A 54755-nucleotide genomic window follows, 5' to 3' on the forward strand; every position below is an offset into this window, starting at 1 on the left:
TTGGTCTATATTGATGCGGGACATAGACAGCCAGCTGATGACCAATCCATTAGTGCAATGGATGGCTGGAAGCATTTGTCTTTGCCTTTGCAATACCACAGAAGCAATGCATGGTCAATGTACAGCAATGACACACCTGTGTGAACAGCCAGGAGACCCCCCCCCCCCATGTTATGTTACAATAGTTACATAGTTAGTACGGTCGAAAAAAGACATATGTCCATCAAGTTCAACCAGGGAATTAAGGGGTAGGGGTGTGGCGCGATATTGGGGAAGGGATGAGATTTTATATTTCTTCATAAGCATTAATCTTATTTTTGTCAATTAGGAACATTCAGCACCCACCCGCTATCAAGGCAGCTGCCTATCATGTCATGCCCTACCTGCACAGGTGTGCTGGCTACTCAAATTGATCCAATTAAGGAGGCCATTTAGTCAGCAGCAGCAGAAGTCCTGTGCCTGGACGCTCCAACAGCGGCCAGACACAAGCAGAAGCAGCAGAAGCAGCAGCAGCAGCAGCACCACCTTTTGTTTTTTGGCTGCAGCAGCAAGGCCCACAGGCTGGCTAGCTGGCTAGCCAGCAAGCAGGTAGCAATGAAAGTAGGAATCTTTCTTTTAAACCCTGTAAGGGGGTGGTGCACTGTACCCGAAGATACTGCCATATCGGGTCAATGCATAGGGCGACGGAAGCAAGCTTCGAAATCGGCCCCCGTTCTCAAAAATCCAATTTAATATATGGTCCCCCAGATAGGGGACGTATCAGATATTAAACTGATAAGAACAGATACTACACCTTGATCTTAGCCAAAAGGCCCGAGAAGCGATAACCGTGAAAGGGGCGGGCCCAACAAGGTCCCCCTTCATGGGCACTATCACTGCTTTGCCTGTCAGGGAGGCTGCCAGACAATTTTCCATGCACACTCTGGGCTGGGGGGCAGTCAACCACCAGTACACACAGCAGAACCTAAACCCATACCATTATTGCTAAGCAGCAAGACAGGGGCCCATTGCACTCCCACGGGGCCTTTTTAAATGCAATCCATAACCCGGATTTGCCAGGAACCCTTCTTACTCCTCCTACTTGCATGTGACACTGGGCTTAGGATCTGCATAGGAAACACACACACAAGCACACACCTACCTTTGTTTGCCTGCAGATGCCTCCTTGGCTGTCCCCAAACGGTATCAAACCAACACCCACGGGAAGCTGTAAGCATAGAGGACATGCCTGCACCCCATTGGACTTACCTGTGTGGGTTAAATCGGGTTATTTGACAACCTATGGGCGGTGATGGTTCTGCTCAGGCAGAGCAGTGCTGATGCTCCCCTCATAAAGCTGTCGCTGCTGTGAAGGTTCTAGGTGACATCACAAATCCCTATGGTTACATACACAACAAAGCTGGGTGTTGTTGTTTACACTCTGCAAGGCCTGTGGAAGTGAGTGACATCATAGCACTGTAGTTCTTGAGGGTTCTAGATGGATGCAACAATCCTCCTGTTGCTTCTATGAAGGCCATAATAGACGACATCACCAAACAGCTCCATAGTCACATACACAGCAAAGGAGAGATGGTGTTTACACCTAGTGCTGTCAGTGGTATTGAGTGACATCAACAGCACAGTGCTAAGGCTCCTGGGCCTGGACACAGCAGCGGCTGCAATATCTCAACGGAGAAATACGTTTAATATATATGTGTGTGTGTGCGCGTATATATATATATATATATATATATATATATATATATATATTATATATATTTACTCCGCCGAAATCACTTTTAAACCCATTTCCACCTTTTTTTCCCTTCTCTTCCTCTTACTTTTTTTTTCACGTTTTTTTACGTTATTTCTCCTTTTCGCCCTCTTTTCTGGGCGTATATTATTCTTCTTTTTCTTCTTTTTATTTCGTATAATGCATACCCCATCAGTGCAGCAATGCTTATTCAATACCGCCAGCAGATGGAGACACTGGGGGATAATTTTCTAAGGATTTATACTGATTTTTCCTGTCTGAATTTGTCGCACAGAAAGTTGCAGGCCAAATATGTGTGACATTTCTGCGACTTTAGCTTCTAGAGCATTTTTACAACATTATACATAGGTGCTGAATACATAAAAAGCGACTGTTCAGCGACAGACAAGTCGCATCGGCTGAAAGTAGGCCAGAATGTCAGTCCATGTTGGAGCAGGTTTAGATACAGTCTAAAGTATATGATCTCAAAGTCTGTGCACAGAATTTAGCAAGGGCCTCGCACCTTCTGATGCATCAGGTAGGTGCACAATAGCATAGCCTAACCCTCTGTACTTTGGTCTATATTGATGCGGGACATAGACAGCCAGCTGATGACCAATCCATTAGTGCAATGGATGGCTGGAAGCATTTGTCTTTGCCTTTGCAATACACAGAAGCAATGCATGGTCAATGTACAGCAATGACACACCTGTGTGAACAGCCAGGAGACCCCCCCCCCCCCATGTTATGTTACATAGTTACATAGTTAGTACGGTCGAAAAAAGACATATGTCCATCAAGTTCAACCAGGGAATTAAGGGGTAGGGTGTGTGCGCGATATTGGGGAAGGGATGAGATTTTATATTTCTTCATAAGCATTAATCTTATTTTGTCAATTAGGAACATTCAGCACCCACCCGCTATCAAGGCAGCTGCCTATCATGTCATGCCCTACCTGCACAGGTGTGCTGTCTACTCAAATGATCCCAATTAAGGGAGGCCATTTAGTCAGCAGCAGCAGAAGTCCTGTGCCTGGACGCTCCAACAGCGGCCAGACACAAGCAGAAGCAGCAGAAGCAGCAGCAGCAGCACCACCTTTTGTTTTTTGGCTGCAGCAGCAAGGCCCACAGGGCTGGCTAGCTGGCTAGCCAGCAAGCAGGTAGCAATGAAAGTAGGAATCTTTCTTTTTAACCCTGTAAGGGGGTGGTGCACTGTACCCGAAGATACTGCCATATCGGGTCAATGCATAGGGCAGACGGAAGCAAGCTTCGAAATCGGCCCCCGTTCTCAAAAATCCATTTAATATATGGTCCCCAGATAGGGGGACGTATCAGATATTAAACTGATAAGAACAGATACTACACTTGATCTTAGCCAAAAGGCCGAGAAGCGATAACCGTGAAAGGGGCGGGGCCCCAACAAGGTCCCCTTCATGGGCACTATCACTGCCTTGCTGTCAGGGAGGCTGCCAGACAATTTTCCATGCACACTCTGGGCTGGGGGGCAGTCAACCACCAGTACACACAGCAGAACCTAAACCCATACCATATTGCTAAGCAGCAAGACAGGGGCCCATTGCACTCCCACGGGGCCTTTTTAAATGCAATCCATAACCCGGATTTGCCAGGAACCCTTCTTACTCCTCCTACTTGCATGTGACACTGGGCTTAGGATCTGCATAGGAAACACACACACAAGCACACACCTACCTTTGTTGCCTGCAGATGCCTCCTTGGCTGTCCCCCAAACGGTATCAAACCAACACCCACGGGAAGCTGTAAGCATAGAGGACATGCCTGCACCCCATTGGACTTACCTGTGTGGGTTAAATCCGGGTTATTTGACAACCTAGTGGCGGTGATGGTTCTGCTCAGGCAGAGCAGTGCTGATGCTCCTCATAAAGCTGTCGCTGCTGTGAAGGTTCTAGGTGACATCACAAATCCCTATGGTTACATACACAAACAAAGCTGGGTTGTTGTTGTTTACACTCTGCAAGGCCTGTGGAAGTGAGTGACATCATAGCACTGTAGTTCTGAGGGTTCTAGTTGGATGCAACAATCTCCTGTTGCTTCTATGAAGGCCATAATAGACGACATCACCAAACAGCTCCAAAGTCACATACACAGCAAAGGAGAGATGTTGTTTACACCTAGTGATGTCAGTGGTATTGAGTGACATCACAGCACAGTGCTAAGGCTCCTGGGCCTGGACACAAGCAGCGGCTGCAATATCTCAACGGAGAATTACGTTTATATATAGGTGTGTGTGTGTGCGCGTATATAAATATATATATTATATATATTATATATATATATATATATTTCTCTCCGCCGAAATCACTTTTAAACCCCATTTCCACCTTTTTTTCCCTTCTCTTCCTCTTACTTTTTTTTCACGTTTTTTTACGTTTTCTCCTTTTCGGCCTCTTTTCTGGGCGTATTATTCTTCTTTTTCTTCTTTTTTTTCGTCTAATGCATACCCATCAGTGCAGCAATGCTTATTCAATACCGCCAGCAGATGGAGACACTGGGGGATAATTTTCTAAGGATTTATACTGATTTTTCCTGTCTGAATTTGTCGCACAGAAAGTTGCAGGCCAAATATGTGTGACATTTCTGCGACTTTAGCTTCTAGAGCAATTTTTACAACATTATACATAGGTGCTGAATACATAAAAGCGACTGTTCAGCGACAGACAATCGCATCGGCTGAAAGTAGGCCAGAATGTCAGTCCATGTTGGAGCAGGTTTAGATACAGTCTAAAGTATAGATCTCAAAGTCTGTGCACAGAATTTAGCAAGGGCCTCGCACCTTCTGATGCATCAGGTAGGTGCACAATAGCATAGCCCTAACCCTCTGTACTTTGGTCTATATTGATGCGGGACATAGACAGCCAGCTGATGACCAATCCATTAGTGCAATGGATGGCTGGAAGCATTTGTCTTTGCCTTTGCAATACCACAGAAGCAATGCATGGTCAATGTACAGCAATGACACACCTGTGTGAACAGCCAGGAGACCCCCCCCCCCATGTTATGTTACATAGTTACATAGTTAGTACGGTCGAAAAAAGACATATGTCCATCAAGTTCAACCAGGGAATTAAGGGGTAGGGGTGTGGGCGCGATATTGGGGAAGGGATGAGAATTTTATATTTCTTCATAAGCATTAATCTTATTTTGTCAATTAGGAACATTACAGCACCCACCCGCTATCAAGGCAGCTGCCTATCATGTCATGCCCTACCTGCACAGGTGTGCTGGCTACTCAAATGATCCAATTAAGGAGGCCAATTTAGTCAGCAGCAGCAGAAGTCCTGTGCCTGGACGCTCCAACAGCGGCCAGACACAAGCAGAAGCAGCAGAAGCAGCAGCAGCAGCAGCACCACCTTTTGTTTTTTGGCTGCAGCAGCAAGGCCCACAGGGCTGGCTAGCTGGCTAGCCAGCAAGCAGGTAGCAATGAAAGTAGGAATCTTTCTTTTTAACCCTGTAAGGGGGTGGTGCACTGTACCCGAAGATACTGCCATATCAGGGGTCAATGCATAGGGCGACGGAAGCAAGCTTCGAAATCGGCCCCCGTTCTCAAAAATCCATTTAATATATGGTCCCCAGATAGGGGGACGTATCAGATATTAAACTGATAAGAACAGATACTACACTTGATCTTAGCCAAAAGGCCGAGAAGCGATAACCGTGAAAGGGGCGGGCCCAACAAGGTCCCCCTTCATGGGCACTATCACTGCTTGCTGTCAGGGGAGGCTGCCAGACAATTTTCCATGCACACTCTGGGCTGGGGGGCAGTCAACCACCAGTACACACAGCAGAACCTAAACCCATACCATTATTGCTAAGCAGCAAGACAGGGGCCCATTGCACTCCCACGGGGCCTTTTTAAATGCAATCCATAACCCGGATTTGCCAGGAACCCTTCTTACTCCTCCTACTTGCATGTGACACTGGGCTTAGGATCTGCATAGGAAACACACACACAAGCACACACCTACCTTTGTTGCCTGCAGATGCCTCCTTGGCTGTCCCCAAACGGTATCAAACCAACACCCACGGGAAGCTGTAAGCATAGAGGAACATGCCTGCACCCCATTGGACTTACCTGTGTGGGTTAAATCCGGGTTATTTGACAACCTATGGCGGTGATGGTTCTGCTCAGGCAGAGCAGTGCTGATGCTCCTCATAAAGCTGTCGCTGCTGTGAAGGTTCTAGGTGACATCACAAATCCCTATGGTTACATACACAACAAAGCTGGGTTGTTGTTGTTTACACTCTGCAAGGCCTGTGGAAGTGAGTGACATCATAGCACTGTAGTTCTGAGGGTTCTAGATGGATGCAACAATCTCCTGTTGCTTCTATGAAGGCCATAATAGACGACATCACCAAACAGCTCCATAGTCACATACACAGCAAAGGAGAGATGTTGTTTACACCTAGTGATGTCAGTGGTATTGAGTGACATCACAGCACAGTGCTAAGGCTCCTGGGCCTGGACACAGCAGCGGCTGCAATATCTCAACGGAGAATACGTTTATATATATGTGTTGTGTGTGCGCGTATATATATATATATATATATATATATTATATATATATATATATATATATATATATATATTTCTCCGCCGAAATCACTTTTAAACCCATTTCCACCTTTTTTTCCCTTCTCTTCCTCTTACTTTTTTTCACGTTTTTTTTACGTTTTTCTCCTTTTCGCCTCTTTTCTGGGCGTATTATTCTTCTTTTCTTCTTTTTTTCGTCTAATGCATACCCCATCAGTGCAGCAATGCTTATTCAATACCGCCAGCAGATGGAGACACTGGGGGATAATTTTCTAAGGATTTATACTGATTTTTCCTGTCTGAATTTGTCGCACAGAAAGTTGCAGGCCAAATATGTGTGACATTTCTGCGACTTTAGCTTCTAGAGCATTTTTACAACATTATACATAGGTGCTGAATACATAAAAAAGCGACTGTTCAGCGACAGACAAGTCGCATCGGCTGAAAGTAGGGCCAGAATGTCAGTCCATGTTGGAGCAGGTTTAGATACAGTCTAAAGTATAGATCTCAAAAGTCTGTGCACAGAATTTAGCAAGGGCCTCGCACCTTCTGATGCATCAGGTAGGTGCACAATAGCATAGCCTAACCCTCTGTACTTTGGTCTATATTGATGCGGGACATAGACACAGCCAGCTGATGACCAATCCATTAGTGCAATGGATGGCTGGAAGCATTTGTCTTTGCCTTTGCAATACCACAGAAGCAATGCATGGTCAATGTACAGCAATGACACACCTGTGTGAACAGCCAGGAGACCCCCCCCCCCCATGTTATGTTACATAGTTACAATAGTTAGTACGGTCGAAAAAAGACATATGTCCATCAAGTTCAACCAGGGAATTAAGGGGTAGGGGTGTGGCGCGATATTGGGGAAGGGATGAGATTTTATATTTCTTCATAAGCATTATCTTATTTTGTCAATTAGGAACATTCAGCACCCACCCGCTATCAAGGCAGCTGCCTATCATGTCATGCCCTACCTGCACAGGTGTGCTGGCTACTCAAATGATCAATTAAGGAGGCCATTTAGTCAGCAGCAGCAGAAGTCCTGTGTGCCTGGACGCTCCAACAGCGGCCAGACACAAGCAGAAGCAGCAGAAGCAGCAGCAGCAGCAGCACCACCTTTTGTTTTTTGGCTGCAGCAGCAAGGCCCACAGGGCTGGCTAGCTGGCTAGCCAGCAAGCAGTAGCAATGAAAGTAGGAATCTTTCTTTTTACAACCCTGTAAGGGGGTGGTGCACTGTACCCGAAGATACTGCCATATCGGGTCAATGCATAGGGCGACGGAAGCAAGCTTCGAAATCGGCCACCCGTTCTCAAAAATCCCATTTAATATATGGTCCCCCAGATAGGGGACGTATCAGATATTAAACTGATAAGAACAGATACTACACTTGATCTTAGCCAAAAGGCCGAGAAGCGATAACCGTGAAAGGGGCGGGCCCAACAAGGTCCCCTTCATGGGCACTATTCATTAGATTAAGGAACTGCTTGCTGTCAGGGAGGCTGCCAGACAATTTTCCATGCACACTCTGGGCTGGGGGGCAGTCAACCACCAGTACACACAGCAGAACCTAAACCCATACCATTATTGCTAAGCAGCAAGACAGGGGCCCATTGCACTCCCACGGGGCCTTTTAAATGCAATCCATAACCCGGATTTGCCAGGAACCCTTCTTACTCCTCCTACTTGCATGTGACACTGGGCTTAGGATCTGCATAGGAAACACACACACAAGCACACACCTACCTTTGTTGCCTGCAGATGCCTCCTTGGCTGTCCCCAAACGGTATCAAACCAACACCCACGGGAAGCTGTAAGCATAGAGGACATGCCTGCACCACATTGGACCTTACCTGTGTGGGTTAAATCCGGGTTATTTGACAACCTATGGCGGTGATGGTTCTGCTCAGGCAGAGCAGTGCTGATGCTCCTCATAAAGCTGTCGCTGCTGTGAAGGTTCTAGGTGACATCACAAATCCCTATGGTTACATACACAACAAAGCTGGGTTGTTGTTGTTTACACTCTGCAAGGCCTGTGGAAGTGAGTGACATCATAGCACTGTAGTTCTGAGGGTTCTAGATGGATGCAACAATCTCCTGTTGCTTCTATGAAGGCCATAATAGACGACATCACCAAACAGCTCCATAGTCACATACACAGCAAAGGAGAGATGTTGTTTACACCTAGTGATGTCAGTGGTATTGAGTGACATCACAGCACAGTGCTAAGGCTCCTGGGCCTGGACACAGCAGCGGCTGCAATATCTCAACGGAGAATACGTTTATATATATGTGTGTGTGTGCGCGTATATATATATATATATATATATATATATATATATATATATATATATATATATTTCTCCGCCGAAATCACTTTTAAACCCATTTCCACCTTTTTTTCCCTTCTCTTCCTCTTACTTTTTTTTCACGTTTTTTTACGTTTTTCTCCTTTTCGCCTCTTTTCTGGGCGTATTATTCTTCTTTTTCTTCTTTTTTTTCGTCTAATGCATACCCCATCAGTGCAGCAATGCTTATTCAATACCGCCAGCAGATGGAGACACTGGGGGATAATTTTCTAAGGATTTATACTGATTTTTCCTGTCTGAATTTGTCGCACAGAAAGTTGCAGGCCAAATATGTGTGACATTTCTGCGACTTTAGCTTCTAGAGCATTTTTACAACATTATACATAGGTGCTGAATACATAAAAAGCGACTGTTCAGCGACAGACAAGTCGCATCGGCTGAAAGTAGGCCAGAATGTCAGTCCATGTTGGAGCAGGTTTAGATACAGTCTAAAGTATAGATCTCAAAGTCTGTGCACAGAATTTAGCAAGGGCCTCGCACCTTCTGATGCATCAGGTAGGTGCACAATAGCATAGCCTAACCCTCTGTACTTTGGTCTATATTGATGCGGGACATAGACAGCCAGCTGATGACCAATCCATTAGTGCAATGGATGGCTGGAAGCATTTGTCTTTGCCTTTGCAATACCACAGAAGCAATGCATGGTCAATGTACAGCAATGACACACCTGTGTGAACAGCCAGGAGACCCCCCCCCCCATGTTATGTTACATAGTTACATAGTTAGTACGGTCGAAAAAAGACATATGTCCATCAAGTTCAACCAGGGAATTAAGGGGTAGGGGTGTGGCGCGATATTGGGGAAGGGATGAGATTTTATATTTCTTCATAAGCATTAATCTTATTTTGTCAATTAGGAACATTCAGCACCCACCCGCTATCAAGGCAGCTGCCTATCATGTCATGCCCTACCTGCACAGGTGTGCTGGCTACTCAAATGATCCAATTAAGGAGGCCATTTAGTCAGCAGCAGCAGAAGTCCTGTGCCTGGACGCTCCAACAGCGGCCAGACACAAGCAGAAGCAGCAGAAGCAGCAGAAGCAGCAGCAGCAGCAGCACCACCTTTTGTTTTTTGGCTGCAGCAGCAAGGCCCACAGGGCTGGCTAGCTGGCTAGCCAGCAAGCAGGTAGCAATGAAAGTAGGAATCTTTCTTTTTAACCCTGTAAGGGGGTGGTGCACTGTACCCGAAGATACTGCCATATCGGGTCAATGCATAGGGCGACGGAAGCAAGCTTCGAAATCGGCCCCCGTTCTCAAAAATCCATTTAATATATGGTCCCCAGATAGGGGACGTATCAGATATTAAACTGATAAGAACAGATACTACACTTGATCTTAGCCAAAAGGCCGAGAAGCGATAACCGTGAAAGGGGCGGGCCCAACAAGGTCCCCTTCATGGGCACTATCACTGCTTGCTGTCAGGGAGGCTGCCAGACAATTTTCCATGCACACTCTGGGCTGGGGGGCAGTCAACCACCAGTACACACAGCAGAACCTAAACCCATACCATTATTGCTAAGCAGCAAGACAGGGGCCCATTGCACTCCCACGGGGCCTTTTTAAATGCAATCCATAACCCGGATTTGCCAGGAACCCTTCTTACTCCTCCTACTTGCATGTGACACTGGGCTTAGGATCTGCATAGGAAACACACACACAAGCACACACCTACCTTTGTTGCCTGCAGATGCCTCCTTGGCTGTCCCCAAACGGTATCAAACCAACACCCACGGGAAGCTGTAAGCATAGAGGACATGCCTGCACCCCATTGGACTTACCTGTGTGGGTTAAATCCGGGTTATTTGACAACCTATGGCGGTGATGGTTCTGCTCAGGCAGAGCAGTGCTGATGCTCCTCATAAAGCTGTCGCTGCTGTGAAGGTTCTAGGTGACATCACAAATCCCTATGGTTACATACACAACAAAGCTGGGTTGTTGTTGTTTACACTCTGCAAGGCCTGTGGAAGTGAGTGACATCATAGCACTGTAGTTCTGAGGGTTCTAGATGGATGCAACAATCTCCTGTTGCTTCTATGAAGGCCGTAATAGACGACATCACCAAACAGCTCCATAGTCACATACACAGCAAAGGAGAGATGTTGTTTACACCTAGTGATGTCAGTGGTATTGAGTGACATCACAGCACAGTGCTAAGGCTCCTGGGCCTGGACACAGCAGCGGCTGCAATATCTCAACGGAGAATACGTTTATATATATGTGTGTGTGTGTGCGCGTATATATATATATATATATATATATATATATATATATATATATATATTTCTCCGCCGAAATCACTTTTAAACCCATTTCCACCTTTTTTTCCCTTCTCTTCCTCTTACTTTTTTTTCACGTTTTTTTACGTTTTTCTCCTTTTCGCCTCTTTTCTGGGCGTATTATTCTTCTTTTTCTTCTTTTTTTTCGTCTAATGCATACCCCATCAGTGCAGCAATGCTTATTCAATACCGCCAGCAGATGGAGACACTGGGGGATAATTTTCTAAGGATTTATACTGATTTTTCCTGTCTGAATTTGTCGCACAGAAAGTTGCAGGCCAAATATGTGTGACATTTCTGCGACTTTAGCTTCTAGAGCATTTTTACAACATTATACATAGGTGCTGAATACATAAAAAGCGACTGTTCAGCGACAGACAAGTCGCATCGGCTGAAAGTAGGCCAGAATGTCAGTCCATGTTGGAGCAGGTTTAGATACAGTCTAAAGTATAGATCTCAAAGTCTGTGCACAGAATTTAGCAAGGGCCTCGCACCTTCTGATGCATCAGGTAGGTGCACAATAGCATAGCCTAACCCTCTGTACTTTGGTCTATATTGATGCGGGACATAGACAGCCAGCTGATGACCAATCCATTAGTGCAATGGATGGCTGGAAGCATTTGTCTTTGCCTTTGCAATACCACAGAAGCAATGCATGGTCAATGTACAGCAATGACACACCTGTGTGAACAGCCAGGAGACCCCCCCCCCCATGTTATGTTACATAGTTACATAGTTAGTACGGTCGAAAAAAGACATATGTCCATCAAGTTCAACCAGGGAATTAAGGGGTAGGGGTGTGGCGCGATATTGGGGAAGGGATGAGATTTTATATTTCTTCATAAGCATTAATCTTATTTTGTCAATTAGGAACATTCAGCACCCACCCGCTATCAAGGCAGCTGCCTATCATGTCATGCCCTACCTGCACAGGTGTGCTGGCTACTCAAATGATCCAATTAAGGAGGCCATTTAGTCAGCAGCAGCAGAAGTCCTGTGCCTGGACGCTCCAACAGCGGCCAGACACAAGCAGAAGCAGCAGAAGCAGCAGCAGCAGCAGCACCACCTTTTGTTTTTTGGCTGCAGCAGCAAGGCCCACAGGGCTGGCTAGCTGGCTAGCCAGCAAGCAGGTAGCAATGAAAGTAGGAATCTTTCTTTTTAACCCTGTAAGGGGGTGGTGCACTGTACCCGAAGATACTGCCATATCGGGTCAATGCATAGGGCGACGGAAGCAAGCTTCGAAATCGGCCCCCGTTCTCAAAAATCCATTTAATATATGGTCCCCAGATAGGGGACGTATCAGATATTAAACTGATAAGAACAGATACTACACTTGATCTTAGCCAAAAGGCCGAGAAGCGATAACCGTGAAAGGGGCGGGCCCAACAAGGTCCCCTTCATGGGCACTATCACTGCTTGCTGTCAGGGAGGCTGCCAGACAATTTTCCATGCACACTCTGGGCTGGGGGGCAGTCAACCACCAGTACACACAGCAGAACCTAAACCCATACCATTATTGCTAAGCAGCAAGACAGGGGCCCATTGCACTCCCACGGGGCCTTTTTAAATGCAATCCATAACCCGGATTTGCCAGGAACCCTTCTTACTCCTCCTACTTGCATGTGACACTGGGCTTAGGATCTGCATAGGAAACACACACACAAGCACACACCTACCTTTGTTGCCTGCAGATGCCTCCTTGGCTGTCCCCAAACGGTATCAAACCAACACCCACGGGAAGCTGTAAGCATAGAGGACATGCCTGCACCCCATTGGACTTACCTGTGTGGGTTAAATCCGGGTTATTTGACAACCTATGGCGGTGATGGTTCTGCTCAGGCAGAGCAGTGCTGATGCTCCTCATAAAGCTGTCGCTGCTGTGAAGGTTCTAGGTGACATCACAAATCCCTATGGTTACATACACAACAAAGCTGGGTTGTTGTTGTTTACACTCTGCAAGGCCTGTGGAAGTGAGTGACATCATAGCACTGTAGTTCTGAGGGTTCTAGATGGATGCAACAATCTCCTGTTGCTTCTATGAAGGCCATAATAGACGACATCACCAAACAGCTCCATAGTCACATACACAGCAAAGGAGAGATGTTGTTTACACCTAGTGATGTCAGTGGTATTGAGTGACATCACAGCACAGTGCTAAGGCTCCTGGGCCTGGACACAGCAGCGGCTGCAATATCTCAACGGAGAATACGTTTATATATATGTGTGTGTGTGCGCGTATATATATATATATATATATATATATATATATATATATATATATTTCTCCGCCGAAATCACTTTTAAACCCATTTCCACCTTTTTTTCCCTTCTCTTCCTCTTACTTTTTTTTCACGTTTTTTTACGTTTTTCTCCTTTTCGCCTCTTTTCTGGGCGTATTATTCTTCTTTTTCTTCTTTTTTTTCGTCTAATGCATACCCCATCAGTGCAGCAATGCTTATTCAATACCGCCAGCAGATGGAGACACTGGGGGATAATTTTCTAAGGATTTATACAGATTTTTCCTGTCTGAATTTGTCGCACAGAAAGTTGCAGGCCAAATATGTGTGACATTTCTGCGACTTTAGCTTCTAGAGCATTTTTACAACATTATACATAGGTGCTGAATACATAAAAAGCGACTGTTCAGCGACAGACAAGTCGCATCGGCTGAAAGTAGGCCAGAATGTCAGTCCATGTTGGAGCAGGTTTAGATACAGTCTAAAGTATAGATCTCAAAGTCTGTGCACAGAATTTAGCAAGGGCCTCGCACCTTCTGATGCATCAGGTAGGTGCACAATAGCATAGCCTAACCCTCTGTACTTTGGTCTATATTGATGCGGGACATAGACAGCCAGCTGATGACCAATCCATTAGTGCAATGGATGGCTGGAAGCATTTGTCTTTGCCTTTGCAATACCACAGAAGCAATGCATGGTCAATGTACAGCAATGACACACCTGTGTGAACAGCCAGGAGACCCCCCCCCCCCCATGTTATGTTACATAGTTACATAGTTAGTACGGTCGAAAAAAGACATATGTCCATCAAGTTCAACCAGGGAATTAAGGGGTAGGGGTGTGGCGCGATATTGGGGAAGGGATGAGATTTTATATTTCTTCATAAGCATTAATCTTATTTTGTCAATTAGGAACATTCAGCACCCACCCGCTATCAAGGCAGCTGCCTATCATGTCATGCCCTACCTGCACAGGTGTGCTGGCTACTCAAATGATCCAATTAAGGAGGCCATTTAGTCAGCAGCAGCAGAAGTCCTGTGCCTGTACGCTCCAACAGCGGCCAGACACAAGCAGAAGCAGCAGAAGCAGCAGCAGCAGCAGCACCACCTTTTGTTTTTTGGCTGCAGCAGCAAGGCCCACAGGGCTGGCTAGCTGGCTAGCCAGCAAGCAGGTAGCAATGAAAGTAGGAATCTTTCTTTTTAACCCTGTAAGGGGGTGGTGCACTGTACCCGAAGATACTGCCATATCGGGTCAATGCATAGGGCGACGGAAGCAAGCTTCGAAATCGGCCCCCGTTCTCAAAAATCCATTTAATATATGGTCCCCAGATAGGGGACGTATCAGATATTAAACTGATAAGAACAGATACTACACTTGATCTTAGCCAAAAGGCCGAGAAGCGATAACCGTGAAAGGGGCGGGCCCAACAAGGTCCCCTTCATGGGCACTATCACTGCTTGCTGTCAGGGAGGCTGCCAGACAATTTTCCATGCACACTCTGGGCTGGGGGGCAGTCAACCACCAGTACACACAGCAGAACCTAAACCCATACCATTATTGCTAAGCAGCAAGACAGGGGCCCATTGCACTCCCACGGGGCCTTTTTAAATGCAATCCATAACCCGGATTTGCCAGGAACCCTTCTTACTCCTCCTACTTGCATGTGACACTGGGCTTAGGATCTGCATAGGAAACACACACACAAGCACACACCTACCTTTGTTGCCTGCAGATGCCTCCTTGGCTGTCCCCAAACGGTATCAAACCAACACCCACGGGAAGCTGTAAGCATAGAGGACATGCCTGCACCCCATTGGACTTACCTGTGTGGGTTAAATCCGGGTTATTTGACAACCTATGGCGGTGATGGTTCTGCTCAGGCAGAGCAGTGCTGATGCTCCTCATAAAGCTGTCGCTGCTGTGAAGGTTCTAGGTGACATCACAAATCCCTATGGTTACATACACAACAAAGCTGGGTTGTTGTTGTTTACACTCTGCAAGGCCTGTGGAAGTGAGTGACATCATAGCACTGTAGTTCTGAGGGTTCTAGATGGATGCAACAATCTCCTGTTGCTTCTATGAAGGCCATAATAGACGACATCACCAAACAGCTCCATAGTCACATACACAGCAAAGGAGAGATGTTGTTTACACCTAGTGATGTCAGTGGTATTGAGTGACATCACAGCACAGTGCTAAGGCTCCTGGGCCTGGACACAGCAGCGGCTGCAATATCTCAACGGAGAATACGTTTATATATATGTGTGTGTGTGCGCGTATATATATATATATATATATATATATATATATATATTTCTCCGCCGAAATCACTTTTAAACCCATTTCCACCTTTTTTTCCCTTCTCTTCCTCTTACTTTTTTTTCACGTTTTTTTACGTTTTTCTCCTTTTCGCCTCTTTTCTGGGCGTATTATTCTTCTTTTTCTTCTTTTTTTTCGTCTAATGCATACCCCATCAGTGCAGCAATGCTTATTCAATACCGCCAGCAGATGGAGACACTGGGGGATAATTTTCTAAGGATTTATACTGATTTTTCCTGTCTGAATTTGTCGCACAGAAAGTTGCAGGCCAAATATGTGTGACATTTCTGCGACTTTAGCTTCTAGAGCATTTTTACAACATTATACATAGGTGCTGAATACATAAAAAGCGACTGTTCAGCGACAGACAAGTCGCATCGGCTGAAAGTAGGCCAGAATGTCAGTCCATGTTGGAGCAGGTTTAGATACAGTCTAAAGTATAGATCTCAAAGTCTGTGCACAGAATTTAGCAAGGGCCTCGCACCTTCTGATGCATCAGGTAGGTGCACAATAGCATAGCCTAACCCTCTGTACTTTGGTCTATATTGATGCGGGACATAGACAGCCAGCTGATGACCAATCCATTAGTGCAATGGATGGCTGGAAGCATTTGTCTTTGCCTTTGCAATACCACAGAAGCAATGCATGGTCAATGTACAGCAATGACACACCTGTGTGAACAGCCAGGAGACCCCCCCCCCCATGTTATGTTACATAGTTACATAGTTAGTACGGTCGAAAAAAGACATATGTCCATCAAGTTCAACCAGGGAATTAAGGGGTAGGGGTGTGGCGCGATATTGGGGAAGGGATGAGATTTTATATTTCTTCATAAGCATTAATCTTATTTTGTCAATTAGGAACATTCAGCACCCACCCGCTATCAAGGCAGCTGCCTATCATGTCATGCCCTACCTGCACAGGTGTGCTGGCTACTCAAATGATCCAATTAAGGAGGCCATTTAGTCAGCAGCAGCAGAAGTCCTGTGCCTGGACGCTCCAACAGCGGCCAGACACAAGCAGAAGCAGCAGAAGCAGCAGCAGCAGCACCACCTTTTGTTTTTTGGCTGCAGCAGCAAGGCCCACAGGGCTGGCTAGCTGGCTAGCCAGCAAGCAGGTAGCAATGAAAGTAGGAATCTTTCTTTTTAACCCTGTAAGGGGGTGGTGCACTGTACCCGAAGATACTGCCATATCGGGTCAATGCATAGGGCGACGGAAGCAAGCTTCGAAATCGGCCCCCGTTCTCAAAAATCCATTTAATATATGGTCCCCAGATAGGGGACGTATCAGATATTAAACTGATAAGAACAGATACTACACTTGATCTTAGCCAAAAGGCCGAGAAGCGATAACCGTGAAAGGGGCGGGCCCAACAAGGTCCCCTTCATGGGCACTATCACTGCTTGCTGTCAGGGAGGCTGCCAGACAATTTTCCATGCACACTCTGGGCTGGGGGGCAGTCAACCACCAGTACACACAGCAGAACCTAAACCCATACCATTATTGCTAAGCAGCAAGACAGGGGCCCATTGCACTCCCACGGGGCCTTTTTAAATGCAATCCATAACCCGGATTTGCCAGGAACCCTTCTTACTCCTCCTACTTGCATGTGACACTGGGCTTAGGATCTGCATAGGAAACACACACACAAGCACACACCTACCTTTGTTGCCTGCAGATGCCTCCTTGGCTGTCCCCAAACGGTATCAAACCAACACCCACGGGAAGCTGTAAGCATAGAGGACATGCCTGCACCCCATTGGACTTACCTGTGTGGGTTAAATCCGGGTTATTTGACAACCTATGGCGGTGATGGTTCTGCTCAGGCAGAGCAGTGCTGATGCTCCTCATAAAGCTGTCGCTGCTGTGAAGGTTCTAGGTGACATCACAAATCCCTATGGTTACATACACAACAAAGCTGGGTTGTTGTTGTTTACACTCTGCAAGGCCTGTGGAAGTGAGTGACATCATAGCACTGTAGTTCTGAGGGTTCTAGATGGATGCAACAATCTCCTGTTGCTTCTATGAAGGCCATAATAGACGACATCACCAAACAGCTCCATAGTCACATACACAGCAAAGGAGAGATGTTGTTTACACCTAGTGATGTCAGTGGTATTGAGTGACATCACAGCACAGTGCTAAGGCTCCTGGGCCTGGACACAGCAGCGGCTGCAATATCTCAACGGAGAATACGTTTATATATATGTGTGTGTGTGCGCGTATATATATATATATATATATATATATATATATATATATATATTTCTCCGCCGAAATCACTTTTAAACCCATTTCCACCTTTTTTTCCCTTCTCTTCCTCTTACTTTTTTTTCACGTTTTTTTACGTTTTTCTCCTTTTCGCCTCTTTTCTGGGCGTATTATTCTTCTTTTTCTTCTTTTTTTTCGTCTAATGCATACCCCATCAGTGCAGCAATGCTTATTCAATACCGCCAGCAGATGGAGACACTGGGGGATAATTTTCTAAGGATTTATACTGATTTTTCCTGTCTGAATTTGTCGCACAGAAAGTTGCAGGCCAAATATGTGTGACATTTCTGCGACTTTAGCTTCTAGAGCATTTTTACAACATTATACATAGGTGCTGAATACATAAAAAGCGACTGTTCAGCGACAGACAAGTCGCATCGGCTGAAAGTAGGCCAGAATGTCAGTCCATGTTGGAGCAGGTTTAGATACAGTCTAAAGCATAGATCTCAAAGTCTGTGCACAGAATTTAGCAAGGGCCTCGCACCTTCTGATGCATCAGGTAGGTGCACAATAGCATAGCCTAACCCTCTGTACTTTGGTCTATATTGATGCGGGACATAGACAGCCAGCTGATGACCAATCCATTAGTGCAATGGATGGCTGGAAGCATTTGTCTTTGCCTTTGCAATACCACAGAAGCAATGCATGGTCAATGTACAGCAATGACACACCTGTGTGAACAGCCAGGAGACCCCCCCCCCCATGTTATGTTACATAGTTACATAGTACGGTCGAAAAAAGACATATGTCCATCAAGTTCAACCAGGGAATTAAGGGGTAGGGGTGTGGCGCGATATTGGGGAAGGGATGAGATTTTATATTTCTTCATAAGCATTAATCTTATTTTGTCAATTAGGAACATTCAGCACCCACCCGCTATCAAGGCAGCTGCCTATCATGTCATGCCCTACCTGCACAGGTGTGCTGGCTACTCAAATGATCCAATTAAGGAGGCCATTTAGTCAGCAGCAGCAGAAGTCCTGTGCCTGGACGCTCCAACAGCGGCCAGACACAAGCAGAAGCAGCAGAAGCAGCAGCAGCAGCAGCACCACCTTTTGTTTTTTGGCTGCAGCAGCAAGGCCCACAGGGCTGGCTAGCTGGCTAGCCAGCAAGCAGGTAGCAATGAAAGTAGGAATCTTTCTTTTTAACCCTGTAAGGGGGTGGTGCACTGTACCCGAAGATACTGCCATATCGGGTCAATGCATAGGGCGACGGAAGCAAGCTTCGAAATCGGCCCCCGTTCTCAAAAATCCATTTAATATATGGTCCCCAGATAGGGGACGTATCAGATATTAAACTGATAAGAACAGATACTACACTTGATCTTAGCCAAAAGGCCGAGAAGCGATAACCGTGAAAGGGGCGGGCCCAACAAGGTCCCCTTCATGGGCACTATCACTGCTTGCTGTCAGGGAGGCTGCCAGACAATTTTCCATGCACACTCTGGGCTGGGGGGCAGTCAACCACCAGTACACACAGCAGAACCTAAACCCATACCATTATTGCTAAGCAGCAAGACAGGGGCCCATTGCACTCCCACGGGGCCTTTTTAAATGCAATCCATAACCCGGATTTGCCAGGAACCCTTCTTACTCCTCCTACTTGCATGTGACACTGGGCTTAGGATCTGCATAGGAAACACACACACAAGCACACACCTACCTTTGTTGCCTGCAGATGCCTCCTTGGCTGTCCCCAAACGGTATCAAACCAACACCCACGGGAAGCTGTAAGCATAGAGGACATGCCTGCACCCCATTGGACTTACCTGTGTGGGTTAAATCCGGGTTATTTGACAACCTATGGCGGTGATGGTTCTGCTCAGGCAGAGCAGTGCTGATGCTCCTCATAAAGCTGTCGCTGCTGTGAAGGTTCTAGGTGACATCACAAATCCCTATGGTTACATACACAACAAAGCTGGGTTGTTGTTGTTTACACTCTGCAAGGCCTGTGGAAGTGAGTGACATCATAGCACTGTAGTTCTGAGGGTTCTAGATGGATGCAACAATCTCCTGTTGCTTCTATGAAGGCCATAATAGACGACATCACCAAACAGCTCCATAGTCACATACACAGCAAAGGAGAGATGTTGTTTACACCTAGTGATGTCAGTGGTATTGAGTGACATCACAGCACAGTGCTAAGGCTCCTGGGCCTGGACACAGCAGCGGCTGCAATATCTCAACGGAGAATACGTTTATATATATGTGTGTGTGTGCGCGTATATATATATATATATATATATATATATATATATATATTTCTCCGCCGAAATCACTTTTAAACCCATTTCCACCTTTTTTTCCCTTCTCTTCCTCTTACTTTTTTTTCACGTTTTTTTACGTTTTTCTCCTTTTCGCCTCTTTTCTGGGCGTATTATTCTTCTTTTTCTTCTTTTTTTTCGTCTAATGCATACCCCATCAGTGCAGCAATGCTTATTCAATACCGCCAGCAGATGGAGACACTGGGGGATAATTTTCTAAGGATTTATACTGATTTTTCCTGTCTGAATTTGTCGCACAGAAAGTTGCAGGCCAAATATGTGTGACATTTCTGCGACTTTAGCTTCTAGAGCATTTTTACAACATTATACATAGGTGCTGAATACATAAAAAGCGACTGTTCAGCGACAGACAAGTCGCATCGGCTGAAAGTAGGCCAGAATGTCAGTCCATGTTGGAGCAGGTTTAGATACAGTCTAAAGTATAGATCTCAAAGTCTGTGCACAGAATTTAGCAAGGGCCTCGCACCTTCTGATGCATCAGGTAGGTGCACAATAGCATAGCCTAACCCTCTGTACTTTGGTCTATATTGATGCGGGACATAGACAGCCAGCTGATGACCAATCCATTAGTGCAATGGATGGCTGGAAGCATTTGTCTTTGCCTTTGCAATACCACAGAAGCAATGCATGGTCAATGTACAGCAATGACACACCTGTGTGAACAGCCAGGAGACCCCCCCCCCCATGTTATGTTACATAGTTACATAGTTAGTACGGTCGAAAAAAGACATATGTCCATCAAGTTCAACCAGGGAATTAAGGGGTAGGGGTGTGGCGCGATATTGGGGAAGGGATGAGATTTTATATTTCTTCATAAGCATTAATCTTATTTTGTCAATTAGGAACATTCAGCACCCACCCGCTATCAAGGCAGCTGCCTATCATGTCATGCCCTACCTGCACAGGTGTGCTGGCTACTCAAATGATCCAATTAAGGAGGCCATTTAGTCAGCAGCAGCAGAAGTCCTGTGCCTGGACGCTCCAACAGCGGCCAGACACAAGCAGAAGCAGCAGCAGCAGCAGCACCACCTTTTGTTTTTTGGCTGCAGCAGCAAGGCCCACAGGGCTGGCTAGCTGGCTAGCCAGCAAGCAGGTAGCAATGAAAGTAGGAATCTTTCTTTTTAACCCTGTAAGGGGGTGGTGCACTGTACCCAAAGATACTGCCATATCGGGTCAATGCATAGGGCGACGGAAGCAAGCTTCGAAATCGGCCCCCGTTCTCAAAAATCCATTTAATATATGGTCCCCAGATAGGGGACGTATCAGATATTAAACTGATAAGAACAGATACTACACTTGATCTTAGCCAAAAGGCCGAGAAGCGATAACCGTGAAAGGGGCGGGCCCAACAAGGTCCCCTTCATGGGCACTATCACTGCTTGCTGTCAGGGAGGCTGCCAGACAATTTTCCATGCACACTCTGGGCTGGGGGGCAGTCAACCACCAGTACACACAGCAGAACCTAAACCCATACCATTATTGCTAAGCAGCAAGACAGGGGCCCATTGCACTCCCACGGGGCCTTTTTAAATGCAATCCATAACCCGGATTTGCCAGGAACCCTTCTTACTCCTCCTACTTGCATGTGACACTGGGCTTAGGATCTGCATAGGAAACACACACACAAGCACACACCTACCTTTGTTGCCTGCAGATGCCTCCTTGGCTGTCCCCAAACGGTATCAAACCAACACCCACGGGAAGCTGTAAGCATAGAGGACATGCCTGCACCCCATTGGACTTACCTGTGTGGGTTAAATCCGGGTTATTTGACAACCTATGGCGGTGATGGTTCTGCTCAGGCAGAGCAGTGCTGATGCTCCTCATAAAGCTGTCGCTGCTGTGAAGGTTCTAGGTGACATCACAAATCCCTATGGTTACATACACAACAAAGCTGGGTTGTTGTTGTTTACACTCTGCAAGGCCTGTGGAAGTGAGTGACATCATAGCACTGTAGTTCTGAGGGTTCTAGATGGATGCAACAATCTCCTGTTGCTTCTATGAAGGCCATAATAGACGACATCACCAAACAGCTCCATAGTCACATACACAGCAAAGGAGAGATGTTGTTTACACCTAGTGATGTCAGTGGTATTGAGTGACATCACAGCACAGTGCTAAGGCTCCTGGGCCTGGACACAGCAGCGGCTGCAATATCTCAACGGAGAATACGTTTATATATATGTGTGTGTGTGCGCGTATATATATATATATATATATATATATATATATATATATATATATATTTCTCCGCCGAAATCACTTTTAAACCCATTTCCACCTTTTTTTCCCTTCTCTTCCTCTTACTTTTTTTTCACGTTTTTTTACGTTTTTCTCCTTTTCGCCTCTTTTCTGGGCGTATTATTCTTCTTTTTCTTCTTTTTTTTCGTCTAATGCATACCCCATCAGTGCAGCAATGCTTATTCAATACCGCCAGCAGATGGAGACACTGGGGGATAATTTTCTAAGGATTTATACTGATTTTTCCTGTCTGAATTTGTCGCACAGAAAGTTGCAGGCCAAATATGTGTGACATTTCTGCGACTTTAGCTTCTAGAGCATTTTTACAACATTATACATAGGTGCTGAATACATAAAAAGCGACTGTTCAGCGACAGACAAGTCGCATCGGCTGAAAGTAGGCCAGAATGTCAGTCCATGTTGGAGCAGGTTTAGATACAGTCTAAAGCATAGATCTCAAAGTCTGTGCACAGAATTTAGCAAGGGCCTCGCACCTTCTGATGCATCAGGTAGGTGCACAATAGCATAGCCTAACCCTCTGTACTTTGGTCTATATTGATGCGGGACATAGACAGCCAGCTGATGACCAATCCATTAGTGCAATGGATGGCTGGAAGCATTTGTCTTTGCCTTTGCAATACCACAGAAGCAATGCATGGTCAATGTACAGCAATGACACACCTGTGTGAACAGCCAGGAGACCCCCCCCCCCATGTTATGTTACATAGTTACATAGTACGGTCGAAAAAAGACATATGTCCATCAAGTTCAACCAGGGAATTAAGGGGTAGGGGTGTGGCGCGATATTGGGGAAGGGATGAGATTTTATATTTCTTCATAAGCATTAATCTTATTTTGTCAATTAGGAACATTCAGCACCCACCCGCTATCAAGGCAGCTGCCTATCATGTCATGCCCTACCTGCACAGGTGTGCTGGCTACTCAAATGATCCAATTAAGGAGGCCATTTAGTCAGCAGCAGCAGAAGTCCTGTGCCTGGACGCTCCAACAGCGGCCAGACACAAGCAGAAGCAGCAGAAGCAGCAGCAGCACCACCTTTTGTTTTTTGGCTGCAGCAGCAAGGCCCACAGGGCTGGCTAGCTGGCTAGCCAGCAAGCAGGTAGCAATGAAAGTAGGAATCTTTCTTTTTAACCCTGTAAGGGGGTGGTGCACTGTACCCGAAGATACTGCCATATCGGGTCAATGCATAGGGCGACGGAAGCAAGCTTCGAAATCGGCCCCCGTTCTCAAAAATCCATTTAATATATGGTCCCCAGATAGGGGACGTATCAGATATTAAACTGATAAGAACAGATTTTTTTTTTTTTATCTAAAGCCGAGGAACGTGCTTTCGATTCACCCAAAGTGCAAGAAAAAGTGCAAACGTGTTACACTAAAAAAAACGTGCACAAAGGATGCGGTCTATCGCAAGCCCTTCTCCGATAGGAGAGAGGCCCCCCAACAAACCTTACCCTTCGCCTCCGGACCAAAAGGTACCTGCGAGGTTCCAGGTTCGATGTCCCTTTTCGCCGAAGCTACTAGGGGACCACAAATGCTCCCGGCATCCCCCTTGGCGTTAGCCAAGGTATCTGCCCGCAGAGCCAATTACGGTAGGTACCCTGCCAAAGCAGGAGTACCCGGGGTGTTTGCAGGGAGGTGCGGAACCTAATGGCCACACACACCTCCCCTAGACCGCCAGGAGGGACACCCAGAAGGGCTACCGCATCCTGACAAATCCTGTGAACACACAACACGCAAAAAGTGACACAGTGAGACAAAAAAAAAAATAAATAAGTGAATGTGTGCAGATATACTGCCCGGACATCCGGCCGGATCTATAAAAATTTCTCTGATCCTAGCCAGAAGGCCGGGAATCAAGAGGTGAGTGCCACAAGGTGAAGAGATTATGGTGCCCGTGCTTCAACTCAGTGAGCCTATTCTCCCAGTGAGTTTCGGCACCTCGGGGTCACCACTCCCCGAGGCACAAAGTACCTCGGCTCTAGACCCTCTCAGCCTCATGGCGAGACCCGGAGGGAACAGGTCACATCGGGGCAGCCGTCGAGCTGATTCCTCAGAACCAGCCCCGGAAAGCCCTGGTACACCTGCATCCTCCATGCAGCACCCATCCCCACCAGCATGAAAACTGATAAGAACAGATACTACACTTGATCTTAGCCAAAAGGCCGAGAAGCGATAACCGTGAAAGGGGCGGGCCCAACAAGGTCCCCTTCATGGGCACTATCACTGCTTGCTGTCAGGGAGGCTGCCAGACAATTTTCCATGCACACTCTGGGCTGGGGGGCAGTCAACCACCAGTACACACAGCAGAACCTAAACCCATACCATTATTGCTAAGCAGCAAGACAGGGGCCCATTGCACTCCCACGGGGCCTTTTTAAATGCAATCCATAACCCGGATTTGCCAGGAACCCTTCTTACTCCTCCTACTTGCATGTGACACTGGGCTTAGGATCTGCATAGGAAACACACACACAAGCACACACCTACCTTTGTTGCCTGCAGATGCCTCCTTGGCTGTCCCCAAACGGTATCAAACCAACACCCACGGGAAGCTGTAAGCATAGAGGACATGCCTGCACCCCATTGGACTTACCTGTGTGGGTTAAATCCGGGTTATTTGACAACCTATGGCGGTGATGGTTCTGCTCAGGCAGAGCAGTGCTGATGCTCCTCATAAAGCTGTCGCTGCTGTGAAGGTTCTAGGTGACATCACAAATCCCTATGGTTACATACACAACAAAGCTGGGTTGTTGTTGTTTACACTCTGCAAGGCCTGTGGAAGTGAGTGACATCATAGCACTGTAGTTCTGAGGGTTCTAGATGGATGCAACAATCTCCTGTTGCTTCTATGAAGGCCATAATAGACGACATCACCAAACAGCTCCATAGTCACATACACAGCAAAGGAGAGATGTTGTTTACACCTAGTGATGTCAGTGGTATTGAGTGACATCACAGCACAGTGCTAAGGCTCCTGGGCCTGGACACAGCAGCGGCTGCAATATCTCAACGGAGAATACGTTTATATATATGTGTGTGTGTGCGCGTATATATATATATATATATATATATATATATATATATATATATATATTTCTCCGCCGAAATCACTTTTAAACCCATTTCCACCTTTTTTTCCCTTCTCTTCCTCTTACTTTTTTTTCACGTTTTTTTACGTTTTTCTCCTTTTCGCCTCTTTTCTGGGCGTATTATTCTTCTTTTTCTTCTTTTTTTTCGTCTAATGCATACCCCATCAGTGCAGCAATGCTTATTCAATACCGCCAGCAGATGGAGACACTGGGGGATAATTTTCTAAGGATTTATACTGATTTTTCCTGTCTGAATTTGTCGCACAGAAAGTTGCAGGCCAAATATGTGTGACATTTCTGCGACTTTAGCTTCTAGAGCATTTTTACAACATTATACATAGGTGCTGAATACATAAAAAGCGACTGTTCAGCGACAGACAAGTCGCATCGGCTGAAAGTAGGCCAGAATGTCAGTCCATGTTGGAGCAGGTTTAGATACAGTCTAAAGTATAGATCTCAAAGTCTGTGCACAGAATTTAGCAAGGGCCTCGCACCTTCTGATGCATCAGGTAGGTGCACAATAGCATAGCCTAACCCTCTGTACTTTGGTCTATATTGATGCGGGACATAGACAGCCAGCTGATGACCAATCCATTAGTGCAATGGATGGCTGGAAGCATTTGTCTTTGCCTTTGCAATACCACAGAAGCAATGCATGGTCAATGTACAGCAATGACACACCTGTGTGAACAGCCAGGAGACCCCCCCCCCCCCCATGTTATGTTACATAGTTACATAGTTAGTACGGTCGAAAAAAGACATATGTCCATCAAGTTCAACCAGGGAATTAAGGGGTAGGGGTGTGGCGCGATATTGGGGAAGGGATGAGATTTTATATTTCTTCATAAGCATTAATCTTATTTTGTCAATTAGGAACATTCAGCACCCACCCGCTATCAAGGCAGCTGCCTATCATGTCATGCCCTACCTGCACAGGTGTGCTGGCTACTCAAATGATCCAATTAAGGAGGCCATTTAGTCAGCAGCAGCAGAAGTCCTGTGCCTGGACGCTCCAACAGCGGCCAGACACAAGCAGAAGCAGCAGAAGCAGCAGCAGCAGCAGCACCACCTTTTGTTTTTTGGCTGCAGCAGCAAGGCCCACAGGGCTGGCTAGCTGGCTAGCCAGCAAGCAGGTAGCAATGAAAGTAGGAATCTTTCTTTTTAACCCTGTAAGGGGGTGGTGCACTGTACCCGAAGATACTGCCATATCGGGTCAATGCATAGGGCGACGGAAGCAAGCTTCGAAATCGGCCCCCGTTCTCAAAAATCCATTTAATATATGGTCCCCAGATAGGGGACGTATCAGATATTAAACTGATAAGAACAGATACTACACTTGATCTTAGCCAAAAGGCCGAGAAGCGATAACCGTGAAAGGGGCGGGCCCAACAAGGTCCCCTTCATGGGCACTATCACTGCTTGCTGTCAGGGAGGCTGCCAGACAATTTTCCATGCACACTCTGGGCTGGGGGGCAGTCAACCACCAGTACACACAGCAGAACCTAAACCCATACCATTATTGCTAAGCAGCAAGACAGGGGCCCATTGCACTCCCACGGGGCCTTTTTAAATGCAATCCATAACCCGGATTTGCCAGGAACCCTTCTTACTCCTCCTACTTGCATGTGACACTGGGCTTAGGATCTGCATAGGAAACACACACACAAGCACACACCTACCTTTGTTGCCTGCAGATGCCTCCTTGGCTGTCCCCAAACGGTATCAAACCAACACCCACGGGAAGCTGTAAGCATAGAGGACATGCCTGCACCCCATTGGACTTACCTGTGTGGGTTAAATCCGGGTTATTTGACAACCTATGGCGGTGATGGTTCTGCTCAGGCAGAGCAGTGCTGATGCTCCTCATAAAGCTGTCGCTGCTGTGAAGGTTCTAGGTGACATCACAAATCCCTATGGTTACATACACAACAAAGCTGGGTTGTTGTTGTTTACACTCTGCAAGGCCTGTGGAAGTGAGTGACATCATAGCACTGTAGTTCTGAGGGTTCTAGATGGATGCAACAATCTCCTGTTGCTTCTATGAAGGCCATAATAGACGACATCACCAAACAGCTCCATAGTCACATACACAGCAAAGGAGAGATGTTGTTTACACCTAGTGATGTCAGTGGTATTGAGTGACATCACAGCACAGTGCTAAGGCTCCTGGGCCTGGACACAGCAGCGGCTGCAATATCTCAACGGAGAATACGTTTATATATATGTGTGTGTGTGCGCGTATATATATATATATATATATATATATATATATATATATATTTCTCCGCCGAAATCACTTTTAAACCCATTTCCACCTTTTTTTCCCTTCTCTTCCTCTTACTTTTTTTTCACGTTTTTTTACGTTTTTCTCCTTTTCGCCTCTTTTCTGGGCGTATTATTCTTCTTTTTCTTCTTTTTTTTCGTCTAATGCATACCCCATCAGTGCAGCAATGCTTATTCAATACCGCCAGCAGATGGAGACACTGGGGGATAATTTTCTAAGGATTTATACTGATTTTTCCTGTCTGAATTTGTCGCACAGAAAGTTGCAGGCCAAATATGTGTGACATTTCTGCGACTTTAGCTTCTAGAGCATTTTTACAACATTATACATAGGTGCTGAATACATAAAAAGCGACTGTTCAGCGACAGACAAGTCGCATCGGCTGAAAGTAGGCCAGAATGTCAGTCCATGTTGGAGCAGGTTTAGATACAGTCTAAAGCATAGATCTCAAAGTCTGTGCACAGAATTTAGCAAGGGCCTCGCACCTTCTGATGCATCAGGTAGGTGCACAATAGCATAGCCTAACCCTCTGTACTTTGGTCTATATTGATGCGGGACATAGACAGCCAGCTGATGACCAATCCATTAGTGCAATGGATGGCTGGAAGCATTTGTCTTTGCCTTTGCAATACCACAGAAGCAATGCATGGTCAATGTACAGCAATGACACACCTGTGTGAACAGCCAGGAGACCCCCCCCCCCCATGTTATGTTACATAGTTACATAGTACGGTCGAAAAAAGACATATGTCCATCAAGTTCAACCAGGGAATTAAGGGGTAGGGGTGTGGCGCGATATTGGGGAAGGGATGAGATTTTATATTTCTTCATAAGCATTAATCTTATTTTGTCAATTAGGAACATTCAGCACCCACCCGCTATCAAGGCAGCTGCCTATCATGTCATGCCCTACCTGCACAGGTGTGCTGGCTACTCAAATGATCCAATTAAGGAGGCCATTTAGTCAGCAGCAGCAGAAGTCCTGTGCCTGGACGCTCCAACAGCGGCCAGACACAAGCAGAAGCAGCAGAAGCAGCAGCAGCAGCAGCACCACCTTTTGTTTTTTGGCTGCAGCAGCAAGGCCCACAGGGCTGGCTAGCTGGCTAGCCAGCAAGCAGGTAGCAATGAAAGTAGGAATCTTTCTTTTTAACCCTGTAAGGGGGTGGTGCACTGTACCCGAAGATACTGCCATATCGGGTCAATGCATAGGGCGACGGAAGCAAGCTTCGAAATCGGCCCCCGTTCTCAAAAATCCATTTAATATATGGTCCCCAGATAGGGGACGTATCAGATATTAAACTGATAAGAACAGATACTACACTTGATCTTAGCCAAAAGGCCGAGAAGCGATAACCGTGAAAGGGGCGGGCCCAACAAGGTCCCCTTCATGGGCACTATCACTGCTTGCTGTCAGGGAGGCTGCCAGACAATTTTCCATGCACACTCTGGGCTGGGGGGCAGTCAACCACCAGTACACACAGCAGAACCTAAACCCATACCATTATTGCTAAGCAGCAAGACAGGGGCCCATTGCACTCCCACGGGGCCTTTTTAAATGCAATCCATAACCCGGATTTGCCAGGAACCCTTCTTACTCCTCCTACTTGCATGTGACACTGGGCTTAGGATCTGCATAGGAAACACACACACAAGCACACACCTACCTTTGTTGCCTGCAGATGCCTCCTTGGCTGTCCCCAAACGGTATCAAACCAACACCCACGGGAAGCTGTAAGCATAGAGGACATGCCTGCACCCCATTGGACTTACCTGTGTGGGTTAAATCCGGGTTATTTGACAACCTATGGCGGTGATGGTTCTGCTCAGGCAGAGCAGTGCTGATGCTCCTCATAAAGCTGTCGCTGCTGTGAAGGTTCTAGGTGACATCACAAATCCCTATGGTTACATACACAACAAAGCTGGGTTGTTGTTGTTTACACTCTGCAAGGCCTGTGGAAGTGAGTGACATCATAGCACTGTAGTTCTGAGGGTTCTAGATGGATGCAACAATCTCCTGTTGCTTCTATGAAGGCCATAATAGACGACATCACCAAACAGCTCCATAGTCACATACACAGCAAAGGAGAGATGTTGTTTACACCTAGTGATGTCAGTGGTATTGAGTGACATCACAGCACAGTGCTAAGGCTCCTGGGCCTGGACACAGCAGCGGCTGCAATATCTCAACGGAGAATACGTTTATATATATGTGTGTGTGTGCGCGTATATATATATATATATATATATATATATATATATATATATATTTCTCCGCCGAAATCACTTTTAAACCCATTTCCACCTTTTTTTCCCTTCTCTTCCTCTTACTTTTTTTTCACGTTTTTTTACGTTTTTCTCCTTTTCGCCTCTTTTCTGGGCGTATTATTCTTCTTTTTCTTCTTTTTTTTCGTCTAATGCATACCCCATCAGTGCAGCAATGCTTATTCAATACCGCCAGCAGATGGAGACACTGGGGGATAATTTTCTAAGGATTTATACTGATTTTTCCTGTCTGAATTTGTCGCACAGAAAGTTGCAGGCCAAATATGTGTGACATTTCTGCGACTTTAGCTTCTAGAGCATTTTTACAACATTATACATAGGTGCTGAATACATAAAAAGCGACTGTTCAGCGACAGACAAGTCGCATCGGCTGAAAGTAGGCCAGAATGTCAGTCCATGTTGGAGCAGGTTTAGATACAGTCTAAAGTATAGATCTCAAAGTCTGTGCACAGAATTTAGCAAGGGCCTCGCACCTTCTGATGCATCAGGTAGGTGCACAATAGCATAGCCTAACCCTCTGTACTTTGGTCTATATTGATGCGGGACATAGACAGCCAGCTGATGACCAATCCATTAGTGCAATGGATGGCTGGAAGCATTTGTCTTTGCCTTTGCAATACCACAGAAGCAATGCATGGTCAATGTACAGCAATGACACACCTGTGTGAACAGCCAGGAGACCCCCCCCCCCCATGTTATGTTACATAGTTACATAGTTAGTACGGTCGAAAAAAGACATATGTCCATCAAGTTCAACCAGGGAATTAAGGGGTAGGGGTGTGGCGCGATATTGGGGAAGGGATGAGATTTTATATTTCTTCATAAGCATTAATCTTATTTTGTCAATTAGGAACATTCAGCACCCACCCGCTATCAAGGCAGCTGCCTATCATGTCATGCCCTACCTGCACAGGTGTGCTGGCTACTCAAATGATCCAATTAAGGAGGCCATTTAGTCAGCAGCAGCAGAAGTCCTGTGCCTGGACGCTCCAACAGCGGCCAGACACAAGCAGAAGCAGCAGAAGCAGCAGCAGCAGCAGCACCACCTTTTGTTTTTTGGCTGCAGCAGCAAGGCCCACAGGGCTGGCTAGCTGGCTAGCCAGCAAGCAGGTAGCAATGAAAGTAGGAATCTTTCTTTTTAACCCTGTAAGGGGGTGGTGCACTGTACCCGAAGATACTGCCATATCGGGTCAATGCATAGGGCGACGGAAGCAAGCTTCGAAATCGGCCCCCGTTCTCAAAAATCCATTTAATATATGGTCCCCAGATAGGGGACGTATCAGATATTAAACTGATAAGAACAGATACTACACTTGATCTTAGCCAAAAGGCCGAGAAGCGATAACCGTGAAAGGGGCGGGCCCAACAAGGTCCCCTTCATGGGCACTATCACTGCTTGCTGTCAGGGAGGCTGCCAGACAATTTTCCATGCACACTCTGGGCTGGGGGGCAGTCAACCACCAGTACACACAGCAGAACCTAAACCCATACCATTATTGCTAAGCAGCAAGACAGGGGCCCATTGCACTCCCACGGGGCCTTTTTAAATGCAATCCATAACCCGGATTTGCCAGGAACCCTTCTTACTCCTCCTACTTGCATGTGACACTGGGCTTAGGATCTGCATAGGAAACACACACACAAGCACACACCTACCTTTGTTGCCTGCAGATGCCTCCTTGGCTGTCCCCAAACGGTATCAAACCAACACCCACGGGAAGCTGTAAGCATAGAGGACATGCCTGCACCCCATTGGACTTACCTGTGTGGGTTAAATCCGGGTTATTTGACAACCTATGGCGGTGATGGTTCTGCTCAGGCAGAGCAGTGCTGATGCTCCTCATAAAGCTGTCGCTGCTGTGAAGGTTCTAGGTGACATCACAAATCCCTTTGGTTACATACACAACAAAGCTGGGTTGTTGTTGTTTACACTCTGCAAGGCCTGTGGAAGTGAGTGACATCATAGCACTGTAGTTCTGAGGGTTCTAGATGGATGCAACAATCTCCTGTTGCTTCTATGAAGGCCATAATAGACGACATCACCAAACAGCTCCATAGTCACATACACAGCAAAGGAGAGATGTTGTTTACACCTAGTGATGTCAGTGGTATTGAGTGACATCACAGCACAGTGCTAAGGCTCCTGGGCCTGGACACAGCAGCGGCTGCAATATCTCAACGGAGAATACGTTTATATATATGTGTGTGTGTGCGCGTATATATATATATATATATATATATATATATATATTTCTCCGCCGAAATCACTTTTAAACCCATTTCCACCTTTTTTTCCCTTCTCTTCCTCTTACTTTTTTTTCACGTTTTTTTACGTTTTTCTCCTTTTCGCCTCTTTTCTGGGCGTATTATTCTTCTTTTTCTTCTTTTTTTTCGTCTAATGCATACCCCATCAGTGCAGCAATGCTTATTCAATACCGCCAGCAGATGGAGACACTGGGGGATAATTTTCTAAGGATTTATACTGATTTTTCCTGTCTGAATTTGTCGCACAGAAAGTTGCAGGCCAAATATGTGTGACATTTCTGCGACTTTAGCTTCTAGAGCATTTTTACAACATTATACATAGGTGCTGAATACATAAAAAGCGACTGTTCAGCGACAGACAAGTCGCATCGGCTGAAAGTAGGCCAGAATGTCAGTCCATGTTGGAGCAGGTTTAGATACAGTCTAAAGTATAGATCTCAAAGTCTGTGCACAGAATTTAGCAAGGGCCTCGCACCTTCTGATGCATCAGGTAGGTGCACAATAGCATAGCCTAACCCTCTGTACTTTGGTCTATATTGATGCGGGACATAGACAGCCAGCTGATGACCAATCCATTAGTGCAATGGATGGCTGGAAGCATTTGTCTTTGCCTTTGCAATACCACAGAAGCAATGCATGGTCAATGTACAGCAATGACACACCTGTGTGAACAGCCAGGAGACCCCCCCCCCCCCCCATGTTATGTTACATAGTTACATAGTTAGTACGGTCGAAAAAAGACATATGTCCATCAAGTTCAACCAGGGAATTAAGGGGTAGGGGTGTGGCGCGATATTGGGGAAGGGATGAGATTTTATATTTCTTCATAAGCATTAATCTTATTTTGTCAATTAGGAACATTCAGCACCCACCCGCTATCAAGGCAGCTGCCTATCATGTCATGCCCTACCTGCACAGGTGTGCTGGCTACTCAAATGATCCAATTAAGGAGGCCATTTAGTCAGCAGCAGCAGAAGTCCTGTGCCTGGACGCTCCAACAGCGGCCAGACACAAGCAGAAGCAGCAGAAGCAGCAGCAGCAGCAGCACCACCTTTTGTTTTTTGGCTGCAGCAGCAAGGCCCACAGGGCTGGCTAGCTGGCTAGCCAGCAAGCAGGTAGCAATGAAAGTAGGAATCTTTCTTTTTAACCCTGTAAGGGGGTGGTGCACTGTACCCGAAGATACTGCCATATCGGGTCAATGCATAGGGCGACGGAAGCAAGCTTCGAAATCGGCCCCCGTTCTCAAAAATCCATTTAATATATGGTCCCCAGATAGGGGACGTATCAGATATTAAACTGATAAGAACAGATACTACACTTGATCTTAGCCAAAAGGCCGAGAAGCGATAACCGTGAAAGGGGCGGGCCCAACAAGGTCCCCTTCATGGGCACTATCACTGCTTGCTGTCAGGGAGGCTGCCAGACAATTTTCCATGCACACTCTGGGCTGGGGGGCAGTCAACCACCAGTACACACAGCAGAACCTAAACCCATACCATTATTGCTAAGCAGCAAGACAGGGGCCCATTGCACTCCCACGGGGCCTTTTTAAATGCAATCCATAACCCGGATTTGCCAGGAACCCTTCTTACTCCTCCTACTTGCATGTGACACTGGGCTTAGGATCTGCATAGGAAACACACACACAAGCACACACCTACCTTTGTTGCCTGCAGATGCCTCCTTGGCTGTCCCCAAACGGTATCAAACCAACACCCACGGGAAGCTGTAAGCATAGAGGACATGCCTGCACCCCATTGGACTTACCTGTGTGGGTTAAATCCGGGTTATTTGACAACCTATGGCGGTGATGGTTCTGCTCAGGCAGAGCAGTGCTGATGCTCCTCATAAAGCTGTCGCTGCTGTGAAGGTTCTAGGTGACATCACAAATCCCTATGGTTACATACACAACAAAGCTGGGTTGTTGTTGTTTACACTCTGCAAGGCCTGTGGAAGTGAGTGACATCATAGCACTGTAGTTCTGAGGGTTCTAGATGGATGCAACAATCTCCTGTTGCTTCTATGAAGGCCATAATAGACGACATCACCAAACAGCTCCATAGTCACATACACAGCAAAGGAGAGATGTTGTTTACACCTAGTGATGTCAGTGGTATTGAGTGACATCACAGCACAGTGCTAAGGCTCCTGGGCCTGGACACAGCAGCGGCTGCAATATCTCAACGGAGAATACGTTTATATATATGTGTGTGTGTGCGCGTATATATATATATATATATATATATATATATATAGATATATATATATATATATATATATATTTCTCCGCCGAAATCACTTTTAAACCCATTTCCACCTTTTTTTCCCTTCTCTTCCTCTTACTTTTTTTTCACGTTTTTTTACGTTTTTCTCCTTTTCGCCTCTTTTCTGGGCGTATTATTCTTCTTTTTCTTCTTTTTTTTCGTCTAATGCATACCCCATCAGTGCAGCAATGCTTATTCAATACCGCCAGCAGATGGAGACACTGGGGGATAATTTTCTAAGGATTTATACTGATTTTTCCTGTCTGAATTTGTCGCACAGAAAGTTGCAGGCCAAATATGTGTGACATTTCTGCGACTTTAGCTTCTAGAGCATTTTTACAACATTATACATAGGTGCTGAATACATAAAAAGCGACTGTTCAGCGACAGACAAGTCGCATCGGCTGAAAGTAGGCCAGAATGTCAGTCCATGTTGGAGCAGGTTTAGATACAGTCTAAAGTATAGATCTCAAAGTCTGTGCACAGAATTTAGCAAGGGCCTCGCACCTTCTGATGCATCAGGTAGGTGCACAATAGCATAGCCTAACCCTCTGTACTTTGGTCTATATTGATGCGGGACATAGACAGCCAGCTGATGACCAATCCATTAGTGCAATGGATGGCTGGAAGCATTTGTCTTTGCCTTTGCAATACCACAGAAGCAATGCATGGTCAATGTACAGCAATGACACACCTGTGTGAACAGCCAGGAGACCCCCCCCCCCATGTTATGTTACATAGTTACATAGTTAGTACGGTCGAAAAAAGACATATGTCCATCAAGTTCAACCAGGGAATTAAGGGGTAGGGGTGTGGCGCGATATTGGGGAAGGGATGAGATTTTATATTTCTTCATAAGCATTAATCTTATTTTGTCAATTAGGAACATTCAGCACCCACCCGCTATCAAGGCAGCTGCCTATCATGTCATGCCCTACCTGCACAGGTGTGCTGGCTACTCAAATGATCCAATTAAGGAGGCCATTTAGTCAGCAGCAGCAGAAGTCCTGTGCCTGGACGCTCCAACAGCGGCCAGACACAAGCAGAAGCAGCAGAAGCAGCAGCAGCAGCAGCACCACCTTTTGTTTTTTGGCTGCAGCAGCAAGGCCCACAGGGCTGGCTAGCTGGCTAGCCAGCAAGCAGGTAGCAATGAAAGTAGGAATCTTTCTTTTTAACCCTGTAAGGGGGTGGTGCACTGTACCCGAAGATACTGCCATATCGGGTCAATGCATAGGGCGACGGAAGCAAGCTTCGAAATCGGCCCCCGTTCTCAAAAATCCATTTAATATATGGTCCCCAGATAGGGGACGTATCAGATATTAAACTGATAAGAACAGATACTACACTTGATCTTAGCCAAAAGGCCGAGAAGCGATAACCGTGAAAGGGGCGGGCCCAACAAGGTCCCCTTCATGGGCACTATCACTGCTTGCTGTCAGGGAGGCTGCCAGACAATTTTCCATGCACACTCTGGGCTGGGGGGCAGTCAACCACCAGTACACACAGCAAAACCTAAACCCATACCATTATTGCTAAGCAGCAAGACAGGGGCCCATTGCACTCCCACGGGGCCTTTTTAAATGCAATCCATAACCCGGATTTGCCAGGAACCCTTCTTACTCCTCCTACTTGCATGTGACACTGGGCTTAGGATCTGCATAGGAAACACACACACAAGCACACACCTACCTTTGTTGCCTGCAGATGCCTCCTTGGCTGTCCCCAAACGGTATCAAACCAACACCCACGGGAAGCTGTAAGCATAGAGGACATGCCTGCACCCCATTGGACTTACCTGTGTGGGTTAAATCTGGGTTATTTGACAACCTATGGCGGTGATGGTTCTGCTCAGGCAGAGCAGTGCTGATGCTCCTCATAAAGCTGTCGCTGCTGTGAAGGTTCTAGGTGACATCACAAATCCCTATGGTTACATACACAACAAAGCTGGGTTGTTGTTGTTTACACTCTGCAAGGCCTGTGGAAGTGAGTGACATCATAGCACTGTAGTTCTGAGGGTTCTAGATGGATGCAACAATCTCCTGTTGCTTCTATGAAGGCCGTAATAGACGACATCACCAAACAGCTCCATAGTCACATACACAGCAAAGGAGAGATGTTGTTTACACCTAGTGATGTCAGTGGTATTGAGTGACATCACAGCACAGTGCTAAGGCTCCTGGGCCTGGACACAGCAGCGGCTGCAATATCTCAACGGAGAATACGTTTATATATATGTGTGTGTGTGCGCGTATATATATATATATATATATATATATATATATATATTTCTCCGCCGAAATCACTTTTAAACCCATTTCCACCTTTTTTTCCCTTCTCTTCCTCTTACTTTTTTTTCACGTTTTTTTACGTTTTTCTCCTTTTCGCCTCTTTTCTGGGCGTATTATTCTTCTTTTTCTTCTTTTTTTTCGTCTAATGCATACCCCATCAGTGCAGCAATGCTTATTCAATGCCGCCAGCAGATGGAGACACTGGGGGATAATTTTCTAAGGATTTATACTGATTTTTCCTGTCTGAATTTGTCGCACAGAAAGTTGCAGGCCAAATATGTGTGACATTTCTGCGACTTTAGCTTCTAGAGCATTTTTACAACATTATACATAGGTGCTGAATACATAAAAAGCGACTGTTCAGCGACAGACAAGTCGCATCGGCTGAAAGTAGGCCAGAATGTCAGTCCATGTTGGAGCAGGTTTAGATACAGTCTAAAGTATAGATCTCAAAGTCTGTGCACAGAATTTAGCAAGGGCCTCGCACCTTCTGATGCATCAGGTAGGTGCACAATAGCATAGCCTAACCCTCTGTACTTTGGTCTATATTGATGCGGGACATAGACAGCCAGCTGATGACCAATCCATTAGTGCAATGGATGGCTGGAAGCATTTGTCTTTGCCTTTGCAATACCACAGAAGCAATGCATGGTCAATGTACAGCAATGACACACCTGTGTGAACAGCCAGGAGACCCCCCCCCCCATGTTATGTTACATAGTTACATAGTTAGTACGGTCGAAAAAAGACATATGTCCATCAAGTTCAACCAGGGAATTAAGGGGTAGGGGTGTGGCGCGATATTGGGGAAGGGATGAGATTTTATATTTCTTCATAAGCATTAATCTTATTTTGTCAATTAGGAACATTCAGCACCCACCCGCTATCAAGGCAGCTGCCTATCATGTCATGCCCTACCTGCACAGGTGTGCTGGCTACTCAAATGATCCAATTAAGGAGGCCATTTAGTCAGCAGCAGCAGAAGTCCTGTGCCTGGACGCTCCAACAGCGGCCAGACACAAGCAGAAGCAGCAGAAGCAGCAGCAGCAGCAGCACCACCTTTTGTTTTTTGGCTGCAGCAGCAAGGCCCACAGGGCTGGCTAGCTGGCTAGCCAGCAAGCAGGTAGCAATGAAAGTAGGAATCTTTCTTTTTAACCCTGTAAGGGGGTGGTGCACTGTACCCGAAGATACTGCCATATCGGGTCAATGCATAGGGCGACGGAAGCAAGCTTCGAAATCGGCCCCCGTTCTCAAAAATCCATTTAATATATGGTCCCCAGATAGGGGACGTATCAGATATTAAACTGATAAGAACAGATACTACACTTGATCTTAGCCAAAAGGCCGAGAAGCGATAACCGTGAAAGGGGCGGGCCCAACAAGGTCCCCTTCATGGGCACTATCACTGCTTGCTGTCAGGGAGGCTGCCAGACAATTTTCCATGCACACTCTGGGCTGGGGGGCAGTCAACCACCAGTACACACAGCAAAACCTAAACCCATACCATTATTGCTAAGCAGCAAGACAGGGGCCCATTGCACTCCCACGGGGCCTTTTTAAATGCAATCCATAACCCGGATTTGCCAGGAACCCTTCTTACTCCTCCTACTTGCATGTGACACTGGGCTTAGGATCTGCATAGGAAACACACACACAAGCACACACCTACCTTTGTTGCCTGCAGATGCCTCCTTGGCTGTCCCCAAACGGTATCAAACCAACACCCACGGGAAGCTGTAAGCATAGAGGACATGCCTGCACCCCATTGGACTTACCTGTGTGGGTTAAATCCGGGTTATTTGACAACCTATGGCGGTGATGGTTCTGCTCAGGCAGAGCAGTGCTGATGCTCCTCATAAAGCTGTCGCTGCTGTGAAGGTTCTAGGTGACATCACAAATCCCTATGGTTACATACACAACAAAGCTGGGTTGTTGTTGTTTACACTCTGCAAGGCCTGTGGAAGTGAGTGACATCATAGCACTGTAGTTCTGAGGGTTCTAGATGGATGCAACAATCTCCTGTTGCTTCTATGAAGGCCGTAATAGACGACATCACCAAACAGCTCCATAGTCACATACACAGCAAAGGAGAGATGTTGTTTACACCTAGTGATGTCAGTGGTATTGAGTGACATCACAGCACAGTGCTAAGGCTCCTGGGCCTGGACACAGCAGCGGCTGCAATATCTCAACGGAGAATACGTTTATATATATGTGTGTGTGTGCGCGTATATATATATATATATATATATATATATATATATATATATATATTTCTCCGCCGAAATCACTTTTAAACCCATTTCCACCTTTTTTTCCCTTCTCTTCCTCTTACTTTTTTTTCACGTTTTTTTACGTTTTTCTCCTTTTCGCCTCTTTTCTGGGCGTATTATTCTTCTTTTTCTTCTTTTTTTTCGTCTAATGCATACCCCATCAGTGCAGCAATGCTTATTCAATACCGCCAGCAGATGGAGACACTGGGGGATAATTTTCTAAGGATTTATACTGATTTTTCCTGTCTGAATTTGTCGCACAGAAAGTTGCAGGCCAAATATGTGTGACATTTCTGCGACTTTAGCTTCTAGAGCATTTTTACAACATTATACATAGGTGCTGAATACATAAAAAGCGACTGTTCAGCGACAGACAAGTCGCATCGGCTGAAAGTAGGCCAGAATGTCAGTCCATGTTGGAGCAGGTTTAGATACAGTCTAAAGTATAGATCTCAAAGTCTGTGCACAGAATTTAGCAAGGGCCTCGCACCTTCTGATGCATCAGGTAGGTGCACAATAGCATAGCCTAACCCTCTGTACTTTGGTCTATATTGATGCGGGACATAGACAGCCAGCTGATGACCAATCCATTAGTGCAATGGATGGCTGGAAGCATTTGTCTTTGCCTTTGCAATACCACAGAAGCAATGCATGGTCAATGTACAGCAATGACACACCTGTGTGAACAGCCAGGAGACCCCCCCCCCCATGTTATGTTACATAGTTACATAGTTAGTACGGTCGAAAAAAGACATATGTCCATCAAGTTCAACCAGGGAATTAAGGGGTAGGGGTGTGGCGCGATATTGGGGAAGGGATGAGATTTTATATTTCTTCATAAGCATTAATCTTATTTTGTCAATTAGGAACATTCAGCACCCACCCGCTATCAAGGCAGCTGCCTATCATGTCATGCCCTACCTGCACAGGTGTGCTGGCTACTCAAATGATCCAATTAAGGAGGCCATTTAGTCAGCAGCAGCAGAAGTCCTGTGCCTGGACGCTCCAACAGCGGCCAGACACAAGCAGAAGCAGCAGAAGCAGCAGCAGCAGCAACACCACCTTTTGTTTTTTGGCTGCAGCAGCAAGGCCCACAGGGCTGGCTAGCTGGCTAGCCAGCAAGCAGGTAGCAATGAAAGTAGGAATCTTTCTTTTTAACCCTGTAAGGGGGTGGTGCACTGTACCCGAAGATACTGCCATATCGGGTCAATGCATAGGGCGACGGAAGCAAGCTTCGAAATCGGCCCCCGTTCTCAAAAATCCATTTAATATATGGTCCCCAGATAGGGGACGTATCAGATATTAAACTGATAAGAACAGATTTTTTACTTTTAGATATAATATTCTTAGACTAAAAGACCTTACGCAGTCCAGATTACACTTAGTCTGCTAAAAGCATATTCCACAGATGTAGATTCCAAAGACTTTTAGCCACTTTGTGACCTAATCTTTTTTTATCCAATAAATAGAAAACATACATCTCACTAAGAGCTAGGCGAACACAATCTTTAGAGGTAATAGTGTCTCTTTTAAAAAGAAGAATATTCCTCGTCTTCCATAGTGCAATTTTAATACAATTTATACTAATCCACAAAACCCGAGACTTCTCCACAGATAAAACATTATAAAATCCATATAAAATAACTTCATGATTTAAAAAATTAAGATCAGAAATGAATTTTAGTAAGGGTCCTATCAAATGCCATATCTCTTGGGCGTAAAAACAGTTCCAAAAAATGTGTAAAACTGTTTCCTCACTAGGACACCCCATTCTCGGGCACTTTGCACTACGACACAATCCTCTTCTGTGTTGGAATTCTCTGGTAGGCAAACATTGATGTGCTATCTGCCAGGCCAGATCTTTTAAGTCATTAGATAAGAATCCCATATTCACCATCCTCCAAACTCTTAGAGATTTCTCAGTGGAATAATTAGATATTAAGCAAATCTGTTCTATCTTCCTGATTTCAGGAACTAATTTTCGTGCATTACTACAAATTTCTTGACTAAAATTAGCAATGCCATAAATACGAATAATCTTTTCTAAAACCACATAGTGCGCTGGGGGAATAAATAAGATTGGGGACGTTAAAGGTAAGGTTATCCACTTTCTTTTTCTAAAAATGTGACCTGCAGCATATTTTAAAAAATAAGACCAATAACAGTTTCTTTGCAAGCCATTAAAACACATAGAAAAAAAGTGAATATATAAAAACCTTTTTAAATCAGGCACATCCTTACCCCCCAATTTCTTTGTCTTCATCATTACATCTCTTCTGAGTTTATCCATTTTAGACCCCCATAAAAAATGAAAGCAAATCTTGTTTAAAAACTTTAAGGTGCGTTCACTCGGTGGGAAAACCAAGCTTAAATATAGCATGATAGGTAGCAACAAAGCTTTCATTATCAGTACTTTTCCTTCTATTGTTAATTTCCTCATTTTCCAAAAACTTATTTTCTTTTGCACTTTCTCTTTGACGATGGACCAGCTTTCCTCTCCATTATTTTCATTGTCAAAGATGACACCCAAGATTTTGATTTTATCATATTGCACATTCACCTCCGTATTGCCCCAATTCCCTATTGCAAAGCAATCAGATTTATTTTTATTTAATTTGAAGCCAGAGCCCTCACAAAAAAATTCTGTCTGTCTGATAGCACGTTTCAGGGATGGTTCATCTGAACATAGAATATTAACATCATCCATGTATGCTATCGTCTTTACGCTCTGTCCTCCACTTCCAGGGATTGGCACTCCTCTAATGAGCTTATCTTTTCTCAAAACATTCAACAGAGGTTCTATTGCACATATGAAAAGAATGGGTGATAGGGGGCACCCCTGTTTCACCCCAGACTGTAAACATACCTCTTGGGATAAAAAACCGTTAATTAAAATACGACTAAAACAGTTTTTATATAAAAGTGCAATTTTTCCAACAATAAAATCAGGAAAATTCATTTTCTTTAAAACCAACCATAAAAAATCATGAGAAACACGGTCATAAGCCTTTTGAAAATCCAAGGATAAAATTGCCAATTTCTGATCACATTGTTTCTGATACCATAAAACATCTTTTACAAGGTTTAGATGATCACTTATTTTCCTTCCAGGTACTCCGCATACTTGGTCACTGTGTATAACCTTAGCAATTACCTGCTTGAGCCTATTTGCTAAAATTTTTGCTAAAACCTTATAGTCTGTATTTAGCAGGGTAATAGGCCTCCAATTTTCTAATTTAGAGATGTCTCCTTTTTTAAAAATCAGAGTAACAACACCATCTCTCCAGGACGCAGGTAAAATCTCAGATTTAAAAGCACAGTTAAAAATACCTAAAAGATCATCTTTTAAAATGGACCAAAAACACAGATAAAATTCAACTGGCAACCCATCCGAACCAGGTGTTTTACCATTTAAAAAACTCTTAAAAGTGCTTAAAAGTTCAGGTAAAAAGATTTCATCACAAAGGCCCTCTTGGTCAGTTTTGTCAAGTTTTGAATCCAAGGTATCTAAAACATCATTAGTAAAGGAAATATCAATATCTTTTTTATTAAAAAGCTCCTGATAAAATACTTGTGCTTCTCGCAACATCTCTTCATTAGTTATCTTCCCTTCTATTACAGATATCATTTCTTTCTTTCCCACCACCTTCTTAAAAAAGAATCTCGAACACTTTTCATCATTCTCCAGACATTGCACCTTGCTATTAAAAATCATTTCTTTTCCTTTTTGACTAATGGCATTTTTTATTTCATTCTTTGTCTGAGCAATAACATCATCCATCTCAAGCCCGGCTTGCTTTAGTTTATAATATGTTTGGATTTTAGTGTTTAACGTTTTAAACCATAACTTTTTCTCCTTAGCCTTTTGGATGCCCACACGGATAAAAAACTGTTTAGTCCACTTTTTAACATCCTCCCACCAATCCAAAATATTTTTATATTGGGATTGACGCAATCTCCATTTGTTATAAGTAGCAATAAAATCATTTTTTGTTTTCATGTCCTCTAATAAAGTAGTGTTGAGCTTCCAAACGCCTCTGCCTTTCTCTAGGCCAGGTAAAGTGACATGTGCATATAATAACTTATGATCAGAGAAAATATTCGATAAAAGAGAAACATCAACTAGATTAAAACTTTCCGATAAAAAAACAAAATCAATCCTGGATTTGCAGACATTATTTTCCCATGTGTAACCAGGGTCGTCTGGGTATTTTCTCCTCCAGACATCGGTAAAGTTAAAATCCTCAGTCATACTCTTAATCTGTTTCTCTGTTTTATCCACTCTGACATGCACACTTCCACTCTCACGATGATCACCACTCATACAACAATTAAAATCTCCAGCCATTAAAATAGGTGTTGAACCTGGGATAAAAGCCTGAATATCATTAATCAAGTCGGCTCTCTCATTTTTTTCAGGAGAAGCATAGATGTTAAAAAGCTTAATCTCCGAGCCATTGTACTTAATATTAACTAATAGCGCTCTACCAGGTATAATTTCTAAGAAGGACAAAACTTGTACATCTGAACCTCTAAACAAGATCCCAACACCTGAAGATCTGTTCAGATTGTCACCCGACCAGACCGATGGTCCCAAAGTCCAGCCACGACAAAGGTCCTCATAATTTGGACTATGTTCAATTCCACATTCTTGTAAAAAGAACAGAGAAGAGTCCAAGGTCTCTAAAAAACGAAACAAAGCAGCCCTTCTCGTAGGGCTCTTTAGACCTCTCACATTAAGAGAGGAGCACTTTAAGGAAGCTATTCGCTACTGGAGTTTGAGTCCGATATGAAACCCACAGGTGACTCCGGGCTTTCGAACTCTTTGATATTTTTTGGATCGGACGCTGATCTTATAGAAGGCCTCCATGCATGTTGACTGTCCTCACATTCGTCTGAGCTTTTTTTGACAGGCCGTTTGATGCCAAGTTGTGGCTCATCTCCGAGTTCCTTCTTCCGCTTGATCTCCTTCACGCCAACCTCCATGGCTTCACTGCTCACTAGTGACCCTTCACCGCCAGAACCCTCCACAGAAGGTCTCCCCTCTGTCTCAGGCACAGCAGCAGAATGGTCCATAAGCTCTGCCACGACATCAGAAGTTACAGCCGGCTTTTCTGAAGGCGCCTCAGACCGCTGGGGTGCTTTCGCAGGTGGTACTTCAGCTTGCACTACACCCACTCTCCCCGCTACACGGTCAGCCCACGATCTAGCTACACTGGAACGGAGACTGCAATCTTTAAAGGCATGGCCTTCTTCACCACAAATGTTGCAGACGATTTTAGCACAGTCCTTAGAAACATGGCCTTCTTGATTGCACCGACCACAGCGAACTGTAGTGTCCGTGCAAACTTCCATAGTATGTCCGAATTTCTTACATTTCCTACAAAAAGTAGGCATCTCGGGATAAAACAAATAGCCCTTATCCCGACCGATAGAAAAGTTGGAGGGTGGATGACACAACCCTCCAATGCCAGTAGCATCCTCCTTCATTTTCACAAAAAACTTATGTTTCCCCGTCCATAGGTCTTCTGAATTCATCACCTTATGGGAATACTTAACAGAACTGCAGTATTTCCCCAAAAAGAGTTCAATATGGGACACAGTCACAAAGGGATTGTGCATACACACAACTAGAGGAATATCGCCTCCAGTATACAACACTGTGACCGTGATCCCATCAAGCTCAGCAAGGTCTTGATTGCTTTTCAGCTTCTCAAAAAGATTCTGGCATGCATAAGCAGAGTCCAGAGTTAGGATGAAGCTGCCCTTCCGAGGATCTCTGAGACAGACGATGTTCTCTTTCTTCACCCCAAGAAGCTTGTAGAGAGTTTCTTTCACAAAATAAGAAAGTTGGACGAGTTCTTGCTTGTCTTCATCAACATCAAAGCGAAAGGAAAAACGAATCCGCGTTTCACCGGATGTAAGGTAACGGATGCGAACACCCATCTTGTCGATCGCCTTTTCGGTTCCTCGTAGCAGCCCCCCTTGAAAAAGGTAGGACAAACTCCCAGGATCCTCCTGACCAGACACTTGATCTAGCCAAAAGGCCGAGAAGCGATAACCGTGAAAGGGGCGGGCCCAACAAGGTCCCCTTCATGGGCACTATCACTGCTTGCTGTCAGGGAGGCTGCCAGACAATTTTCCATGCACACTCTGGGCTGGGGGGCAGTCAACCACCAGTACACACAGCAGAACCTAAACCCATACCATTATTGCTAAGCAGCAAGACAGGGGCCCATTGCACTCCCACGGGGCCTTTTTAAATGCAATCCATAACCCGGATTTGCCAGGAACCCTTCTTACTCCTCCTACTTGCATGTGACACTGGGCTTAGGATCTGCATAGGAAACACACACACAAGCACACACCTACCTTTGTTGCCTGCAGATGCCTCCTTGGCTGTCCCCAAACGGTATCAAACCAACACCCACGGGAAGCTGTAAGCATAGAGGACATGCCTGCACCCCATTGGACTTACCTGTGTGGGTTAAATCCGGGTTATTTGACAACCTATGGCGGTGATGGTTCTGCTCAGGCAGAGCAGTGCTGATGCTCCTCATAAAGCTGTCGCTGCTGTGAAGGTTCTAGGTGACATCACAAATCCCTATGGTTACATACACAACAAAGCTGGGTTGTTGTTGTTTACACTCTGCAAGGCCTGTGGAAGTGAGTGACATCATAGCACTGTAGTTCTGAGGGTTCTAGATGGATGCAACAATCTCCTGTTGCTTCTATGAAGGCCATAATAGACGACATCACCAAACAGCTCCATAGTCACATACACAGCAAAGGAGAGATGTTGTTTACACCTAGTGATGTCAGTGGTATTGAGTGACATCACAGCACAGTGCTAAGGCTCCTGGGCCTGGACACAGCAGCGGCTGCAATATCTCAACAGAGAATACGTTTATATATATGTGTGTGTGTGCGCGTATATATATATATATATATATATATATATATATATATATATATATTTCTCCGCCGAAATCACTTTTAAACCCATTTCCACCTTTTTTTCCCTTCTCTTCCTCTTACTTTTTTTTCACGTTTTTTTACGTTTTTCTCCTTTTCGCCTCTTTTCTGGGCGTATTATTCTTCTTTTTCTTCTTTTTTTTCGTCTAATGCATACCCCATCAGTGCAGCAATGCTTATTCAATACCGCCAGCAGATGGAGACACTGGGGGATAATTTTCTAAGGATTTATACTGATTTTTCCTGTCTGAATTTGTCGCACAGAAAGTTGCAGGCCAAATATGTGTGACATTTCTGCGACTTTAGCTTCTAGAGCATTTTTACAACATTATACATAGGTGCTGAATACATAAAAAGCGACTGTTCAGCGACAGACAAGTCGCATCGGCTGAAAGTAGGCCAGAATGTCAGTCCATGTTGGAGCAGGTTTAGATACAGTCTAAAGTATAGATCTCAAAGTCTGTGCACAGAATTTAGCAAGGGCCTCGCACCTTCTGATGAATCAGGTAGGTGCACAATAGCATAGCCTAACCCTCTGTACTTTGGTCTATATTGATGCGGGACATAGACAGCCAGCTGATGACCAATCCATTAGTGCAATGGATGGCTGGAAGCATTTGTCTTTGCCTTTGCAATACCACAGAAGCAATGCATGGTCAATGTACAGCAATGACACACCTGTGTGAACAGCCAGGAGACCCCCCCCCCCCCCATGTTATGTTACATAGTTACATAGTTAGTACGGTCGAAAAAAGACATATGTCCATCAAGTTCAACCAGGGAATTAAGGGGTAGGGGTGTGGCGCGATATTGGGGAAGGGATGAGATTTTATATTTCTTCATAAGCATTAATCTTATTTTGTCAATTAGGAACATTCAGCACCCACCCGCTATCAAGGCAGCTGCCTATCATGTCATGCCCTACCTGCACAGGTGTGCTGGCTACTCAAATGATCCAATTAAGGAGGCCATTTAGTCAGCAGCAGCAGAAGTCCTGTGCCTGGACGCTCCAACAGCGGCCAGACACAAGCAGAAGCAGCAGAAGCAGCAGCAGCAGCAGCACCACCTTTTGTTTTTTGGCTGCAGCAGCAAGGCCCACAGGGCTGGCTAGCTGGCTAGCCAGCAAGCAGGTAGCAATGAAAGTAGGAATCTTTCTTTTTAACCCTGTAAGGGGGTGGTGCACTGTACCCGAAGATACTGCCATATCGGGTCAATGCATAGGGCGACGGAAGCAAGCTTCGAAATCGGCCCCCGTTCTCAAAAATCCATTTAATATATGGTCCCCAGATAGGGGACGTATCAGATATTAAACTGATAAGAACAGATACTACACTTGATCTTAGCCAAAAGGCCGAGAAGCGATAACCGTGAAAGGGGCGGGCCCAACAAGGTCCCCTTCATGGGCACTATCACTGCTTGCTGTCAGGGAGGCTGCCAGACAATTTTCCATGCACACTCTGGGCTGGGGGGCAGTCAACCACCAGTACACACAGCAGAACCTAAACCCATACCATTATTGCTAAGCAGCAAGACAGGGGCCCATTGCACTCCCACGGGGCCTTTTTAAATGCAATCCATAACCCGGATTTGCCAGGAACCCTTCTTACTCCTCCTACTTGCATGTGACACTGGGCTTAGGATCTGCATAGGAAACACACACACAAGCACACACCTACCTTTGTTGCCTGCAGATGCCTCCTTGGCTGTCCCCAAACGGTATCAAACCAACACCCACGGGAAGCTGTAAGCATAGAGGACATGCCTGCACCCCATTGGACTTACCTGTGTGGGTTAAATCCGGGTTATTTGACAACCTATGGCGGTGATGGTTCTGCTCAGGCAGAGCAGTGCTGATGCTCCTCATAAAGCTGTCGCTGCTGTGAAGGTTCTAGGTGACATCACAAATCCCTTTGGTTACATACACAACAAAGCTGGGTTGTTGTTGTTTACACTCTGCAAGGCCTGTGGAAGTGAGTGACATCATAGCACTGTAGTTCTGAGGGTTCTAGATGGATGCAACAATCTCCTGTTGCTTCTATGAAGGCCATAATAGACGACATCACCAAACAGCTCCATAGTCACATACACAGCAAAGGAGAGATGTTGTTTACACCTAGTGATGTCAGTGGTATTGAGTGACATCACAGCACAGTGCTAAGGCTCCTGGGCCTGGACACAGCAGCGGCTGCAATATCTCAACGGAGAATACGTTTATATATATGTGTGTGTGTGCGCGTATATATATATATATATATATATATATATATATATATATATATATATTTCTCCGCCGAAATCACTTTTAAACCCATTTCCACCTTTTTTTCCCTTCTCTTCCTCTTACTTTTTTTTTCACGTTTTTTTACGTTTTTCTCCTTTTCGCCTCTTTTCTGGGCGTATTATTCTTCTTTTTCTTCTTTTTTTTCGTCTAATGCATACCCCATCAGTGCAGCAATGCTTATTCAATACCGCCAGCAGATGGAGACACTGGGGGATAATTTTCTAAGGATTTATACTGATTTTTCCTGTCTGAATTTGTCGCACAGAAAGTTGCAGGCCAAATATGTGTGACATTTCTGCGACTTTAGCTTCTAGAGCATTTTTACAACATTATACATAGGTGCTGAATACATAAAAAGCGACTGTTCAGCGACAGACAAGTCGCATCGGCTGAAAGTAGGCCAGAATGTCAGTCCATGTTGGAGCAGGTTTAGATACAGTCTAAAGTATAGATCTCAAAGTCTGTGCACAGAATTTAGCAAGGGCCTCGCACCTTCTGATGCATCAGGTAGGTGCACAATAGCATAGCCTAACCCTCTGTACTTTGGTCTATATTGATGCGGGACATAGACAGCCAGCTGATGACCAATCCATTAGTGCAATGGATGGCTGGAAGCATTTGTCTTTGCCTTTGCAATACCACAGAAGCAATGCATGGTCAATGTACAGCAATGACACACCTGTGTGAACAGCCAGGAGACCCCCCCCCCCCCATGTTATGTTACATAGTTACATAGTTAGTACGGTCGAAAAAAGACATATGTCCATCAAGTTCAACCAGGGAATTAAGGGGTAGGGGTGTGGCGCGATATTGGGGAAGGGATGAGATTTTATATTTCTTCATAAGCATTAATCTTATTTTGTCAATTAGGAACATTCAGCACCCACCCGCTATCAAGGCAGCTGCCTATCATGTCATGCCCTACCTGCACAGGTGTGCTGGCTACTCAAATGATCCAATTAAGGAGGCCATTTAGTCAGCAGCAGCAGAAGTCCTGTGCCTGGACGCTCCAACCAGCGGCCAGACACAAGCAGAAGCAGCAGAAGCAGCAGCAGCAGCAGCAGCACCACCTTTTGTTTTTTGGCTGCAGCAGCAAGGCCCACAGGGCTGGCTAGCTGGCTAGCCAGCAAGCAGGTAGCAATGAAAGTAGGAATCTTTCTTTTTAACCCTGTAAGGGGGTGGTGCACTGTACCCGAAGATACTGCCATATCGGGTCAATGCATAGGGCGACGGAAGCAAGCTTCGAAATCGGCCCCCCGTTCTCAAAAATCCATTTAATATATGGTCCCCAGACTAGGGGACGTATCAGATATTAAACTGATAAGAACAGATAACTACACTTGATCTTAGCCAAAAGGCCGAGAAGCGATAACCGTGAAAGGGGCGGGCCCAACAAGGTCCCCTTCATGGGCACTATCACTGCTTGCTGTCAGGGAGGCTGCCAGACAATTTTCCATGCACACTCTGGGCTGGGGGGGCAGTCAACCACCAGTACACACAGCAGAACCTAAACCCATACCATTATTGCTAAGCAGCAAGACAGGGGCCCATTGCACTCCCACGGGGCCTTTTTAAATGCAATCCATAACCCGGATTTGCCAGGAACCCTTCTTACTCCTCCTACTTGCATGTGACACTGGGCTTAGGATCTGCATAGGAAACACACACACAAGCACACACCTACCTTTGTTGCCTGCAGATGCCTCCTTGGCTGTCCCCAAACGGTATCAAACCAACACCCACGGGAAGCTGTAAGCATAGAGGACATGCCTGCACCCCATTGGACTTACCTGTGTGGGTTAAATCCGGGTTATTTGACAACCTATGGCGGTGATGGTTCTGCTCAGGCAGAGCAGTGCTGATGCTCCTCATAAAGCTGTCGCTGCTGTGAAGGTTCTAGGTGACATCACAAATCCCTATGGTTACATACACAACAAAGCTGGGTTGTTGTTGTTTACACTCTGCAAGGCCTGTGGAAGTGAGTGACATCATAGCACTGTAGTTCTGAGGGTTCTAGATGGATGCAACAATCTCCTGTTGCTTCTATGAAGGCCATAATAGACGACATCACCAAACAGCTCCATAGTCACATACACAGCAAAGGAGAGATGTTGTTTACACCTAGTGATGTCAGTGGTATTGAGTGACATCACAGCACAGTGCTAAGGCTCCTGGGCCTGGACACAGCAGCGGCTGCAATATCTCAACGGAGAATACGTTTATATATATGTGTGTGTGTGCGCGTATATATATATATATATATATATATATATATATATATATATATATATTTCTCCGCCGAAATCACTTTTAAACCCCATTTCCACCTTTTTTTCCCTTCTCTTCCTCTTACTTTTTTTCACGTTTTTTTTACGTTTTTCTCCTTTTCGCCTCTTTTCTGGGCGTATTATTCTTCTTTTTCTTCTTTTTTTTCGTCTAATGCATACCCCATCAGTGCAGCAATGCTTATTCAATACCGCCAGCAGATGGAGACACTGGGGGATAATTTTCTAAGGATTTATACTGATTTTTCCTGTCTGAATTTGTCGCACAGAAAGTTGCAGGCCAAATATGTGTGACATTTCTGCGACTTTAGCTTCTAGAGCATTTTTACAAACATTATACATAGGTGCTGAATACATAAAAAGCGACTGTTCAGCGACAGACAAGTCGCATCGGCTGAAAGTAGGCCAGAATGTCAGTCCATGTTGGAGCAGGTTTAGATACAGTCTAAAGTATAGATCTCAAAGTCTGTGCACAGAATTTAGCAAGGGCCTCGCACCTTCTGATGCATCAGGTAGGTGCACAATAGCATAGCCTAACCCTCTGTACTTTGGTCTATATTGATGCGGGACATAGACAGCCAGCTGATGACCAATCCATTAGTGCAATGGATGGCTGGAAGCATTTGTCTTTGCCTTTGCAATACCACAGAAGCAATGCATGGTCAATGTACAGCAATGACACACCTGTGTGAACAGCCAGGAGACCCCCCCCCCCCATGTTATGTTACATAGTTACATAGTTAGTACGGTCGAAAAAAGACATATGTCCATCAAGTTCAACCAGGGAATTAAGGGGTAGGGGTGTGGCGCGATATTGGGGGAAGGGATGAGATTTTATATTTCTTCATAAGCATTAATCTTATTTTGTCAATTAGGAACATTCAGCACCCACCCGCTATCAAGGCAGCTGCCTATCATGTCATGCCCTACCTGCACAGGTGTGCTGGCTACTCAAATGATCCAATTAAGGAGGCCATTTAGTCAGCAGCAGCAGAAGTCCTGTGCCTGGACGCTCCAACAGCGGCCAGACACAAGCAGAAGCAGCAGAAGCAGCAGCAGCAGCAGCACCACCTTTTGTTTTTTGGCTGCAGCAGCAAGGCCCACAGGGCTGGCTAGCTGGCTAGCCAGCAAGCAGGTAGCAATGAAAGTAGGAATCTTTCTTTTAACCCTGTAAGGGGGTGGTGCACTGTACCCGAAGATACTGCCATATCGGGTCAATGCATAGGGCGACGGAAGCAAGCTTCGAAATCGGCCCCCGTTCTCAAAAATCCATTTAATATATGGTCCCCAGATAGGGGACGTATCAGATATTAAACTGATAAGAACAGATACTACACTTGATCTTAGCCAAAAGGCCGAGAAGCGATAACCGTGAAAGGGGCGGGCCCAACAAGGTCCCCCTTCATGGGCACTATCACTGCTTGCTGTCAGGGAGGCTGCCAGACAATTTTCCATGCACACTCTGGGCTGGGGGGCAGTCAACCACCAGTACACACAGCAGAACCTAAACCCATACCATTATTGCTAAGCAGCAAGACAGGGGCCCATTGCACTCCCACGGGGCCTTTTTAAATGCAATCCATAACCCGGATTTGCCAGGAACCCTTCTTACTCCTCCTACTTGCATGTGACACTGGGCTTAGGATCTGCATAGGAAACACACACACAAGCACACACCTACCTTTGTTGCCTGCAGATGCCTCCTTGGCTGTCCCCAAACGGTATCAAACCAACACCCACGGGAAGCTGTAAGCATAGAGGGACATGCCTGCACCCCATTGGACTTACCTGTGTGGGTTAAATCCGGGTTATTTGACAACCTATGGCGGTGATGGTTCTGCTCAGGCAGAGCAGTGCTGATGCTCCTCATAAAGCTGTCGCTGCTGTGAAGGTTCTAGGTGACATCACAAATCCCTATGGTTACATACACAACAAAGCTGGGTTGTTGTTGTTTACACTCTGCAAGGCCTGTGGAAGTGAGTGACATCATAGCACTGTAGTTCTGAGGGTTCTAGATGGATGCAACAATCTCCTGTTGCTTCTATGAAGGCCGTAATAGACGACATCACCAAACAGCTCCATAGTCACATACACAGCAAAGGAGAGATGTTGTTTAACACCTAGTGATGTCAGTGGTATTGAGTGACATCACAGCACAGTGCTAAGGCTCCTGGGCCTGGACACAGCAGCGGCTGCAATATCTCAACGGAGAATACGTTTATATATATGTGTGTGTGTGCGCGTATATATATATATATATATATATATATATATATATATATATATATATATTTCTCCGCCGAAATCACTTTTAAACCCATTTCCACCTTTTTTTCCCTTCTCTTCCTCTTACTTTTTTTTCACGTTTTTTTACGTTTTTCTCCTTTTCGCCTCTTTTCTGGGCGTATTATTCTTCTTTTTCTTCTTTTTTTTCGTCTAATGCATACCCCATCAGTGCAGCAATGCTTATTCAATACCGCCAGCAGATGGAGACACTGGGGGATAATTTTCTAAGGATTTATACTGATTTTTCCTGTCTGAATTTGTCGCACAGAAAGTTGCAGGCCAAATATGTGTGACATTTCTGCGACTTTAGCTTCTAGAGCATTTTTACAACATTATACATAGGTGCTGAATACATAAAAAGCGACTGTTCAGCGACAGACAAGTCGCATCGGCTGAAAGTAGGCCAGAATGTCAGTCCATGTTGGAGCAGTTTAGATACAGTCTAAAGTATAGATCTCAAAGTCTGTGCACAGAATTTAGCAAGGGCCTCGCACCTTCTGATGCATCAGGTAGGTGCACAATAGCATAGCCTAACCCTCTGTACTTTGGTCTATATTGATGCGGGACATAGACAGCCAGCTGATGACCAATCCATTAGTGCAATGGATGGCTGGAAGCATTTGTCTTTGCCTTTGCAATACCACAGAAGCAATGCATGGTCAATGTACAGCAATGACACACCTGTGTGAACAGCCAGGAGACCCCCCCCCCCCCATGTTATGTTACATAGTTACATAGTTAGTACGGTCGAAAAAAGACATATGTCCATCAAGTTCAACCAGGGAATTAAGGGGTAGGGGTGTGGCGCGATATTGGGGAAGGGATGAGATTTTATATTTCTTCATAAGCATTAATCTTATTTTGTCAATTAGGAACATTCAGCACCCACCCGCTATCAAGGCAGCTGCCTATCATGTCATGCCCTACCTGCACAGGTGTGCTGGCTACTCAAATGATCCAATTAAGGAGGCCATTTAGTCAGCAGCAGCAGAAGTCCTGTGCCTGGACGCTCCAACAGCGGCCAGACACAAGCAGAAGCAGCAGAAGCAGCAGCAGCAGCAGCACCACCTTTTGTTTTTTGGCTGCAGCAGCAAGGCCCACAGGGCTGGCTAGCTGGCTAGCCAGCAAGCAGGTAGCAATGAAAGTAGGAATCTTTCTTTTTAACCCTGTAAGGGGGGTGGTGCACTGTACCCGAAGATACTGCCATATCGGGTCAATGCATAGGGCGACGGAAGCAAGCTTCGAAATCGGCCCCCGTTCTCAAAAATCCATTTAATATATGGTCCCCAGATAGGGGACGTATCAGATATTAAACTGATAAGAACAGATACTACACTTGATCTTAGCCAAAAGGCCGAGAAGCGATAACCGTGAAAGGGGCGGGCCCAACAAGGTCCCCTTCATGGGCACTATCACTGCTTGCTGTCAGGGAGGCTGCCAGACAATTTTCCATGCACACTCTGGGCTGGGGGGCAGTCAACCACCAGTACACACAGCAGAACCTAAACCCATACCATTATTGCTAAGCAGCAAGACAGGGGCCCATTGCACTCCCACGGGGCCTTTTTAAATGCAATCCATAACCCGGATTTGCCAGGAACCCTTCTTACTCCTCCTACTTGCATGTGACACTGGGCTTAGGATCTGCATAGGAAACACACACACAAGCACACACCTACCTTTGTTGCCTGCAGATGCCTCCTTGGCTGTCCCCAAACGGTATCAAACCAACACCCACGGGAAGCTGTAAGCATAGAGGACATGCCTGCACCCATTGGACTTACCTGTGTGGGTTAAATCCGGGTTATTTGACAACCTATGGCGGTGATGGTTCTGCTCAGGCAGAGCAGTGCTGATGCTC

General features: G+C 45.5%; 20 non-coding genes and 3 pseudogenes across 20 annotated transcripts; all 23 read right to left on the reverse strand.

Annotated features, from left to right (window-relative positions):
- Positions 1–630: 630 nt before the first annotated feature.
- LOC130318909 (U2 spliceosomal RNA) lies at positions 631–825 on the reverse strand. The gene has a single exon (XR_008865338.1). It is a non-coding gene; the product is annotated as a U2 spliceosomal RNA (small nuclear RNA).
- Positions 826–2933: 2108 nt separating this feature from the next.
- On the reverse strand, positions 2934–3126 carry LOC130318903 (U2 spliceosomal RNA). Its single transcript, XR_008865332.1, has one exon. It is a non-coding gene; the product is annotated as a U2 spliceosomal RNA (small nuclear RNA).
- A 2100-nt stretch (positions 3127–5226) lies between these two features.
- LOC130318907 (U2 spliceosomal RNA) lies at positions 5227–5420 on the reverse strand. The gene has a single exon (XR_008865336.1). It is a non-coding gene; the product is annotated as a U2 spliceosomal RNA (small nuclear RNA).
- Positions 5421–7530: 2110 nt separating this feature from the next.
- Positions 7531–7724, reverse strand: LOC130318906 (U2 spliceosomal RNA). The gene has a single exon (XR_008865335.1). It is a non-coding gene; the product is annotated as a U2 spliceosomal RNA (small nuclear RNA).
- A 2116-nt stretch (positions 7725–9840) lies between these two features.
- LOC130318892 (U2 spliceosomal RNA) lies at positions 9841–10031 on the reverse strand. The gene has a single exon (XR_008865322.1). It is a non-coding gene; the product is annotated as a U2 spliceosomal RNA (small nuclear RNA).
- Positions 10032–12120: 2089 nt separating this feature from the next.
- LOC130318904 (U2 spliceosomal RNA) lies at positions 12121–12311 on the reverse strand. Its single transcript, XR_008865333.1, has one exon. It is a non-coding gene; the product is annotated as a U2 spliceosomal RNA (small nuclear RNA).
- A 2087-nt stretch (positions 12312–14398) lies between these two features.
- LOC130318914 (U2 spliceosomal RNA) lies at positions 14399–14589 on the reverse strand. Its single transcript, XR_008865339.1, has one exon. It is a non-coding gene; the product is annotated as a U2 spliceosomal RNA (small nuclear RNA).
- Positions 14590–16663: 2074 nt separating this feature from the next.
- LOC130318915 (U2 spliceosomal RNA) lies at positions 16664–16854 on the reverse strand. Its single transcript, XR_008865340.1, has one exon. It is a non-coding gene; the product is annotated as a U2 spliceosomal RNA (small nuclear RNA).
- A 2079-nt stretch (positions 16855–18933) lies between these two features.
- On the reverse strand, positions 18934–19124 carry LOC130318916 (U2 spliceosomal RNA). Its single transcript, XR_008865341.1, has one exon. It is a non-coding gene; the product is annotated as a U2 spliceosomal RNA (small nuclear RNA).
- A 2070-nt stretch (positions 19125–21194) lies between these two features.
- Positions 21195–21385, reverse strand: LOC130318905 (U2 spliceosomal RNA). The gene has a single exon (XR_008865334.1). It is a non-coding gene; the product is annotated as a U2 spliceosomal RNA (small nuclear RNA).
- Positions 21386–23462: 2077 nt separating this feature from the next.
- LOC130318912 (U2 spliceosomal RNA) lies at positions 23463–23641 on the reverse strand (annotated as a pseudogene).
- A 694-nt stretch (positions 23642–24335) lies between these two features.
- Positions 24336–24495, reverse strand: LOC130318913 (U2 spliceosomal RNA; annotated as a pseudogene).
- A 2090-nt stretch (positions 24496–26585) lies between these two features.
- Positions 26586–26776, reverse strand: LOC130318893 (U2 spliceosomal RNA). Its single transcript, XR_008865323.1, has one exon. It is a non-coding gene; the product is annotated as a U2 spliceosomal RNA (small nuclear RNA).
- A 2078-nt stretch (positions 26777–28854) lies between these two features.
- On the reverse strand, positions 28855–29045 carry LOC130318894 (U2 spliceosomal RNA). The gene has a single exon (XR_008865324.1). It is a non-coding gene; the product is annotated as a U2 spliceosomal RNA (small nuclear RNA).
- Positions 29046–31129: 2084 nt separating this feature from the next.
- On the reverse strand, positions 31130–31320 carry LOC130318895 (U2 spliceosomal RNA). Its single transcript, XR_008865325.1, has one exon. It is a non-coding gene; the product is annotated as a U2 spliceosomal RNA (small nuclear RNA).
- Positions 31321–33399: 2079 nt separating this feature from the next.
- LOC130318896 (U2 spliceosomal RNA) lies at positions 33400–33590 on the reverse strand. Its single transcript, XR_008865326.1, has one exon. It is a non-coding gene; the product is annotated as a U2 spliceosomal RNA (small nuclear RNA).
- A 2101-nt stretch (positions 33591–35691) lies between these two features.
- Positions 35692–35882, reverse strand: LOC130318897 (U2 spliceosomal RNA). The gene has a single exon (XR_008865327.1). It is a non-coding gene; the product is annotated as a U2 spliceosomal RNA (small nuclear RNA).
- A 2077-nt stretch (positions 35883–37959) lies between these two features.
- On the reverse strand, positions 37960–38150 carry LOC130318898 (U2 spliceosomal RNA). The gene has a single exon (XR_008865328.1). It is a non-coding gene; the product is annotated as a U2 spliceosomal RNA (small nuclear RNA).
- A 2085-nt stretch (positions 38151–40235) lies between these two features.
- LOC130318910 (U2 spliceosomal RNA) lies at positions 40236–40411 on the reverse strand (annotated as a pseudogene).
- A 6803-nt stretch (positions 40412–47214) lies between these two features.
- On the reverse strand, positions 47215–47405 carry LOC130318899 (U2 spliceosomal RNA). Its single transcript, XR_008865329.1, has one exon. It is a non-coding gene; the product is annotated as a U2 spliceosomal RNA (small nuclear RNA).
- Positions 47406–49499: 2094 nt separating this feature from the next.
- On the reverse strand, positions 49500–49693 carry LOC130318908 (U2 spliceosomal RNA). The gene has a single exon (XR_008865337.1). It is a non-coding gene; the product is annotated as a U2 spliceosomal RNA (small nuclear RNA).
- A 2091-nt stretch (positions 49694–51784) lies between these two features.
- LOC130318901 (U2 spliceosomal RNA) lies at positions 51785–51975 on the reverse strand. The gene has a single exon (XR_008865330.1). It is a non-coding gene; the product is annotated as a U2 spliceosomal RNA (small nuclear RNA).
- Positions 51976–54069: 2094 nt separating this feature from the next.
- LOC130318902 (U2 spliceosomal RNA) lies at positions 54070–54260 on the reverse strand. Its single transcript, XR_008865331.1, has one exon. It is a non-coding gene; the product is annotated as a U2 spliceosomal RNA (small nuclear RNA).
- Between the last annotated feature and the right edge of the window lie 495 nt (positions 54261–54755).

The sequence above is a fragment of the Hyla sarda genome, unplaced genomic scaffold, assembly GCF_029499605.1.
Source record: "Hyla sarda isolate aHylSar1 unplaced genomic scaffold, aHylSar1.hap1 scaffold_2084, whole genome shotgun sequence".
NCBI lineage: Eukaryota > Metazoa > Chordata > Amphibia > Anura > Hylidae > Hyla > Hyla sarda.